This window comes from Carassius gibelio, chromosome A17, assembly GCF_023724105.1.
Source record: "Carassius gibelio isolate Cgi1373 ecotype wild population from Czech Republic chromosome A17, carGib1.2-hapl.c, whole genome shotgun sequence".
NCBI classification, from domain to species: Eukaryota; Metazoa; Chordata; class Actinopteri; order Cypriniformes; family Cyprinidae; genus Carassius; species Carassius gibelio.
In genome coordinates, this window is record NC_068387.1 from 5,701,042 (window position 1) to 5,773,130 (window position 72,089).

The following is a 72,089-nucleotide window of genomic DNA, read 5'->3' on the forward strand; positions in this document are numbered from 1 at the left end:
AATGAGTATTTCACCCCATGAAACATAAATAATACAACAAAAACAGCAAACCCTGGAAGTTCTAACATTGTAATGGTTAAAAACAATAAAAGAAATCCAAAAAACAAAACACGATCGGCAGCTTGCAGAGAGGAAGAACACACTCTCTTATCTGCCTGGAAAGAAAATATATTCGAGGCCATGCACTCGGACTATAAGTGGCAGCAGATACTCAAAACATCAGCATCTCTCACCTGAGTGTCCATCACAGCTAAGATTAAACCTATATCCCTACTCAAAGTGTTATAATACGAAACAGAGAAGGCCGAATTTACTCATCAGACATCTCTATGGGCGCAGTGCTGACCGTTTCCGTAGTGACGTTCAGAGACGCGATGAACCGCTCCAGGTCTTCGGGGGTTTTGAAAAGCAAATGCTCCTGACCATTACGTACTTTGACCGATGCCGGGTAAAGCAGGAATGACTCGATGCCTAGTAGTTGTAGGCGTTTCCTCCCTTTGGCCATAGCTTTCCTTTTTTTGGACGTTCCCTGGCTGAAGTCAGGGAAGAACCGTAAAATACCCCCTTCATAACTTAGCGGTGATGCGCTTCTGGCTCCTTGTAAAATCGCCTGTCGATCATTGTAACGAAGGAGTTTGAAAATCAGAGTTTGCGCTCTATTCCTGGAGGAATCCTCGTTCGTGTAGAGACGGTGCGCCCGTTCAATCTCGATCGTCTTCCCTTGCAGAGCAGGAATCCACTTGGGAATATGGGTCTGCAAGAACTGAATTGCGTTCCCTCCTTCAGCTCCTTCCCATAGGCCCACCAACCTTAGGTTATTTTGTCTGGATTTATCTTCATAAAGAGATAGTTTCTCCTGAAGCTCCTCTAGGCAAGACTTGTTAGCGATCGAGTCCCTTTTAACATCCCGCACCGTAGCCTGGATGTCATCACATCTATTGCCGAACGATTTTACATCCTTTTCCAACGAGTCCAATCGTGCTGTAATCGTGGAGATTTCCTCGCGAACGATCGTCGACATGCTTAGTTTTATGGCGCTCAGTTGCTTATCGAGCATTTCAGCAATGGCGTCGTGAAGGTGCTCGTCATCTTTATGCTTTTTCTTCGCCGGGGAGTGTATTAAATCTCGTTTAGATGCCATCTCAAGTGCCACTAAAACAAGGACTTTACTTAGGATTCGGCCGAAAACTTAGTAGGGATAGATAATACCGAAAAAAAGGACGACTGAGGTAGAGCGTCAATATTAAGCAGCCATCATCGTCCGCTGCGCCGGCCGCTAATATCGTTATCTTTATAGTTATCTTTATAGTTTCGTGCTTGGTGTGAACGGGCCTTAAATCACTTGAAAGTGCTCGTTGCATCTTTACAGCCCGCCATACTGTTTGTTTTGTTGCCACACAACCTCGCGTATGCGTACAAATATGTCATCAAAGATCCTCCTATTGGGCTGTAGTAATTTGGAGATAAGGCTAGGTAAATCTGGGTATCATCAGCATAGCTGTGATAGGCAATTTGGTTCTTTCTCATTATTTGACTTAGTGGAAGCATATACAGGCTAAACAAGAGCGGTGCAAGAATTGACCCTTGTGGCACTCCACATGTCATGGATGTCCACTTAGACTTATGCTCTCCTAGACTCACATAATAGCCTCTCCCTTCTAAGTATGACCTGAACCATTTGAGTACCATCCCAGAAAGCCCAACCCAGTTTTCCAGTCTCTGTAGGAGTATGTTATGATCGATAGTACTAGGGTTATTATTACTAGGCTTATTATACATGTGCATTGAAGTTTTAAAATGTATCTAATTTCTAATTCTACTTGTATTGAATTAAATGTTTTGGATACCAGCATTAAATTATTGTTTTTATTATTATTTTACTGACTCAAAGTTGGCACTGTGCATGTAAAATGCCCCAAGTAGGCTAACGGGTTTTATTTATGGGAGAAAAAAGGTCTGTCTACTGGCGCCAAGTAAGCCTATCTTTGCATAACTCTTTTTCATTTCTTACAATAACAAATGAAAATCGTTAGGTTAGATACATTTGAGTAGGCTTGTTTTGTTAAAAATCCATAGCTGTAATGCTTTGGTAATGCTCCACACAGCTGTAATGCTCCACACAGCTCACGCTGAAAAGTGATGCAGTGCCTTACTCGGAGACTGGCCCCATTCTCTCTTGCACGGCTGCTTCGCTAGCATCATCGGATGCCTATCAGAATCCGGGAGTTAAGACCGCAGTTTGAGCCAGTGGCTTGAATTGATATGGCTCAGGCCCTGGCCCTGTGTTTTCAGGCACCTCGACATCCTCCACTTCAGGTGAAGGTGGGGGAGAAAAGTCCTCTACTTCAAATGAACGCTCTGTTGCAAAACTACTTGCGTCACTAGAGTCACTCTCCATTTTAGCGACTCAGCAGCTGTCAATTAATGTGTCACTGAGGGTCTCAGGTTCACGCCCCACCGGCTCAGCCCTGCCGTTGGTTTGTCCCCTCTATCTCCGCTGTGCTCTGCCCACTTTTCAACATTTTTCAAATATTGCCAGTGGGTGGAGTCAGGCTCTGACCAGGGGTTTAGTTACCCCTTAAAGCCTTATCTCTTGTCAAAAGGCTCGACACGACCGCAGACTTTGATGAACACTGCAGCAAATCTACGCCCAACAGAAGATGGCTTCCAGCAACATGTGCTGAGAGCCGTATACCAAACAGCAGTGTGGCATCACAGCCACCTGGCCAAACCTCTTCTCTGGATCCCAGTTGGTAGAGGATGGAGGCTCAGAGAAGGTGACTGCATTTAATCTGTGATGTTCCAGAAGGCACCAGCACCTAAACGAGTTAACGACCTCACCCACCTCTACTGTAAAGACGGAAACTGTGCCGATGCCACCAAATGCCAGTGTCTATCTGTGGGCTTGACCTGCACAGGGTTTTGCTCTTGCCCTGACTGTCCAAATATGACCCACTTTGTCTCAGACTTGCACACTCAGACATTTGCACTTCCGCTAGTGACATCACTTGCAGTCTTTATTTTTTATTTTCTTTATTTTTTTTATTACTTTTCATTTGAATTTCCCAACATTTTATAAAGCCAGGTGGTGAAGACAAGAAAAAATAAACTAAATTACAATGTCACTTGCAATCGCTACTTGCACTCTCCGCTACCTGTGACTTCACTTGCAATCAACACAAATCGTGCATGTTGCCAATGGAGACAAGACGCTGTGGTGGTGATTAAATTATTAAAACTAATTTAGTACTATAACGTACAGGGTCCTGCAAGAAAAAGACAAGATTGGCAAATCCATGGCCAGAACAAACCCAACACGCCCAGAATAAACGCAACACGCAAAGTTTCACATTAAGCATTTTTCCATATAGAATAAACTGTCTACAACTTGTTTATATCACTGTCTTTGTCCATTAACCTACATTATGTGTTTTATTTATAATGATTTTCTATAGGAGGAAAACGTTTCATGTACAATTTAACGCACTGCGTTCTGTACTCGTCTGCTTGCCTGTACGGAGTTGATCCTTTTAAAATCACTTAATGCATAATGCCCGTTCATATTTGCTGGTCTGAATATACTTAGAGTCAACAACAAGACATATAGGCTATGCCTACTAAATTGTCTTTATCATCTTAGTCTGTTATTAGGCCACATTAAGCGTTATGTTGTATGGGAGGACAAAGTTTGCACATTGTGTTCATAGCCATCTGCTTGCCTTGCAGTACATTGAATAATAACTATTAGGGGTGTAACGGTTCACAAAATTCACGGTTCGGTTCGATACGATACACTGATGTCACGGTTCGGTTCGGTTCGGTTCGATACGTTTTAGATACAGCAAAATGTAAAAACATCTCAACTTTTCAGAATGCCGCAAGCGCACCGCGGGTCATGTGACAAGAACCAACCAATCAGCTTCATCCTTTCCCGTAACAACGTTGAGAGCTCAGCCAAGATGAAGGAACAGCTGATCATAGTTGTATATGGATTGCAATTTTGAAATAAATTCAGTAGCAGAGCTACTGCAAGCGATTTTTAGAGCTGCAAATCCATTTATCCTTCGCTGAAATTTCCGCGTCTCATGGAGAGAGCACGTCATTGTTGCTTAGCAAAGACAGACGCCTCAGGAGAAAGACGCGCTTAGCGTTTTCCATGCGTTTTTAGGCACGATATGTGAACGGCCCCTAAGGCGCTCGCTCACTCAGCACGCGCTGAAGGCTCGTTGCAAAATGTCTAATGCATTTAACAGACCAGAAATATAAGATCCTAAAATAACCAACAGGTCTGGTGTTTGGGTTGGATTCCCTGTAAGCTATAGTGTCTAAATGCTGCAGGGATAGTTTGCTGCGTGCATGTTTCTCCTTTTTTTCGTCTTTTCCCAGATAGTACTGACGCATATATCCCAGATATTCCCGCTGGTTTTTTTTTTTTTTTTTTTTTTTGTAATCCCGCTGGTGTACCCTGTCATGTTGCAGATGCGACATACCGTTGTTTTTTTATCCACCACTCTCTTGCCATCACCATTATAGCTTAAAGGGAATCCAAAGTGCACCCAAACACCAGACCTGTTGGTTATTGGAGGATCTTCTCATTTCTAGTCTGTTAAACGCATTGGCTATTTTGCAACGAGCCTTCAGCGTGTACTGAGTGAGCGAGCGCCTGCTGAGTAGCCTAACATAAACATATAAGATGGTGTTTTTTTCTTCTTCGGGAGTGTCAGGGGCGTTGCCTGTTACGTTGTTTGGGTTATTGGGCTACCTTGTTGAACGCATATCATTATATTTCTTTCTCTCTCTTTTTTTTTTTTTTTCAAATATAATTAATTACTCCAACGAACCGTTCGGTATACATAATGCGTACCGCGTACCGAACCGAAAGCGTCGTACCGAACGGTTCAATACGAATACGCGTATCGTTACACCCCTAATATATATATATATATATATATATATATATATATATATATATATATATATTATTATTCATCATCATAATCATCATCATTTATTTATATTTTTATTTAAATTATGTTGCTCCAATAGGGCAGAGATAGCAGCTTGCGTCTCTCTGACCTATGAAATCATAATGTACAAAATCAAATTTTAAGGCTTTAATCTGGTCACTGCACGAGTCACCACCTAGTAACTCCTCATGTGTTTATATCGCGAGAGGAGCGCTAGGAGAGAGCACTCTCAATATCCATTTCAACAGAAGCTAGAGCTACAGCAGCCTCTGCCCAATCTGAAGAAGTGCCTGGGCACGCTTCGGAGGTGGGCGCGAGAACCGTTCGATCTTCCAGATCGGAGCGCGATCTTAATGAGCGGGAAGCAGCTCGTTCCTCATGAGAGCAAGGAGCATAACGCGGATAGGAAGTGAACCGCGTTGCTTACAACTGCCACTCTAGAACGCGAAAGCAGCCTTTTTTTTAAAACAATAAACATGCGACTTCTCTTCAGAGATCGGTCATGGAGAGTATGGAATGCCACGTCTGCCAAAATAAAAAAATAAATAAATACATAAATAAATATACAAATAAATGTAAAAAACAACAACAACAACAACAACAAAAAATATATATATAAAAAGCAAAAAAAAAAACGAAATTAAATAATTATTTATACTTTTATTTCCTTATTTATGTATATATTTATTTTTTCCCATATTTATTCATTTCTTCTTTTATTTATTTATACATTTATTCATTTCTACATTTATTTATGTCTACATTTATTTATTTTTACATTTATTTATTTCTACATTTATTTTATTTCTACATTTATTTATTTCTTCATTTATTTCTTCCTACATTTCTTCCTGCTTAGGGTAATGAGGAGGGCGTGGTTTAACTCAGACATAGCAATCGAGCTCAGAGTAAGCGAAGGCGAAGGGTTGAGGCCACAGTGACACCCTGTGACGAAATACAAGAAGTATCACTGATGTTGATACGGTCTGTGACTGCGAGGTATATGGTTAAAATCTTACTCTGTGACATGGATAGGCTAGTCTTTATTCCGGACATGGCCGTAGAACATCATTTGGTCTGGATTTGTAAAATGTCCTGGGCTAACAAACATGAAACAGGGACTCTGAAACGGAAGCGCTTGATATTTTCCATTTTTCGGTCAAAACTCACGGAAAGGAAGCAGGACACACAGGCTACAGTGAAGTCGACGCAAGCATATTGACCAATGCTTTTGAAACGGGACCATTGCATTTGAACGTAGCCTAATTTCCCAAAACAATACTGACAGCAACAGCCTTATTAAATGTATGAACGTCATGTTAATCCACATCGATAAATTCAGTTAGAGGATAAGACTGTAGCCTATAGGGCAGTTAGCCTACCACTAAAATCCAACCAGAGCTTTATTAGAGCCATCAATACAGAAGAGATCTTAATGCATTTACACATCAATTAGCCTACAAGTGCATACAAATATTATGAAGTGTCTTAGGCCTACATTTTGAAGACATAAATATGACATGATGGAATCAATGAAGTGATAGCAATCAGGGTATCTTCAGTCCATTCCAAATCCGTTTCCAATTAAAAATCAGAAAACGAAAGACTCAAGAGCATTCAAGTGAGAGAACATAAATTCAATAACGAGAAATGGAAAAATGGCTTGTTTATTCGTTATTCCATCTAGGTAAACAAACGGAAAATGAGTTTTTGACTTGATTTCTCATTTTGTCATTTGGGGTTTAAAAAACGGTTTATGGCTTCAATAGAGGTCGGGATCGTTGCGTCACGTCGCAATGCATTGTGGGAGTCGCGGTACAGAAGTAGATGTACTGTATAGTAGGCATTAGGTAACGTTGGTCATTTGGTCATTAATTTTGATTATTTTTTGGAAAATGGTTCAGTATTGCTGTATTGTGAACTGCTGTAATCGGTTTCATGATCGACAGGGCAAACGCCTCGTGAATCATATTAGTTTTCAACATTTTCCTACTTGGAAAAAAAAACACAAGGTGTCTGAAATCACCAAGAGGCGTCAGATGGCTTGGGTCGCCGCTGTACGGAGGGAAACAATCACCTTCGATAATATTATAATACATAGTTATGGTAAGACATGTTGTGTATGGTCTCTCTCTCTCACATACACACACACAAACTCATACACAGACACATTACGCTTTCTCTAGTTTTTGGCCAGTAAGGGACTCAGTTTAGTGTCTGTATTTTTTGTTTAAACATTTTCTTGTGACCCAATCCTGAACTTAATTTGCTTTTTGATATTTTTGTGCTGACTGTATTTAACAAATTTGAACAACTTCTTTAAAAAAAAAAAAAAAAAAAAAAAACTGGAACGAACTTCAAAATAGGAAGTTAAGCGTCTTGTTTTGGTGAATGGTGGGTTGTGTCTGAGGTGAATGTTCGTCAATATTATACCGGATTACAGAACTACCGGAGGAAAACAGTGGATTTTTGCAAGTATGATAGGTGAGTAATTACTCCTGAAGTGTAACAAACCCGCATAGACAAGCTTCATAGCTCGCAGAATCTGATAAGTGTGTGTGTATGTGTCACCACTGATGCTTGGTTAATGTTGACATTTCCTTAGTGAGAAAGATTGTTTTCTCCACGTTTAATTTGCAGATCCATTTGTGATCTGCAGGTGAGCCTCCAGTGACTTTTTAAAAAGTGAAAGTGACATTTTTAAATTGATCCGAGGTGTAAGCGCTCACTCCACAGACCCAGTAGGAGAAATTATCAGGGAAACTGAGGCTTGGTAAACTGTCATGTGTTCATAGGGATCGATTCCGTCTACAACCTCTTTTTTTTTTTTTTTTAAGTAGCGTTGTTTGGCTTCATTATTAAGTTTGTCCGTATAGGTATAGGCAACTTTTTTTGACACGTTCTATAACTTTTTCTGGAGACTGGCTATTATCTTAATACAAACCTGCTTTGCGATGCCTCTAAAATGGCCGCCGTTACCCACAATGCACCATTCCATGACGTCTACGCCCGAGCTCTATATTTCATATGCACTTGTGGGCGGAGCTGAAACACTCCTTTCATCTGATTGGTCGAATCGCTCCGCCTTCAACTCGATCTTACGTTCTTTCAGAATAAGAGTCTTATAAGAGTAGTGTCTGAAACCACCGCTCACTGTTAATTAACATAATATTTGAGTCAGATGTTGCTGCGCACATAATTCGTGCTGCTGTGACTTGCAAGTCACGCCTTTAAATTATTTCTAGGTTATAGTATTGTATGAATATTGTCCCACTGTAAATGCAGTGCAAATAGTTTTGTCTCCTTGGATAAAAGTGAAGAGGAAATAAAAATCAATAATAGACTGAACAGTTCCATGTTAATATGTCTGTAACATTTACCACTCATATCTTTTAAGTCAAAAGGCACTAGGTAGGTGTGTGTGTGACATTAATAATTAATTGGGAAAATTAATATAGTTAAATTTATGAAATAAATTTGTAATATTAGTTTTATTCCATACTAAATTGAATGGTTTTTCTTTTAGTCTTCTTTATTGGCCTTGAGAAAGCCGACATAGATTTGAACATTATTATCATTTATTATGAGAGTAATTGACAACGATTAAAATTTTAATGTTTCACCAAATTTCCTTCTCAAAAAATCCTAGTGACTTTCATTATCTGAGCAATGAAGGTCTTACACTAAATGTCCACTAGCGGGGGAGACAATATTTCTATTTACGTAAAATGGCAAATAAATACATGAATTTCATGTGTACTAACCATGAATATGCCATATCTGTGTACAAGAATAAACTTCACACTTCAAGCTGTACTTAAATCTTCCCATTCTGACTTTTTCAACCTACCTGCAAATGTATTTTAAGATTTATTTTTTATTCACACTGGTTTATGCATTTAATGTTTGTCCATCTAGAACTTTTATTTTTCATGAGCTGTACATTTTAAGATGTACACTCGGTGTTGATAAATCACATGCACTGAATGTAAAGTGCTAATGTCAGGACTCTCAGTCCTCCTCCTGGATGGCCAGTGTCCTGAAAAGTTTAGATACCCCAAATAAACACACCTAAGCTAAGCAAGGTGTTCAGGATCAGTAGCAATGTCCAAGCAAGTGTGTTGGAACTGAACTCTGCTACTTTGTACAGTTGGGTGTCTGCATGCAGAGGTGTACTTCAGTAAGTACAATGTAAACTGTATCTATTAAGACAAAATCTTCAGATCAGCATTTAGGCCACTGCCTTGAGATCTCCATCCATTGGTCAAAACAGACCTCGCACCCCACCACACTCCTGTTAGCTGTCAACATTAACTGCGGCTGGTGCCAAATAAATATTATTATGTATCCCTTGTGCATTGTTCAAATTCACTACCCGTTCATTATGTTTGGGATTAAAACATCCACTCAATTAAACTGCTATAAGCATTAGATTAATTTTTATTTCCCCTAATTTATTGTTGGTGGCTGTTTTTGCTCCATTGACTTCCATTATAATTACCTTTTTGATTGCAAAGCCATGACACATAATCATGCATTCTTTTGTGGTTTTCCCTGTTGGGAAGAGGTAACATTTGTTATTTTTTTACAGTTGACCACTAGGTGGGACCATTAACCCTTTAGATAGGCCTGTGCAAAAAAAGCTTAGTTTCTGACTTGTCTATGAAGCTATATGGATTATAACAACATATTATATTGTGTGTATGTGTGTAAGAGAGAGAGAGAGAGAGAGAGAGAGAGACCTCTGCGCACTTACCTTGATGTATTTGAGAACATCACAATGTACACCTCAGCTCTCAGAACTACATGGAGTAAACAAACGTGTATTTATGCACCTGCTGCCTTTTAATGGTGGTGATAAGTATAGACTATACAAAAACAAAGTACATGGACTTAAACACTTGCATGCCATCCTGCTGGTCATTTAATGGCGAGAAGAGCAGTAAGCTATACGGGAAAGGGCTTGACTTGAACCAAAGTTTTAGAAATGATTATGCAGTTTGACCCCTCCAGCGAGCTGCAGCTTATTTGAAGTTGGTATTGCATTTTGGTCCATAATCAATTATGTTCAAAGTATTTTTTTTTTTACAGGATTTAAAGGTTTTAAACTGGCTTCACCATCAAGAAAAGACAAGCATTTCACACATAGGCCATCTATACTTTTCTCCATCAAATGGTAGCAGGTGCATAAACACACTTCTTTTTTTAATTATTAACTCCATGTAGTTCTGAGAGCTGAGGTGGATATTTTGATTTTTTCAAATACATCAAGGTAAGTGCACAAAGGTCTCTCTCTCTTTCTCTCTCTCTCTCACACACACACACACCTCACACTATAATTTGCTGTTAAACTCCATAACTCTAGGCCTATCTAAAGGGTTAATGGTCCCACCTAGTGATCAACTGTAAAAAATAAAAATAAAAATTACCTCTTCCCAACAGGGAAAACCACCAACAATCAAGAGTGCATGATTTTATGGTGTCATGGCTTTGCAATCAAAAAATGTCATTATAATGGAAGTCAATGGGGCAAAAACAGCCACCAACAATAAATTAGGGGGGAAAAAAATGAATCCTATGCTTATAGCAGTTTAATTGAGTGGATGTTTTCATCCGGAACATAACGAAAGGGTAGTGAATTTGAACAATGCACAAGGGATACATAATAATACATCAAAGCCAATCTTGTTACTAATCTTTGACATGCCCAAGACTGTCATAAAAGGTAAAATAATATCCAGTCCACAATCACTTTTTATATTGAAAATATGTCATTTTGTGTGTTTTTTTTCTTCTTCCCAAATCAGTGACATCATTTATGAACTTGGTAAATAAAGAGTTAAAATCTTGGATTTTTTTTTTTTTTACATTTGGTAATTTTGATCAGGACTGAGGTTGATTAATAGATATACGCAAAAAAAAAAAAAAAAAAAAAAAAAAAAAAAAACTTTATTTGATACATTTTTACTGCAGTTTTATTTAGTGGGTGTTTTCATCCCGAACATAACGAAAGTGTAGTGTATTTTCCCACAGTGTACTGTTAAGTTTTTTTTAAATATCAAGCATTTTCCCAAAATAAGTGTAAAAATAAGATTTGTCACCAAAAATCATTCCATTAGCTGAAACACAGAGAAAGTTGTGGCCAAAATAAGACTCAACTTTACCCCCTAGTGGACGAAAACGTCCCCAACAACGCATTAGTGGTATTATGTAACAGCAAGTCATTTGTGCAAGTACAGACTTGCAGTTTTCCAAAACGTAATCATTTTTATTTGGCACCAGCTGCAGTAGTTAATGTTTTTTTATATTATACAGCTATCATTGAGCTAAGGTATACCCCCCTACCACACCATCTATCATTGAAGAACCTGTGTTACACATGAAATTCATGTATTTATCTGTCATTTAAACTTACATAAACAGAAATCCTTTCTCCCCCTCTAGTGGACCTTAACTGTAACTAGGATTTTTTGAGAAGGACAAAGTCTGACTAGTTACAGCAACGAGTCAGACAAGTCTGAAGATCTGAGCTGAATTTGGTGAAACATTAAAATTTTAGTCATTGTCAATTACTCTCATAATAAATGATAATAATGGTCAAATATATGTCGGCTTTCTCAAGGCCAACAAAGAAGACTAAAAGAATAATATCATTCAATTTAGTATGTAATAAAACTAATATTACAAATTTATTTCATAAAATGAACTATATAAATTTTCCCAATTAATTTTTAATGTCACACACACACCTACCTAGTGCCTTTAGACTTAAAAGACGAGAGTGGTAAATGTTACAGACATATTATCATGGAACTGTTCAGTCTATTATTGATTTTTATTTCCACTTCACTTTTATCCAATGAGACAGAACTATTTGCACTGTATTTACAGTGGGACAATATTCATACAATACTATTGTCAGGGTTGGCAAGGGAGGAACTCAAGTGCAGACAGGAATCGGGTTACACAGAGGATTTATTATATACAAAAAGGGGAAAAACAAAACCCACGAGGGGGAAAACAAGGGCTAGGGTAGACACTAAATAATTTAACAAAAACTGAGTAGACAAGGTAAACAAGGACTCTAAACAGGAGAACACGAACTACAAATAAACACTCACTGCTAGACAAAAGACTTCTTAGAGGAGTTTCAAGGACAAGATATCTCAGGAGGCTGACAGGTAGGAACACATAATTTGAACAATGAACCGACGCAAGACAGAGCACACTAGGAGATCTAAATAGGGGAACAATTAAGACACGACAGGTGGCACAGATAGCAATCACGACATGACTAGGATAACAAGGGGGGCGGGGCAAGGGAACGAGACAACACAAGCACATGGCCCAAAGACAAGGCCATGTGCTTGTATACAAAACACGGGTCTGCCATGATCCTGCCTCAAGACTAGGAAAAATCAAGGACACGAGGGCAGAATCATGACAGAACCCCTCCCTTAAGGAGCGGCTTCCAGACGCTCCTCAAGGGAACATCAAACACGGGACATGACTGACATGACAGACTGGGACACCGACACAAACCAACAAGACATGACAAATAATAACAACGGCAAACATGAATACACAATGGCAGGGTTAGGGTGGCAAATAAAAAAAAACAAACAGGGAAGGGGAGGAGGCGGGACCACAAAGTTCATGGGGGACAGACCAGGGTGGGTGGGAGGAGCAGGAGTCTTAGGAGGATGGGACGGAGGCTGACGACGAGGGGTCCGGGCAGGTCTGGGTGGTGAGGGGTGGGGGGGGGGACTCGGGACAACTGACAGAGGACATGACAGGAGCAGATACAGGACGCGGGGCAACACTTACGGGACGCAGGGCAACACTTACGGGACGCGGGGCAACAACAGGACACGGGGAGACCACATCTACTGGACACGGGGGGACCACATCTACTGGACACGGGGGGACCACATCTACTGGACACGGGGGGACAACGGCTGGACACTCGGGATTACTGGGGACAGGGTCAGGGGACAAGACAGGACTGACGGGGACTTCTAATATTTGAACAAGACGGGACAAATAATCAGACAAAGCTTTAGCGGCTATGATAACTGGCATCTCCTAACGAGATGAGACAGACTGTACTAGAGTTTCTGCTGCAGAGTCGGCCGCGGCTCTCTCCTCCGCTCTCACGACTGCAGACTTGAATACAGCTCTCTTCTTTGCCGGCTCGGGCACGCCAGCGCTCACCGCTGCTGGCTCGGGCACGCTCACCGCTGCTGGCTCGGGCACGCTCACCGCTGCTGGCTCGGGCACGTCAGCGCTCTCCGCTGCTGGCACGGGCACGCCAGCGCTCACCGCTGCTGGCACGGGCACGCCAGCGCTCACCGCTGCTGGCTCAGGAGACCTCGCCGACTCAGGAGGAGACAGGGTCACAGGACCGGCAGGCCCCTTCTTCTTCCTCTTCCTCCTTGGGCGCGGTGCAGAGGCCACAGCTGGGTCAGAGGCGTGTTGGGGGAGTTTGGTCTCGGACAGGGCAGCCTCGGACGCCGAAGACTCTGAAGCTGACTCCCATGAAGACCGTCTCCCTCGCTTGTTGGGGAGACTGAAGGCAGTGGGAGGTGCCTCAGGATTTTGGGAGGGACTTGCCTGATCCCCCAGGGTTGCCACGGCCAGGACACGACCCTCTGGGATCGTTGGCAGCTGGGTAGGTGGAGGGGACCTCTGTGGCTCCTCCTGGGAGATGCTCTCCCACAGCCGGGCATAATTTTGGAGGATCCATTCCCCCTCGGGCGAGTATGGGAGGGTGACCCCCTTCCTGTCGGTGGGGGATGACATCCAACATTGACGACGGAACTCCAACAGGTGTTGGAGCTCGGGGGACCTCCTGCCTGCTGAGTTCCTTTTTGGTCGGTTCATTCTGTCAGGGTTGGCAAGGGAGGAACTCAAGTGCAGACAGGAATCGGGTTACACAGAGGATTTATTATATACAAAAAGGGGAAAAACAAAACCCACGAGGGGGAAAACAAGGGCTAGGCTAGACACTAAATAATTTAACAAAAACTGAGTAGACAAGGTAAACAAGGACTCTAAACAGGAGAACATGAACTACAAATAAACACTCACTGCTAGACAAAAGACTTCTTAGAGGAGTTTCAAGGACAAGATATCTCAGGAGGCTGACAGGTAGGAACACATAAGTTGAACAATGAACCGACGCAAGACAGAGCACACTAGGAGATCTAAATAGGGGAACAATTAAGACACGACAGGTGGCACAGATAGCAATCACGACATGACTAGGATAACAAGGGGGGCGGGGCAAGGGAACGAGACAACACAAGCACATGGCCCAAAGACAAGGCCATGTGCTTGTACACAAAACACGGGTCTGCCATGATCCTGCCTCAAGACTAGGAAAAATCAAGGACACGAGGGCAGAATCATGACAACTATAACCTAGAAATAATTTAAAGGGGTGACTTGCAAGTCGCAGCAACACGAATTATGTGTCCAGCTACATCTGGTTTCAGACATTGCTCTTGTAAGACTCTTATTCTGAAAGACTGAGGAGACCGAGTTGAAGGCGGAGCGATCCGACCAATCAGATGAAAGGAGCGTTTCAGCTCCGCCCACAAGTGCGAATGAAATATTGAAGCCATAAACCGTTTTTTAAACCCCAAACGACAAAATGAGAAATCAAGTCAAAAACTCATTTTCCGTTTGTTAACCTAGATAACGAATAAACGAGTCATTTTTCCATTTCTCGTTATTTAATTGTTCTCTCACTTGAATCCTCTTGAGTCTTTCATTTTCTGTTTAAAAAGTTGTTGAGAGGCAAGACAAGACACAAGAATGATGTATCTGAAAAAATCCAAATATGCACCTCAGCTCTCAGAACTACATGGAGTTAACAATTAAAAAAAGTAGTGTGTTTATGCACCTGCTGACTTTTGATGGTGAAAAGTACGGATGGCCTATGTGTGAAATGCTTGTCTTTTCTTGATGGTAAAGCCAGTTTAAAACCTTTAAATCCTGTAAAATTTTCTTATGGACCAAAATACAATACCAACTTCAAATAAGCAGCAACTCGCTGGAGGGGTCAAACTGCATAATCATTTCTAAAACTTTGGTTCAAGTCAAGCCCTTTCTCGTATTGCTTACTGCTCTTCTCACGATCAAATGACCAGCAGGATGGCATGCAAGTGTTTAAGTCCATGTACTTTGCTTTTGTATAGTCTATACTTATCACCGCCATTAAAAGGCAGCAGGTGCATAAATACACTTTTGTTTACACCATGTAGTTCTGAGAGCTGAGGTGTACATTTAGATTTTCTCAAATACATCAAGGTAAGTGCGCAAAGGTCTCTCTCTCGCTCTCTCTCTCTCTTACACACATACACACAATATAATATGCTGTTATACTCCATATAGCTTCATATATAAGTCAGAAACTACGCTTTTTTTTGCACAGTCCTATCTAAAGGGTTGATGCTGGTCCCACCTAGTGATCAACTGTAAAAAATAACAAATTTTACCTCTTCCCAACAGGGAAAACCACAAACAATCAAGAATGCATGATTATGTGTCATGGCTTTGATAATGAAAGTCACTAGGATTTATTGAGAAGGAAAAAGTCTGACCATTTACAGCAACGAGTCAAACGAGTTTGAAGATCTGAGCTGAATTTGGTTGAATTTGGTGAAACTAAAATTTTAGTCGTTGTCAATTACTCTCATAATAAATGATAATAATGTTCAAATATATGTTGGCTTTCTCAAGGCCAACAAAGAAGACTAAAAGAATAACATTCAATTTAGTATGTAATAAAACTAATATTACTAATTTATTTCATAAATTTAACTATATTAATTTTCCCAAATAATTATTAATGTCACACACACACCTACCTAGTGCCTTTTGACTTAAAAGATGAGAGTGGTAAATGTTACAGACATATTATCATGGAACTGTTCAGTCTATTATTGATTTTTATTTCCGATTCACTTTTATCCAAGGAGACAGAACTATTTGCACTTTATTTACAGTGGGACAATATTCATACAATACTATAACCTAGAAATACCTCAAATATTATGCTAATTAACAGTGAGCGGTGGTTTCAGACATTACTCTTATAAGACTCTTATTCTGAAAGACTGGGGAGACCGGAATGAAATATTGAAGCCATAATCCTTTTTTTAAACCCCAAACGACAAAATGAGAAATCAAGTCAAAAACTAATTTTCCCTTTTGTTAACCTAGATGGAATAACGAATAAACGAGCCATTTTTCCATTTCTCGTTATTTAATTCATGTTCTCTTACTTGAATCCTCTTGAGTCTTTCATTTTCTGTTTTTTAATTGAAAACGGATTTGGAATGGACGGAAGGTCCGTAATCAGGGTATCTTCCGTCCATTCCAAATCCGTTTCAAATTAAAAAACAGAAAACGAAAAACTCAAGAGGATTCAAGTGAGATAACATGAATTAAATAACGAGAAATGGAAAAATGGCTTGTTTATTCGTTATTCCATCTAGGTTAACAAACGGAAAATGAGTTTTTAACTTGATTTCTCATTTTGTCGTTTTGGGTTTAAAAAACGGCTTATGGCTTCAATATTTCATTCGCACTTGTGGGCGGAGCTGAAACGCTTCTTTCATCTGATTGGTCGGATCGCTCTGCCTTCTACTCGGGCTCCTCAGTCTTTCAGAATAAGAGTCTTACAAGAGTAATATCTGAAACCAGATGTAGACACATAATTCGCGTTGTTGCGACTTGCAAGTCACCCCTTTAAATTATTTCTAGGTTATAGTATTGTATGAATATTGTCCCACTGTAAATACAGTGCAAATAGTTCTGTCTCCTGGGATAAAAGTGAAGTGGAAATAAAAATCAATAATAGACTGAACATTTCCATGATAATATGTCTGTAACATTTACCACTCTCATCTTTTAAGTCTAATGGCACTAGGTAGGTGTGTGTAACATTAATAATTAATTGTGGAAATTAATATAGTTAAATTTATTAAATAAATTAGAATTATTAGTTTTATTACAGACAAAATTGAATGATGTTTCTCTTTTAGTCTTCTTTGTTGGCCTTGACAACGACTAAAATTTTATTGTTTCACCAAATTCAGCTCAGATCAGACTTTTTCCTTCTCAAAAAATCCTAGTGACTTTCATTATCTGAGTGATGAAGGTCTTACACTTAAGGTCCACTAGAGGGGGAGACAGGATTTCTGTTTATGTAAGTTTAAATGACAGATAAATACATTAATTTCATGTGTACTACCATGAATATGCCATATCTGTGTAACACAGGTTCTTCAATGATAGATGGGGTGGTAGGGGGGTATACCTTAGCTCAATGATAGCTGTATAATATAAAACAACATTAACTACTGCAGCTGGTACCAAATAAAAATGATTAAGTTTTGGAAAAACTGCAAGCCAAATGTACTTGCACAAATGACTTGCTGTTACATAATACCCCATATGCGTTGTTGGGGACGTTTTCATCCACTAGGGGGTAAAGTTAAGTCTTATTTTGGCCACAACTTTCTCTGTGTTTCAGCTAATGGAATGATTGGTGACAAATCTTATTTTGACACTTATTTTGGGAAAATGCTTGAAATATTTCAAAAACTCAACAGTATACTGTGGGTAAATTCACTACCCTTTTGTTATGTTCGGGATGAAAACACCCACTAAATTAAAATGCTGTAAAAATGTCTCAGATAAAGATTTTTTTTTTTTTTTTTGCATAAATCTATTAATCACCCTCAGTCCTGATCAAACTACCAAATGTTAAAAAAAAATCAAAGATTTTAACTCTTTAATTACCAAGTTCATAAATTATGTCACTGATTTGGGAAGAAAAAAACACACACAAAATGACATATTTTCAATATAAAAAGTAATTGTGGACTGGATATTTTTTTTTACCTTTTATGACAGTCTTGGGCATGTCAAAGATTAATAACTGTAGATTAGCTTTGATGTATTGTTAGTTTTGTGCAGCATTAGATTTTAATTTTTCTCCCTCATTTATTGTTGGTGGCTGTTTTTGTCCCATTGACTTCCATTATAACGACATTTTTTGATTGCAAAGCCATGACACCATATAATCATGCACTCTTGATTGTTGGTGGTTTTCCCTGTTGGGAAGAGGTAACATTTGTTATTTTTACAGTTGATCACTAGGTGGGACCATTAACCCTTTAGGCCTGTACAAAAAAAGGCTTAGTTTCTGGCCTGTATATAGAGTTATATGGAGTTTAACAGCAAATTATAGTGTGTGTGTGTGTGTGTGTTTGAGAGAGAGAGAGAGAGAGAGTGTGGGAGAGACCTTTGTTTACTTACCTTGATGTATCTGAAAAAATCCAAATATGCACCTCATGCTCTCAGAACTACATGGACTAAACAATAAAAAAAAAAGAAGTGTGTTTATGCACCTGCTGACTTTTGATGGTGAAAAGAACGGAGGGCCTATGTGTGAAATACTTGTCTTTTCTTGATGGTGAAGCCAGTTTAAAACCTTTAAATCTTATAAAAAAAACTACTTTGAACTTAATTGATTATGGACCAAAATGCAATACCAACTTCAAATAAGCAGCAACTCGCTGGAGGGGTCAAGCTGCATAATCATTTCTAAAACTCTGGTTCAAGTCAAGCCCTTTCTCGTATTGCTTGCTGCTCTTCTCACCATCAAATGACCAGAAGGATGGCATGCAAGTGTTTAAATCCATGTACTGTTTTTGTTTAGTCTATACTTATCACCACCATTAAAAGGCAGCAGGTGCATAAATACACTTTTGTTTACTCCATGTAGTTCTGAGAGCTGAGGTGTACATTTAGATTTTCTCAAATACATCAAGGTAAGTGCGCAAAAGTCTCTCTCTCTCTCTCTCTCTCTCTCTCTCTCCTACACACATACACACAATATAATTTGCTGTTATACTCCACATAACTCTATATACAAGTCAGAAACTAAGCTTTTTTTTGCACAGGCCTATCTAAAGGGTTGATGGTCCCACCTAGTGATCAACTGTAAAAAAAATAACAAATTTTACCTCTTCCCAACAGGGAAAACCACAAACAATCAAGAATGCATGATTATGTTTCATGGCTTTGCAATCAAAAATGTAATTATAATGGAAGTCAGTGAAAAAAAAACATCCACCAACAATAAATTAGGGGAAATTTTTTTTATCTAATGCTTATAGCAGTTTAATTGAGTGAATGTTTTCATCCCGAACATAACGAAAGGGTAGTGAATTTGAACAATGCACAAGGGATACATAATAATTTTTATTTGGCACCAGCCGCAATTATTGATGACAGCTAGCAGGAGTGTGGTGGGGTGCGAGGTCTGTTTTGACCAATGGATGGAGACCTCAAGTCAGTGGCCTTAATGCTTATCTGAAGATTTGTCTTTATAGATTACAGTTTACATTGTACTTACTGAAGTACACCTCTGCATACAGACACCCAACTGTACAAATTCATTTATAGATTTAAAACCCAGTCCTGAAACGGGAGAACCATGTTCTGCAGAGTTCAGTTCCAACACACTTGCTTGGACATTGCTACTGATCCTGAAGACCTTGCTTAGCTTAGGTGTGTTTATTTGGGGTATCTAAACTTTGTAGGACACTGGCCATCCAGGAGGAGGACTGAGAGTCCTGACATTAGCATTTACATTCAGTGCATGTGATTTATCAACACTGAGTACATCTTAAAATGTACAGCTCATGAAAAATAAAAGTTCCAGATGGACAAACGTTAAATGCATAAACCAGTGTGAATAAAAAATATCTTAAAATTAATTTGGAGGTATGGTTGAAAAAGCCAGAATGGGAAGTTTTAAAGTACAGCTTGAAGTGTGAAGTTTATTCTTGTACACAGATATGGCATATTCATGGTAGTACACATGAAATTAAATGTATTTATTTGCCATTTTACGTAAATAGAAATCCTATCTCCCCCTCTAGTGGACATTAAGTGTAAGACCTTCATTGCTCAGATAATGAAAGTCACTAGGATTTTTTGAGAAGGAAATTTGGTGAAACATTAAAATTTTAGTCGTTGTCAATTACTCTCATAATAAATGATAATAATGTTCAAATATATGTTGGCTTTCTCAAGGCCAACAAAGAAGACTAAAAGAAAAACCATTCAATTTAGTATGTAATAAAACGAATATTACTAATTTATTTCATAAATTTAACTATATTAATTTTCCCAATTAATTATTAATGTCACACACACACCTACCTAGTGCCTTTTGACTTAAAAGATGAGAGTGGTAAATGTTACAGACATATTATCATGGAACTGTTCAGTCTATTATTGATTTTTATTTCCTCTTCACTTTTATCCAAGGAGACAGAACTATTTGCACTGTATTTACAGTGGGACAATATTCATACAATGCTATAACCTAGAAATAAATTAAAAGGGTGACTTGCAAGTCACAGCAACACGAATTATGTGCGCAGCAACATCTGACTCAAATATTATGTTAATTAACAGTGAGCGGTGGTTTCAGACACTACTCTTATAAGACTCTTATTCTGAAAGAATGTAAGATCGAGTTGAAGGCGGAGCGATTCGACCAATCAGATGAAAGGAGCGTTTCAGCTCCGCCCACAAGTGCGAATGAAATATTGAAGCCATAAACCGTTTTTTAAACCCAAAACGACAAAATGAGAAGTCAAATCAAAAACTCATTTTCCATTTGTTAACTTAGATGGAATAACGAATAAACGAGCCATTTTTCCATTTCTCGTTATTTAATTCATGTTCTCTCACTTGAATCCTCTTGAGTCTTTCATTTTCTGTTTTTTAATTTAAAATGGATTTGGAATGGACGGAAGATACCCTGATTCCTGATTCATGCATATTCGTTATTCCATCTAGGTTATAACAAACGGAAAATGAGTTTTTGACTTGATTTTTCATTTTGTTGTTTGGGGTTTAAAAAACGGTTTATGGCTTCAATATTTCATACGCACTTATGGGCGGAGCTGAAACGCTCCTTTCATCTGATTGGTCGAATTGCTCCGCCTTCAACTCGATCTTACATTCTTTCAGAATAAGAGTCTTATAAGAGTAGTGTCTGAAACCACCGCTCACTGTTAATTAACATAATATTTGAGTCAGATGTTGCTGCGCACATAATTCGTGCTGCTTTGACTTGCAAGTCACCCCTTTAAATTATTTCTAGGTTATAGTATTGTATGAATATTGTCCCACTGTAAATACAGTGCAAATAGTTTTGTCTCCTTGGATAAAAGTGAAGTGGAAATAAAAATCAATAATAGACTGAACAGTTCCATGATAATATGTCTGTAACATTTACCACTCTCATCTTTTAAGTCAAAAGGCACTAGGTAGGTGTGTGTGACATTAATAATTAATTGGGAAAATTAATATAGTTAAATTTATTAAATAAATTAGTAATATTAGTTTTATTCCATACTAAATTGAATGGTTTTTCTTTTAGTCTTCTTTGTTGGCCTTGAGAAAGCCGACATATATTTGAACATTATTATCATTTATTATGAGAGTAATTGACAACGACTAAAATTTTAATGTTTCACCAAATTCAGCTCAGATCTTCATACTCGTTTGACTCGTTGCTGTAACTGGTCAGACTTTTTCCTTCTCAAAAAATCCTAGTGACTTTCATTATCTGAGCAATGAAGGTCTTACACTTAAGGTCCACTAGAGGGGGAGAAAGGATTTCTGTTTATGTAAGTTTAAATGACAGATAAATACATTAATTTCATGTGTACTACCATGAATATGCCATATCTGTGTAACACAGGTTCTTCAATGATAGATGGGGTGGTAGGGGGGTATACCTTAGCTCAATGATAGCTGTATAATATAAAACAACATTAACTACTGCAGCTGGTACCAAATAAAAATGATTAAGTTTTGGAAAAACTGCAAGTCTGTACTTGCACAAATGACTTGCTGTTACATAATAACCCATATGCGTTGTTGGGGACGTTTTCGTCCACTAGGGGGTAAAGCTGAGTCTTATTTTGGCCACAACTTTCTCTGTGTTTCAGCTAATGGAATGATTGGTGACAAATCTTATTTTGACACTTATTTTGGGAAAATGCTTGAAATTTTTCAAAAACTCAACAGTATACTGTGGGTAAATTCACTACCCTTTTGTTATGTTCGGGATGAAAACACCCACTAAATTAAAATGCTGTAAAAATGTCTCAGATAAAGATTTTTTAATTTTGTTTTGCATAAATCTATTAATCACCCTCAGTCCTGATCAAAACTACCAAATGTTTAAAAATAAAATCCAAGATTTTAACTCTTTAATTACCAAGTTCATAAATGATGTCACTGATTTGGGAAGAAAAAACACACACAAAATGACATATTTTCAATATAAAAAGTAATTGTGGACTGGATATTTTTTTTACCTTTTATGACAGTCTTGGGCATGTCAAAGATTGGTAACTGTAGATTGGTTTTGATGTATTGTTAGTTTTTGTGCAGCATTAGATTTGAATTTTTTCTCCCTCATTTATTGTTGGTGGCTGTTTTTGCCCCATTGACTTCCATTATAACGACATTTTTTGATGCAAAGCCATGACACCATATAATCATGCACTCTTGATTGTTGGTGGTTTCCCCTGTTGGGAAGAGGTAACATTTGTTATTTTTACAGTTGATCACTAGGTGGGACCATTAACCCTTTAGATAGGCCTGTGCAAAAAAAGGCTTAGTTTCTGGCCTGTATATAGAGTTATATGGAGTTTAACAGCAAATTATAGTGTGTGTGTGTGCGCGTGTGTGTGTGTGTGTGTGTGTGTGTGTGTGTTTGAGAGAGAGAGAGAAAGAGAGAGAGAGAGGGTGAGAGAGACCTTTGTGCACTTACCTTGATGTATCTGAAAAAACCAACAGGGAAAACCACAAACAATCAAGAATGCATGATTATGTGTCATGGCTTTGCAATCAAAAATGTAATTATAATGGAAGTCAGTGGAAAAAACATCCACCAACAATAAATTAGGGGAAATTTTTTTTTATCTAATGCTTACAGCAGTTTAATTGAGTGAATGTTTTGATCCCAAACATAACGAAAGGGTAGTGAATTTGAACAATGCACAAGGGATACAGAATAATTTTTATTTGGCACCAGCCGCAATTAATGTTGACAGCTAGCAGGAGTGTGGTGGGGTGCGAGGTCTGTTTTGACCAATGGATGGAGACCTCAAGGCAGTGGCCTAAATGCTTATCTGAAGATTTTGTCTTTATAGATTACAGTTTACATTGTACTTACTGAAGTACACCTCTGCATGCAGACACCCAACTGTACAAATTCATTTATAGATTTAAAACCCAGTCCTGAACCGGGAGAACCATGTTCTGCAGAGTTCAGTTCCAACACACTTGCTTGGACATTGCTACTGATCCTGAACACCTTGCTTAGCTTAGGTGTGTTTATTTGGGGTATCTAAACTTTTCAGGACACTGGCCATCCAGGAGGAGGACTGAGAGTCCTGATATTAGCACTTTATATTCAGTGCATGTGATTTATCAACACTGAGTACATCTTAAAATGTACAGCTCATGAAAAATAAAAGATCTAGATGGACAAACATTAAATGCATAAACCAGTGTGAATAAAAAATAAATCTTAAAATAAATTTGGAGGTACGTTGAAAAAGCCAGAATGGGAAGATTTAAGTACAGCTTGAAGTGTGAAGTTTATTCTTGTACACAGATATGGCATATTCATGGTAGTACACATGAAATGAATGTATTTATTTGCCATTTTACGTAAATAGAAATCCTGTCTCTCCCTCTAGTGGACATTAAGTGTAAGACCTTCATTGCTCAGATAATGAAAGTCACTAGGATTTTTTGAGAAGGAAATTTGGTGAAACATTAAAATTTTAGTCGTTGTCAATTACTCTCATAATAAATGATAATAATGTTCAAATATATGTTGGCTTTCTCAAGGCCAACAAAGAAGACTAAAAGAAAAACCATTCAATTTAGTATGGGATAAAACTAATATTGCTAATTTATTTCATAAATTTAACTATATTAATTTTCCCAATTAATTATTAATGTCACACACACACCTACCTAGTGCCTTTAGACTTAAAAGATGAGAGTGGTAAATGTTACAGACATATTATCATGGAACTGTTCAGTCTATTATTGATTTTTATTTCCACTTCACTTTTATCCAAGGAGACAAAACTATTTGCACTGTATTTACAGTGGGACAATATTCATACAATACTATAACCTAGAAATAATTTAAAGGGGTGACTTGCAAGTCAAAGCAGCACGAATTATGTGCGCAGCAACATCTGACTCAAATATTATGTTAATTAACAGTGAGCGGTGGTTTCAGACACTACTCTTATAAGACTCTTATTCTGAAAGAATGTAAGATCGAGTTGAAGGCGGAGCGATTCGACCAATCAGATGAAAGGAGCGTTTCAGCTCCGCCCATAAGTGCGTATGAAATATTGAAGCCATAAACCGTTTTTTAAACCCCAAACGACAAAATGAAAAATCAAGTCAAAAACTCATTTTCTGTTTGTTTACCTAGATGGAATAACGAATAAACGAGCCATTTTTCCATTTCTCGTTATTGAATTCATGTTCTCTCACTTGAATCCTCTTGAGTGTTTCGTTTTCTGATTTTTAATTGGAAACGGATTTGGAATGGACGGAAGATACCCTGATTATGGGTCCGTGTAAATCAGGGTATCTTCCGTCCATTCCAAATCCGTTTCAAATTAAAAAACAGAAAACGAAAAACTCAAGAGGATTCAAGTGAGAGAACATGAATTAAATAACGAGAAATGGAAAAATGGCTCGTTTATTCGTTATTCCATCTAGGTTAACAAACGGAAAATGAGTTTTTAACTTGATTTCTCATTTTGTCGTTTTGGGTTTAAAAAACGGCTTATGGCTTCAATATTTAATTCGCACTTGTGGGCGGAGCTGAAACGCTTCTTTCATCTGATTGGTCGGATCGCTCCGCCTTCTACTCGGGCTCCTCAGTCTTTCAGAATAAGAGTCTTACAAGAGCAATATCTGAAACCAGATGTAGACACATAATTCGCGTTGTTGCGACTTGCAAGTCACCCCTTTAAATTATTTCTAGGTTATAGTATTGTATGAATATTGTCCCACTGTAAATACAGTGCAAATAGTTCTGTCTCCTGGGATATAAGTGAAGTGGAAATAAAAATCAATAATAGACTGAACATTTCCATGATAATATGTATAACATTTACCACTCTCATCTTTTAAGTCTAATGGCACTAGGTAGGTGTGTGTGACATTAATAATTAATTGTGGAAATTAATATAGTTAAATTTATTAAATAAATTAGAATTATTAGTTTTATTACAGACAAAAATGAATGATGTTTCTCTTTTAGTCTTCTTTGTTGGCCTTGACAACGACTAAAATTTTATTGTTTCACCAAATTCAGCTCAGATATTCAGACTCGTTTGACTCGTTGCTGTAACTGGTCAGACTTTTTCCTTCTCAAAAAATCCTAGTGACTTTCATTATCTGAGCGATGAAGGTCTTACACTTAAGGTCCACTAGAGGGGGAGACAGGATTTCTGTTTATGTAAGTTTAAATGACAGATAAATACATTAATTTCATGTGTACTACCATGAATATGCCATATCTGTGTAACACAGGTTCTTCAATGATAGATGGGGTGGTAGGGGGGTATACCTTAGCTCAATGATAGCTGTATAATATAAAACAACATTAACTACTGCAGCTGGTACCAAATAAAAATGATTAAGTTTTGGAAAAACTGCAAGTCAAATGTACTTGCACAAATGACTTGCTGTTACATAATAACCCATATGCGTTGTTGGGGACGTTTTCGTCCACTAGGGGGTAAAGTTGAGTCTTATTTTGGCCACAACTTTTTCTGTGTTGCAGCTAATGGAATGATTGGTGACAAATCTTATTTTGACACTTATTTTGGGAAAATGCTTGAAATATTTCAAAAACTCAACAGTATACTGTGGGTAAATTCACTACCCTTTTGTTATGTTCGGGATGAAAACACCCACTAAATTAAAATGCTGTAAAAATGTCTCAGATAAAGATTTTTTTTTTTTTTTTTTTTGCATAAATCTATTAATCACCCTCAGTCCTGATCAAACTACCAAATGTAAAAAAAAAAATCAAAGATTTTAACTCTTTAATTTCCAAGTTCATAAATTATGTCACTGATTTGGGAAGAAAAAACACACACAAAATGACATATTTTCAATATAAAAAGTAATTGTGGACTGGATATTTTTTTTTACCTTTTATGACAGTCTTGGGCATGTCAAAGATTAATAACTGTAGATTAGCTTTGATGTATTGTTAGTTTTGTGCAGCATTAGATTTTAATTTTTTCTCCCTCATTTATTGTTGGTGGCTGTTTTTGTCCCATTGACTTCCATTATAACGACATTTTTTGATTGCAAAGCCATGACACCATATAATCATGCACTCTTGATTGTTGGTGGTTTTCCCTGTTGGGAAGAGGTAACATTTGTTATTTTTTACAGTTGATCACTAGTTGGGACCATTAACCCTTTAGGCCTTTACAAAAAAAGGCTTAGTTTCTGGCCTGTATATAGAGTTATATGGAGTTTAACAGCAAATTATAGTGTGTGTGTGTGTGTGTGTTTGAGAGAGAGAGAGAGAGAGAGTGTGGGAGAGACCTTTGTTTACTTACCTTGATGTATCTGAAAAAATCCAAATATGCACCTCATGCTCTCAGAACTACATGGACTAAACAATAAAAAAAAAGAAGTGTGTTTATGCACCTGCTGACTTTTGATGGTGAAAAGAACGGAGGGCCTATGTGTGAAATACTTGTCTTTTCTTGATGGTGAAGCCAGTTTAAAACCTTTAAATCTTATAAAAAAAACTACTTTGAACATAATTGATTATGGACCCAAAATGCAATACCAACTTCAAATAAGCAGCAACTCGCTGGAGGGGTCAAGCTGCATAATAATTTCTAAAACTCTGGTTCAAGTCAAGCCCTTTCTCGTATTGCTTGCTGCTCTTCTCACCATCAAATGACCAGCAGGATGGCATGCAAGTGTTTAAATCCATGTACTGTTTTTGTTTAGTCTATACTTATCACCACCATTAAAAGGCAGAAGGTGCATAAATACACTTTTGTTTACTCCATGTAGTTCTGAGAGCTGAGGTGTACATTTAGATTTTCTCAAATACATCAAGGTAAGTGCGCAAAAGTCTCTCTCTCTCTCTCTCTCTCTCTCTCTCTCTCTCTCTCTCTCTCCTACACACATACACAATATAATTTGCTGTTATACTCCACATAACTCTATATACAAGTCAGAAACTAAGCTTTTTTTTGCACAGGCCTATCTAAAGGGTTGATGGTCCCACCTATTGATCAACTGTAAAAAATAACAAATTTTACCTCTTCCCAACAGAGAAAACCACAAACAATCAAGAATGCATGATTATGTTTCATGGCTTTGCAATCAAAAATGTAATTATAATGGAAGTCAGTGAAAAAAAAAACATCCACCAACAATAAATTAGGGGGAAAAAAATGTATCTAATGCTTATAGCGGTTTAATTGAGTGAATGTTTTCATCCCGAACATAACGAAAGGGTAGTGAATTTGAACAATGCACAAGGGATACATAATAATTTTTATTTGGCACCAGCCGCAATTAATGTTGACAGCTAGCAGGAGTGTGGTGGGGTGCGAGGTCTGTTTTGACCAATGGATGGAGACCTCAAGGCAGTGGCCTTAATGCTTATCTGAAGATTTGTCTTTATAGATTACAGTTTACATTGTACTTACTGAAGTAAACCTCTGCATGCAGACACCCAACTGTACAAATTCATTTATAGATTTAAAACCCAGTCCTGAACCGGGAGAACCATGTTCTGCAGAGTTCAGTTCCAACACACTTACTTGGACATTGCTACTGATCCTGAAGACCTTGCTTAGCTTAGGTGTGTTTATTTGGGGTAGCTAAACTTTGCAGGACACTGGCCATCCAAGAGGAGGACTGAGAGTCCTGACATTAGCATTTACATTCAGTGCATGTGATTTATCAACACTGAGTACATCTTAAAATGTACAGCTCATGAAAAATAAAAGTTCTAGATGGACAAACATTAAAAGCATAAACCAGTGTGAATAAAAAATATATTAAAATACATTTGGAGGTAGGTTGAAAGAGCCAGAATGGGAAGTTTTAAGTACAGCTTGAAGTGTGAAGTTTATTCGTGTACACAGATATGGCATATTCATGGTAGTACACATGAAATTAATGTATTTATTTGCCATTTTACGTAAATAGAAAACCTGTCTCCCCCTCTAGTGGACATTAAGTGTAAGACCTTCATTGCTCAGATAATGAAAGTCACTAGGATTTTTTGAGAAGGAAATTTGGTGAAACCAAAACCAAATTTAGTCGTTGTCAATTACTCTCATAATAAATGATAATAATGTTCATATATATTTTGGCTTTCTCAAGGCCAACAAAGAAGACTAAAAGAAAAACCATTCAATTTAGTATGTAATAAAACGAATATTACTAATTTATTTCATAAATTTAACTATAGTAATTTTCCCAATTAATTATTAATGTCACACACACACCTACCTTTTGCCTTTTGACTTAAAAGATGAGAGTGGTAAATGTTACAGACATATTATCATGGAACTGTTCAGTCTATTATTGATTTTTATTTCCTCTTCACTTTTATCCAAGGAGACAAAACTAGTTGCACTGTATTTACAGTGGGACAATATTCATACAATACTATAACCTATAAATAATTTAAAGGCGTGACTTGCAAGTCACAGCAGCACGAATTATGTGCGCAGCAACATCTGACTCAAATATTATGTTAATTAACAGTGAGCGGTGGTTTCAGACACTACTCTTATAAGACTCTTATTCTGAAAAAATGTAAGATCGAGTTAAAGGCGGAGCGATTCGACCAATCAGATGAAAGGAGCGTTTCAGCTCCGCCCACAAGTGCGAATGAAATATTGAAGCCATAAGCCGTTTTTTAAACCCAAAACGACAAAATGAGAAATCAAGTCAAAAACTCATTTTCCGTTTGTTAACCTAGATGGAATAACGAATAAACGAGCCATTTTTCCATTTCTCGTTATTTAATTCATGTTCTCTCACTTGAATCCTCTTGAGTTTTTCGTTTTCTGTTTTTTAATTTGAAACGGATTTGGAATGGACGGAAGATACCCTGATTCGTGTATCTTTTGGTCATTCAATTTTCTATTTAAAAATGAATAAAGATAAATGAGAAATTGATTTTCGTTTTTTCGTTTTATTTAAGAAAGGGAAAAGGAAAATTTAGCTGGATTTTTCGTATTTTTGTTTGTGGGTAAAAAATGAGATTATGCTTTAATATTGGTTTGAATGTGTGGGCGGCGCTGAAACGCCCCTTCCATCCCTTCTGTACTGCACTGACAAGCGGCAACTGCAAGGTCAGTTCATTTTCACCAGGAGAGAAGCGGCAGACAGCAGAGTTTATTAATCCTGCCAATTCTTTGGTAGTGGTGCTTGCAAGATAAAATAATAATAATAATAAATTAATTAATTAATAATAAAAAATATATATATATATATATATTATATTTTTCCGGCTGCTGCATGTTATTGACAAAGCAGACTTGACAACTTTATTCATAAAACACCATTTGAATTTTACTTTAGCCTGTGATCTACAACGACATGGAATAAAATATAGGCCTACTACAAATTTTTTGCCTACTTATTCTAGGCCATTCATTAAAAAAATAAAATGGGAAAAACCCAACCCCACATTTATAATAAAATTTATATTAAAATAAGTTAAGTTTTCCCCATAATTAGTCTACTTTAAATGTTTTAATTATAGGCTATAGGCTACTTAGAATTATGAACTGAATGTTGTCTGATACAAGAGCATGGTTCATTTCTGACGTTTCATTGAGTTTTGTAAGGTTTTCATGTTATTTAGGGTGCCTTACGACCCAAAATGACGGAGCTGAAGCTCTTTCCCCTGTTATCGGTTTACTGTCTATGGGATTGAAGCTGTGGATCGGGATCCGCCGATCGGAGAAGTGCAGCAGACTACACTCTACAAGATAAAGCTTCAGTTGCTGTTGTTTGTATAGCAAATGAAAACATGTTAGGCTACCTGTGAGGTTTTTCTTAAATAGGCATAGAATAAAATTAGTAGGCTAAAAATCTGCATATTTCATGTCATTGTAGCTCAAACAGTAAAATTCAAATGTCATTGAATAAATTAATTTCTGTTTGGTCAAATATATATTAGGCTATGTTTGATATATGTTTGGTATATATATATATATATATATATATATATATATATATATATATATATATATATATATATAAAGCTTGCAAGCACCACTACCAAAGAATTCGCAGGATTAATAAACTCTGCTGTCTGCCGCTTCTCTCCTGGTGAAAATGAACTTAGCTTGCGGTTGCTGCTTGTCGGTGCAGTACAGAAGGGATGAAAGGGGCGTTTCAGCGCCGCCCACACATTCAAACAAATATTAAAGCATAATCTCATTTTTTACCCACAAACAAAAATACGAAAAATCCAGCTAAATTTTCATTTTCCGTTTCTTAAACAAAACGAAAAAACGAAAATCAAACTGTTTCTCATTTCTCATTATTCATTTTTAAATAGAAAATCGAATGACCAAAAGATACACGGACCATTATGCAGCAGCCGGAAAAATATAATATTATTTTTTATTTTATTATTAATTTAGTTAATTAATTTATTATTATAATTATTATTTTATCTTGCAAGCACTAGCAAAGAATCCGCAGGATTAATAATCAGGGTATCTTCCGTCCATTCCAAATCCGTTTCCAATTAAAAAACAGAAAACGAAAGACTCAAGAGGATTCAAGTGAAAGAACATGAATTAAATAACGAGAAATTGAAAAATGGCTCGTTTATTCGTTATTCCATCTAGGTTATAACAAACGGAAAATGAGTTTTTGACTTGATTTCTCATTTTGTCGTTTGGGGTTTAAAAAACGGTTTATGGCTTCAATATTTCATTCGCACTTGTGGGCGGAGCTGAAACGCTCCTTTCATCTGATTGGTCGAATCGCTCCGCCTTCAACTCGGTCTCCTCAGTCTTTCAGAATAAGAGTCTTACAAAAGTAATGTCTGAAACCAGATGTAGCCGGACACATAATTCGTGTTGCTGCGACTTGCAAGTCACCCCTTTAAATTATTTCTAGGTTATAGTATTGTATGAATATTGTCCCACTGTAAATACAGTGCAAATAGTTCTGTCTCCTTGGATAAAAGTGAAGTGGAAATAAAAATCAATAATAGACTGAACATTTCCATGTTAATATGTCTGTAACATTTACCACTCTCGTCTTTTAAGTCTAAAGGCACTAGGTAGGTGTGTGTGTGACATTAAAAATTAATTGGGAAAATTAATATAGTTCATTTTATGAAATAAATGTGTAATATTAGTTTTATTACATACTAAATTGAATGATGTTATTCTTTTAGTCTTCTTTGTTGGCCTTGAGAAAGCCGACATATATTTGAACATTATTATCATTTATTATGAGAGTAATTGACAACGACTAAAATTTTATTGTTTCACCAAATTCAGCTCAGATCTTCATACTCGTTTGACTCGTTGCTGTAACTGGTCAGACTTTTTCCTTCTCAAAAAATCCTAGTGACTTTCATTATTTGAGCGATGAAGGTCTTACACTTAAGGTCCACTAGAGGGGGAGACAGGATTTCTGTTTATGTAAGTTTAAATGACAGATAAATACATTAATTTCATGTGTACTACCATGAATATGCCATATCTGTGTAACACAGGTTCTTCAATGATAGATGGGGTGGTAGGGGGGTATACCTTAGCTCAATGATAGCTGTATAATATAAAACAACATTAACTACTGCAGCTGGTACCAAATAAAAATGATTACGTTTTGGAAAACTGCAAGTCAAATGTACTTGCACAAATTACTTGCATAATTACATAATACCCCTAATGCGTTGTTGGGTACGTTTTCGTCCACTAGGGGGTAAAGTTGAGTCTTATTTTGGCCACAACTTTCTCTGTGTTTCAGCTAATGGAATGATTTTTGGTGACAAATCTTATTTTGACACATCTTTTGGGAAAATGCTTGATATTTAAAAAAACTCAACAGTACACTGTGGGACAATACACTATACTTTTGTTATCTTCGGGATGAAAACACCCAATTGTTTTTTTTTTTTTTTTGCGTAAACCTATTAATCAACCTCAGTCCTAATCAAAACTACCAAATGTTCAAAAAAATCCAAGATTTTAACTCTTTAATTACCACGTTCATAAATGATGTCACTGATTTGGGAAGAAAAAAAACACACAAAAAAAGGCTTAGTTTCTGGCTTGTATATGGAGTTTAACAGCAAATTATAGTGTGAGTGAGTGTGTGTGTGTGTGTGTGTGTGTGTGTTTGTGTGTGTGTGTGTGTGTGTGTGTGTGTGTGTAAGAGAGAGAGAGAGAGAGAGAGAGAGAGAGAAAGAGTGTGAGAGAGACCTTTGTGCACTTACCTTGATGTATCTGAAAAAATCCAAATATGCACATCAGCTCTCAGAACTACTTGGAGTTAACAATTAAAAAAAGAAGTGCTGCTGCCATTTGATGGTGAAAAGTACGGATGGCCTATGTGTGAAATGCTTGTCTTTTCTTGATGGTAAAGCCAGTTTAAAACCTTTAAATCTTATTAAAAAAAACTACTTTGAACATAATCGATTATGGACCAAAATGCAATACCAACTTCAAATAAGCAGCAACTCGCTGGAGGGGTCAAGCTGCATAATAATTTCTAAAACTCTGGTTCACGTCAAGCCCTTTCTCGTATTGCTTGGTGCTCTTCTCACCATCAAATGACCAGCAGGATGGCATGCAAGTGTTTAAGTCCATGTACTTTGCTTTTGTATAGTCTATACTTATCACCACCATTAAAAGGCAGCAGGTGCATAAATACACTTTTGTTTACTCCATGTAGTTCTGAGAGCTGAGGTGTACATTTAGATTTTCTCAAATACATCAAGGTAAGTGCACAAAAGTCTCTCTCTCTCTCTCTTTCTCTCTCTCTCTCCTACACACATACACACAATATAATTTGCTGTTATACTCCACATAACTCTATATACAAGTCAGAAACTAAGCTTTTTTTTTGCACAGGCCTATCTAAAGGGTTGATGGTCCCACCTAGTGATCAACTGTAAAAAATAACAAATTTTACCTCTTCCCAACAGGGAAAACCACAAACAATCAAGAATGCATGATTATGTTTCATGGCTTTGCAATCAAAAATGTAATTATAATGGAAGTCAGTGAAAAAAAACATCCACCAACAATAAATTAGGGGGGAAAAAAATTATCTAATGCTTATAGCAGTTTAATTGAGTGGATGTTTTCATCCCGAACATAACGAAAGGGTAGTGAATTTTAACAATGCACAAGGGATACATAATAATTTTTATTTGGCACCAGCCGCAATTATTGATGACAGCTAGCAGGAGTGTGGTGGGGTGCGAGGTCTGTTTTGACCAATGGATGGAGACCTCAAGTCAGTGGCCTTAATGCTTATCTGAAGATTTGTCTTTATAGATTACAGTTTACATTGTACTTACTGAAGTACACCTCTGCATGCAGACACCCAACTGTACAAATTCATTTATAGATTTAAAACCCAGTCCTGAACCGGGAGAACCATGTTCTGCAGAGTTCAGTTCCAACACACTTGCTTGGACATTGCTACTGATCCTGAAGACCTTGCTTAGCTTAGGTGTGTTTATTTGGGGTATCTAAACTTTGTAGGACACTGGCCATCCAGGAGGAGGACTGAGAGTCCTGACATTAGCATTTACATTCAGTGCATGTGATTTATCAACACTGAGTACATCTTAAAATGTACAGCTCATGAAAAATAAAAGTTCCAGATGGACAAACGTTAAATGCATAAACCAGTGTGAATAAAAAATATCTTAAAATTAATTTGGAGGTATGGTTGAAAAAGCCAGAATGGGAAGTTTTAAAGTACAGCTTGAAGTGTGAAGTTTATTCGTGTACACAGATATGGCATATTCATGGTAGTACACATGAAATTAAATGTATTTATTTGCCATTTTACGTAAATAGAAATCCTATCTCCCCCTCTAGTGGACATTAAGTGTAAGACCTTCATTGCTCAGATAATGAAAGTCACTAGGATTTTTTGAGAAGGAAATTTGGTGAAACATTAAAATTTTAGTCGTTGTCAATTACTCTCATAATAAATGATAATAATGTTCAAATATATGTTGGCTTTCTCAAGGCCAACAAAGAAGACTAAAAGAAAAACCATTCAATTTAGTATGGGATAAAACTAATATTGCTAATTTATTTCATAAATTTAACTATATTAATTTTCCCAATTAATTATTAATGTCACACACACACCTACCTAGTGCCTTTAGACTTAAAAGATGAGAGTGGTAAATGTTACAGACATATTATCATGGAACTGTTCAGTCTATTATTGATTTTTATTTCCACTTCACTTTTATCCAAGGAGACAGAACTATTTGCACTGTATTTACAGTGGGACAATATTCATAGAATACTATAACCTAGAAATAAATTAAAGGGGTGACTTGCAAGTCACAGCAGCACGAATTATGTGCGCAGCAACATCTGACTCAAATATTATGTTAATTAACAGTGAGCGGTGGTTTCAGACACTACTCTTATAAGACTCTTATTCTGAAAGAATGTAAGACCGAGTTGAAGGCGGAGCGATTCGACCAATTAGATGAAAGGAGCGTTTCAGCTCCGCCCACAAGTGCGAATGAAATATTGGAGCCATAAACCGTTTTTTAAACCCCAAACGACAAAATGAGAAATTAAGTCAAAAACTCATTTTCCATTTGTTAACTTAGATGGAATAACGAATAAACGAGCCATTTTTCCATTTCTCGTTATTTAATTCATGTTCTCTCACTTGAATCCTCTTGAGTCTTTCGTTTTCTGTTTTTTTATTTAAAATGGATTTGGAATGGACGGAAGATACCCTGATTCGATCCCTACATGTGGGCGGTAATGAAAAGCCCCCCTCCGCTGATTGGTCAATCAAACATTCCAACATAATAAGAGTCCTACGGATTCTTAACGTGTTTATTTCTACTTCATTTTATCTCTATCTCTTCATCAAACAGAACAGCCAGATCAAAGAATAGCTTGACACAAACCATACAGATGCAGAGCCTTTTGTTCCTTTGGCACACGGCTGCTTTATTATAGTATCCACGTCTATCAAAATCTGTCTGGCAAAGCTGCGCGACTCACTGCAGCGCGGGGAGAATAGCCAAGTGCAGACCGCTTTCAGTTTATGTGAACATCTAGTTATAACTTTTGTTTTAGACAATATGCTGCATTTTGAACTATGAGGGAACTTAAATAAAATGACAGATATGAATAGAAATTAGCACATCTATTATTTATTACTTTTCTATTTTGAGTTTTATTCATAAAGCACTTTATGCAAATTTCATAAACCATTGGTTGTTATCCCAAATGTTTACCTTATACTGTGTTCCAGACAACGCAGATACAATATAATATTTTGTATTTTATTATATTGCATTATACGAATAAGATTATACTTTACATAATAATAATAATAATAATAATAATAATAATTATTATTATTATTATTATTATTATTACATATAGCCTAGAGAGAGAGAGACGTTATTTTGGGGTCCAATAGGTTGCTGGTTTTCGTACAAGTCAGCAAGTCATTTTGAAGTATATTTCCTACATTATGTGTATTTTGATTTTTTTTTCAGATTTTTTTCATTTATGAATTCATTTAAAACGACAGCAAAAACGAGTAAAAAATGTACAATAACGTACAATCAAATCCTTATAATCACATTGCACTTGATCTGCTGATTGCCCTGCAGGTGACCGCATTAATCTTTCTTCTTACAATGTTTTTTTATTATTATTATTATTAAATAATTAAAAAGTGCAGAAAAAAATAAAAATACATATAAATTAAATGATTGAACAACAAATGAATAAAATAAGTAACGTAGGAAATATGCTTGGGGGGGGGGGGGGGTTCTGTTGATAACTTGCTGACGTGCAAGAAAAACAGCTGAAAATCACGTTTCTCTCTATATATATTTATTATTATTAGTAGTAGTATTAGTAGTAGGAGTAGTAGTAGTATCATGTAAAGTAGGCTATGATATTATACACTATACCATAATAATATAATATAATAAAATATAATTGTTATTATATCCGAGTTATCTGGAAAGCAGAGATATTAGGTAAACATTTCAATAAATGATTGTAGGCCTACTACAATTCTGAGCCATTCTTCAAGATGACATTTCATCACTTGACAAACGGATAGAGACTCCTAAGTAGCACTTAAAGCACGGCTACGTGCGACTGTGTTAAGTGCATTTTTGGGAAACGCACATGAAACAATAACGGACGATCGTAAAATGACTCGTAGAAAACGGTCTTCAGCGCTAAAATCGATCGTTATCGAGAAATGCAGCCCAGATTAACGAATGGCTTGACACAAACCGTACCGAGGCAAACCCTACAGAACTTTCTTTTGTAGGCATAAATTATGCAACCTACCAGTGAAACATTTTGTTTATCAAGTAACCTAAATATTAATTTACGTCTGCACTCACAACACTTTGTGCACTGCAGCACGGGGAGAATGTATTTAGACAAGCGCAGACCACTATTCATTTATGTGAACATAGGTAGTTTTAGACAATAAGATGAGTTTATTTAATTCATATTGGGTACTAGCCATCTAACTGATAGCATAGAAAAGTTTTATTTTCGCTGCCCACGTCACAGAACCCCTGTGACTTACAGTAGGAGCAAAGAATGGTGTAACGTTCCTTAAAGAATCACAGTCTTTGAAAGATCCATTATTATAGACAACAATTCACTGAACAATTATTATAGACAGCAACTTGATTTTATTTCTGAATCAATTAATGAAGCATTTTGAACGAATAGATGGAATAAAAGGCTTCTTTATTAACATAATGAAATACCGCCACCTAGTGGTGATATTACTTTCATAATTCAAGTTTCATTTTCATTTCATTTAAAAAAATAATCATATTTCTGTATTAAAAATGTTATAAAATGTATAAATCATCAATCTAATATCATTATACATTTGTAATTGCTATGCAAATGCACGTACAGCTGTCTGATCAGCATTAAACTGTAAATACATCTATAAAAGTATCTTCAGAGGGTCTATATCTCTGAATACTGATTTAATTGGTAACATCCTATTGTCATATTATTCTAATGTTTTTGATGTAAAAATGTAACATTAAATATGACATACAAAAGGTAAAATGTAAAAAAGTAATAATAATACAACAACAACAACAACTGAAAACCAGGTGCCCCTTATGGGAAAGTTAATTTCTGACACTGATCTATGGTTTATTGTTCTAAGTGCTATTTCAGGGTTTTGATATGTTCTTATAACTCAAATGAGTTTACATTCAAATCATGGCGTCGAATTCACATTTCACTAAATTAAATCACTGGAACAAGCACTCTGACGAACCATTAGTCCCATGCTAGTGGGAAAACAACCTATGATTTCCAAAATTTGCATAAAGTGCTCTATGAATAAAACTCAAAATAGAAAAATAATAGATGTGCTAATTTCTATTCATATCTGTCATTTTATTTAAGTTCCCCCAATATGCAGCATATTGTCTAAAACAAAAGTTATGACTAGATGTTCACATAAACTGAAAGCGGTCTGCACTTGGCTATTCTCCCCGCGCTGCAGTGAGTCGCGCAGCTTTGCCAGACAGATTTTGATAGACGTGGATACTATAATAAAGCAGCCGTGTGCCAAAGGACCAAAATGATGAAGAGAAAGAGATAAAATGTAGTAGAAATAAACACGTTAAGAATCTGTAGGACTATTATTATGTTTTTATGACTTATTATATTATTATGTTGTAATGTGTGATTGACCAATCAGCGGAGGGGGGCGTTTCATTACCGCCCACATGTAGGGATCGAATATTCAAGTTGTTTATTCGTTTTCTGTCCCTGAACGTAAAAACGAAAAAACAAAACCGAAGTCTTGATTTTTCGTTTTGTAGGGACAAATGAAAAAAAGAAAAATGTGCAGTTTTTTCATTTTTCAGATTTCAATATTAAATTAAAAAACGAATTATACGAAGGTACACGGACCTTCCGTCCATTCCAAATCCGTTTTCAATTAAAAAACAGAAAACGAAAGACTCAAGAGGATTCAAGTGAAAGAACATGAATTCAATAACGAGAAATGGAAAAATGGCTCGTTTATTCGTTATTCCATCTAGGTTATAACAAACGGAAAATGAGTTTTTGATTTGATTTCTCATTTGGTCGTTTGGGGTTTAAAAAACGGTTTATGGCTTCAATATTTCATTCGCACTTGTGGGCGGAGCTGAAACGCTCCTTTCATCTGATTGGTCGAATCGCTCCGCCTTCAACTCGATCTTACATTCTTTCAGAATAAGAGTCTTATAAGAGTAGTGTCTGAAACCACCGCTCACTGTTAATTAACATAATATTTGAGTCAGATGTTGCTGCCCACATAATTCGTGCTGCTGTGACTTGCAAGTCACCCCTTTAAATTATTTCTAGGTTATAGTATTGTATGAATATTGTCCCACTGTAAATACAGTGCAAATAGTTCTGTCTCCTGGGATAAAAGACTGAACAGTTCCATGATAATACGTCTGTAAAATTTACCACTCTCATCTTTTAAGTCAAAAGGCACTAGGTAGGTGTGTGTGTGACATTAATTATTAATTGGGAAAATTAATATAGTTAAATTTATGAAATAAATTAGTAATATTCGTTTTATTACATACTAAATTGAATGGTTTTTCTTTCAGTCTTCTTTGTTGGCCTTGAGAAAGCCAACATATATTTGAACATTATTATCATTTATTATGAGAGTAATTGACAACGACTAAAATTTTAATGTTTCACCAAATTTCCTTCTCAAAAAATCCTAGTGACTTTCATTATCTAAGCAATGTAGGTCTTACACTTAATGTCCACTAGAGGGAGAGACAGGATTTCTATTTAATTAAAATGGCAAATAAATACATTAATTTCATGTGTACTACCATGAATATGCCATATCTGTGTACAAGAATAAACTTCACACTTCAAGCTGTACTTAAAACTTCCCATTCTGGCTTTTTCAACGTACCTCCAAATTTATTTTAAGATTTATTTTTTATTCACACTGGTTTAGGCATGTAATGTTTGTCCATCTGGAACTTTTATTTTTCATGAGCTGTACATTTTAAGATGTACTCAGTGTTGATAAATCACATGCACTGAATGTAAATGCTAATGTCAGGACTCTCAGTCCTCCTCCTGGATGGCCAGTGTCCTACAAAGTTTAGATACCCCAAATAAACACACCTAAGCTAAGCAAGGTCTTCAGGATCAGTAGCAATGTCCAAGCAAGTGTGTTGGAACTGAACTCTGCAGAACATGGTTCTCCCGGTTCAGGACTGGGTTTTAAATCTATAAATGAATTTGTACAGTTGGGTGTCTGTATGCAGAGGTGTACTTCAGTAAGTACAATTACAACTGTAATATAATTTTGTCTATAAAGACAAATCTTCAGATAAGCATTAAGGCCACTGCCTTGAGGTCTCCATCCATTGGTCAAAACAGACCTCGCACCCCACCACACTCCTGCTAGCTGTCAACATTACTTGCGGCTGGTGCCAAATAAAAATTATTATGTATCCCTTGTGCATTGTTCAAATTCACTACCCTTTCGTTATGTTCGGGATGAAAACATTCACTCAATTAAACTGCTATAAGCATTTTCCCCTAATTTATTGTTGGTGGATGTTTTTTTTCACTGACTTCCATTATAATTACATTTTTGATTGCTAAGCCATGAAACATAATCATGCATTCTTGATTGTTTGTTTGAGAGAGAGAGACTTTTGCGCACTTACCTTAATGTATTTGAGAAAATCTAAATGTACACCTCAGCTCTCAGAACTACATGGAGTAAACAAAAGTGTATTTATGCACCTGCTGCCTTTTAATGGTGGTGATAAGTATAGACTATACAAAAGCAAAGTACATGGACTTAAACACTTGCATGCCATCCTTCTGGTCATTTGATGGTGAGAAGAGCAGCAAGCAATACGAGAAAGGGCTTGACGTGAACCAGAGTTTTAGAAATTATTATGCAGCTTGACCCCTCCAGCGAGTTGCTGCTTATTTGAAGTTGGTATTGCATTTTGGTCCATAATCGATTATGTTCAAAGTAGTTTTTTTTATAAGATTTAAAGGTTTTAAACTGGCTTTACCATCAAGAAAAGACAAGCATTTCACACATAGGCCCTCCGTTCTTTTCACAATCAAAAGTCAGCAGGTGCATAAACACACTTCTTTTTTTTTATTGTTTAGTCCATGTAGTTCTGAGAGCATGAGGTGCATATTTGGATTTTTTCAGATACATCAAGGTAAGTAAAAAAAGGTCTCTCTCACACACACACTCTCTCTCTCTCTCTCTCTCTCTCTCTCTCTCTCTCTCTCTCTCTCTCTCAAACACACACACACACACACACACACACTATAATTTGCTGTTAAACTCCATATAACTCTATATACAGGCCAGAAACTAAGCCTTTTTTTGCACAGTCCTAAAGGGTTAATGGTCCCACCTAGTGATCAACTGTAAAAATAACAAATGTTACCTCTTCCCAACAGGGAAAACCACCAACAATCAAGAGTACATGATTATATGGTGTCATGGCTTTGCAATCAAAAAATGTCGTTATAATGGAAGTCAATGGGGCAAAAACAGCCACCAACAATAAATGAGGGAGAAAAAATTAAAATCTAATGCTGCACAAAACTAACAATACATCAAAGCTAATCTACAGTTATTAATCTTTGACATGCCCAAGACTGTCATAAAAGGTAAAAAAAAAATATCCAGTCCACAATTACTTTTTATATTGAAAATATGTCATTTTGTGTGTGTTTTTTCTTCCCAAATCAGTGACATAATTTATGAACTTGGTAATTAAAGAGTTAAAATCTTGGATTTTTTAAAAACATTTGGTAGTTTGATCAGGACTGAGGGTGATTAATAGATTTATGCAAAAAAAAAAAAAAAAATCTTTATCTGAGACATTTTTACAGCATTTTAATTTAGTGGGTGTTTTCATCCCGAACATAACAAAAGGGTAGTGAATTTACCCACAGTATACTGTTGAGTTTTTGAAAAATTTCAAGCATTTTCCCAAAATAAGTGTCAAAATAAGATTTGTCACCAATCATTCCATTAGCTGAAACACAGAGAAAGTTGTGGCCAAAATAAGACTCAACTTTACCCCCTAGTGGACGAAAACGTCCCCAACAACGCATATGGGTTATTATGTAACAGCAAGTCATTTGTGCAAGTACAGACTTGCAGTTTTTCCAAAACTTAATCATTTTTATTTGGTACCAGCTGCAGTAGTTAATGTTGTTTTATATTATACAGCTATCATTGAGCTAAGGTATACCCCCCTACCACCCCATCTATCATTGAAGAACCTGTGTTACACAGATATGGCATATTCATGGTAGTACACATGAAATTAATGTATTTATCTGTCATTTAAACTTACATAAACAGAAATCCTGTCTCCCCCTCTAGTGGACCTTAAGTGTAAGACCTTCATCGCTCAAATAATGAAAGTCACTAGGATTTTTTGAGAAGGAAAAAGTCTGACCAGTTACAGCAACGAGTCAAACGAGTCTGAATATCTGAGCTGAATTTGGTGAAACAATAAAATTTTTGTCGTTGTCAATTACTCTCATAATAAATGATAATAATGTTCAAATATATGTTGGCTTTCTCAAGGCCAACAAAGAAGACTAAAAGAGAAACATCATTAAATTTTGTCTGTAATAAAACTAATAATTCTAATTTATTTAATAAATTTAACTATATTAATTTCCACAATTAATTATTAATGTCACACACACACCTACCTAGTGCCATTAGACATAAAAGATGAGAGTGGTAAATGTTACAGACATATTATCATGGAAATGTTCAGTCTATTATTGATTTTTATTTCCACTTCACTTTTATCCCAGGAGACAGAACTATTTGCACTGTATTTACAGTGGGATAATATTAATACAATACTATAACCTAGAAATAATTTAAAGGGGTGACTTGCAAGTCGCAAAAACGCGAATTATGTGTCTACATCTGGTTTCAGATATTGCTCTTGTAAGACTCTTATTCTGAAAGACTGAGGAGACCGAGTTGAAGGCGGAGCGATCCGACCAATCAGATGAAAGGAGCGTTTCAGCTCCGCCCACAAGTGCGAATGAAATATTGAAGCCATAAACCGTTTTTTAAACCCCAAACGACAAAATGAGAAATCAAGTCAAAAACAAATTTTCCGTTTGTCATAACCTAGATGGAATAATGAATAAACGAGCCATTATTCCATTTCTCGTTATTTAATTCATGTTCTCTCACTTGAATCCTCTTGAGTCTTTCGTTTTCTGTTTTTTAATTTAAAACGGATTTGAAATGGACGGAAGATACCCTGATTTGCATCTTATTGACAAAGCAGACTTGACATCTTCATTCATAAAACACCCTCTGAATTTTACTTTAGCCTGTGATCTACAACGACATGGAATAAAATATAGGCCTACTAATTTTTTGCCTACTTATATTATTCTAGGCCATTCATAAAAAAAAAATAAAATGGGAAAAATCCAATCCTCCATTTTATAATATAATTTATATTAAAATAAGTTAAGTTTTCCCCATAATTAGCCTACTTTAAACGTTTTAACTATAGGCTACTTAGAATTATGGACTGAATTCACGATTTCTGTAGATGACCGTATGAATATAGTGATGGTGTGACATATTACAGATAATGAGTTCAGACGGGAAACACTGCACCTCTGGTTGGTTTCATTTGAATTACATAGGCCTAAATATAAAATTATTATTATTATTATTATTCTATTTAAATGGCTTATTTTAAAAGTAGACATGTCCAGCTAGACATGGTTCGTCTGATGCATGAGCCTGGTTCATTTCTTACGTTTGAGAAAGAAGTTAATGTAGACCGAGATGGCAGAAAGCACATCCTGTTGAGTTTTGTAAGGTTTTTATGTTATTTAGGGTGTCTTACGACCCAAACTGACGGAGCTGAAGCTCTTTCCCCTGTTATCGGGATGGAAGGTGTGGATCGTGATCCGCCGATTGGAGAAGTGCAGCAGACTACACTCTACAAGATAAAGCTTCAGTTGCTGTTGTTTGTATAGCAAATGAAAACATTCTTAAATAGGCATAGAATAAAATTAGTAGGCTAAAAATCTGCACATTTCATGTCATTGTAGATCCTACAGTAAAATTCAAATGTCATTGAATAAATTAATTTCTGTTTGGTCAAAAATAAATAAATAAATAAATAAATATATATATGTTGTGAAAACCTGACAACCATGATCTTGAACGCACGTGCTGGAGATATACTTCTAATTACAGGAGCATCTTTACTGATGAGAGGTGCATGAAAATCGCATTCGATTTTTTGCACAGCCCTAAAGTGAAGTGAAGTGACATTCAGCCAAGTATGGTGACCCATACTCAGAATTTGTGCTCTGCATTTATCCCATCCGAAATGCACACACACAGAGCAGTGAACACACACACACACACACTGTGAGCACACACCCGGAGCAGTGGGCAGCCATTCATGCTGCGGCGCCCGGGGAGCAGTTGGGGGTTCGATGCCTTGCTCAAGGGCCCCTAAGTCGTGGTATTGAAGGTGGAGAGAGAGCTGTACATGCTGTAGTCCGGCCCGAGACTAGAACCCACAACCCTTCGATTGGGAGTCCAACCCTCTAACCATTAGGCCACGACTTCCCCCACAAAAAAAAAAAAAAAAAAAAAAAAAAAAAAAAAAAATATATATATATATATAAAAGCTTGCAAGCACCACTAGCAAAGAATTCGCAGGATTAATAAACTCTGCTGTCTGCCGCTTCTCTCCTGGTGAAAATGAACTTAGCTTGCAGTTGCTGCTTGTCGGTGCAGTACAGAAGGGATGGAAGGGGCGTTTCAGCGCCACCCACACATTCAAACAAATATTAAAGCATAATCTCATTTTTTACCCACAAACAAAAATACAAAAAATCCAGCTAAATTTTAGTTTTCCGTTTCTTAAACAAAACGAAAAAACGAAAAATCAAACCGTTTCTCATTTATCTTTATTTATTTTTAAATAGAAAATTGAATGATCAAAATATACACGGACCCAACAGCTACAGCGAAAAGAAATAGAAGAGCAACAGCAGTTGAATTTCGGGGCTGAGCTCCGTCGGGTTTGTCTTGACAAAGTCGGACCAACAACAATATCTAAAAGCTGCTGAATTTGCTGCCGTGGCAGGCACAATTTATTTTGAATTGCAGATTCTGACATGATAGCCAGGGGACTAAGGTTTTCACGGATGAAATAGTGCACATAGAAATGTCTCTGTGGACGGTGCCATCTTTTATTTCAACCCGTTATATTCGTTGTAGGCTATCACTGCAATAGTTTGACCAAACTCCCCACCACAATCATTCCCTTTAAATAGATTCCATAATGGTTTGCCAGCTGATGATGATGATGATAACAATAGCCTAATAATAATAATAATAAAAAGAAAGAAAGAATGATAATAATAATAATAATAATAATACAAATTTAAAAAGTTATGTAGGCTACTAGCTATTTTTTGTTATGTTTTTGGCAGTTTTTGGGCTACAGAAATGTTTACAAACTTTTACAATAGATAATTTGATTTGATCTTTTAAGTAGCCTATTAGATAGCTTCGACATTTGATCACTGTGGTTGGTTACAAAGACGTTACTATTCTGAAAATAATAACGAGATACAAACCTGTAAATATTCAATCGACTTTTCTTAAATTCAAAACAAAATATTAATGCATTCGTAATTTCCATTTCTGAATAGTTGCTTTATGGTCACAGGTTTGCGCATTAAACCCATGGCCCCAAAAAATATAGCCTATCAGCAATTATGTTGTTTCCCCGAACATGAGCCCTCTCTGCCAACTTTTTGAACATTTGGTCATTTATTTATTATTATTATTATTAGGCTATTATAATTATTTAGATAATGCATAGGCCTAAATATAAATGATCAGAAACAAATCGCTTCAACACGTCGAGTTGTTTTTGATTCGGTGTTCTTGATTTGGTGTCTCAAACGAGTGGATTGAACTCACTCATTTAGACAGTGACCTTCTGCCACCTGGTGTCTGTTTTAGTTTCATATTAAACGTAGGCTATCACTTCATTGATTCCATCATGTCATATTTATGTCTTCAAAATGTAGGCCTAAGACACTTCATAATATTTGTATGCACTTGTAGGCTAATTGATGTGTAAATGCATTAAGATCTCTTCTGTATTGATGGCTCTGATAAAGCTCTGGTTGGATTTTAGTGGTAGGCTAACTGCCCTATAGGCTACAGTCTTATCCTCTAACTGAATTTATCGATGTGGATTAACATGACGTTCATACATTTAATAAGGCTGTTGCTGTCAGTATTGTTTTGGGAAATTAGGCTACGTTCAAATGCAATGGTCCCGTTTCAAAAGCATTGGTCAATATGCTTGCGTCGACTTCACTGTAGCCTGTGTGTCCTGCTTCCTTTCCGTGAGTTTTGACAGAAAAATGGAAAATATCAAGCGCTTCCGTTTCAGAGTCCCTGTTTCATGTTTGTTAGCCCAGGACATTTTACAAATCCAGACCAAATGATGTTCTACGGCCATGTCCGGAATAAAGACTAGCCTATCCATGTCACAGAGTAAGATTTTAACCATATACCTCGCAGTCACAGACCGTATCAACATCAGTGATACTTCTTGTATTTCGTCACAGGGTGTCATAGAGTTGGGTCAGAGTCCACCTTTGTCGAGTACGAGTCAAGAACAAGTCCACAAACATCAAGTCCAAGTCCCAGTCCGAGTCCAAAAGGGGCCGAGTTGGACTCAAGTCCGAGTTCTTAAAGGCCGAGTCCGAGTCGAGTCCACCCGAGTCCAGAAAGTAATTAAATTACTTTACAATTATAAATTGGTATTGTAAATTTTTACATTCTATTAATATTTTAACCTTTCAACCCATTAAACCAATGCCAAAATACCACGGTTACATCTAGTCATTGCCATTGAACATTTTTATTTTATGTCAACAGAACTAGTTTCCTATCAAAAAAGGTTTCAAAGGTTTTATTTTATTACAAGTGCATGAAAATACAAATTAACCCATTTTATTATTGTATCACACTATATTGTCCTCCAGTTATATTTATATTTATTATAAATATAATATATTTATTTGTTAACCCTCCATCCTAGAACATCTCACTCAATCCTATTCCATTATCATGTATTATGTATAGCACAATTGTTTAAACACTTATTTATTTGCCAATTTGTAAATCTCTCTTTTTTTTTTTTTTCTGTGTGTTGTTGTCTCTGTGTACTGGAAGCTTATGTCACTAAAACAAATTTCTTGTATGCGTAAGCATACTTGCCAATAAAGCTCTTTCTGATTCTGATTCTGAGTTAAAGCTGACATTTCAGTTATTTAATGCCTCTCCCCCACATTTGACAGAGGTAAAGTGCAGCCAATGAGGAGATCCTTAAAGATGGCATTATGAATTTCCTGTTGTCTTGTAGAACTTGCATCATAAAGTTGCATTGCTTGTTTGGCCAATTCTAGTCTTGCAAATCCTGCAATGCTGAGCTGTGCAGCATCTGTTGGTTGCTGCTGCTGTCTTTGGTAGTCGGCTGCATCGGCTTTCGGATCATCAGTACACTGAACCGAAAACCGTTTCTTTCGGATGCGTCTGATTTGAGAACCGATGATACTGCGCATGCCTGTAATTTTTCAAGTATTTTGTTAAACATCGGAAAGTGTGCTAAAATAACTATATATATATATATATATATATATATATATATATATATATATATATATTTATTTTTTTTAAGATGCATGTTTCTAATCTGTATATTGTAGATTATGTTTGGGCCAAAGGGGGTTTCAGGGAAGTTGGACAACAATTAAGACTCTAAAGACTCCATGTTTAATAAGAATAAGGGATGATTTATGAAATATCTGTACTGTATTTATAGTTAATGATGACACATTCACAAATTGAGTTTGTAGTAAACAGAACACGAGTAGAGCAGCTGATGATACTGAACTGCCGCACGTGCCGGTTTGAGCGATTCTCGTTTTCGAGTCAAGAATTGGTTGCATCGGTTTTCGGATCATCAGTAAACTTAACCGAAAACCGTTTTTTTCGGAGGCGTCCGATTCTAGAACCGAGGAGCTGATGATACTGCGCATGCGTGATTCAGCGTGAAGCCGACTGACTCACTGCGCGTCTGAACCGAACGGATTCTTTTGGTGATTGATTCTGAACTGATTCTGTGCTAATGTAATGAGTGCGGGTAAACCGAGGGCTTGAATGAAGGGCAATCTGACGAAATGTAAGTTCATTTAATAACAAATACATCGCAATGGATTATGTATAGTAAGTGGATCATGGTTTCTGCGCTGATGACACCTAATTTACTTTATATCTTCAAGACTTAAATCCTCGTATGCACATTATTGCAGTTACTGTATTTGGGTGTGTTGTTGCAAAACTTAATTTTAAACTTTTCATGATTATGAGGTTTTTAACTGACTGAAATTATGATTAGTGACTTTATATATTTGAATGTTTGATCGACATCGCCAATGCCAGTCATTACGTCAAGCGTAAAAGAACCAGTGAACCATTTTTTTCAACCGGTTTATTGAATCAAACCGTCCGAAAGAACTGGTTCGCAGAAAAGAATCGAACTTCCCATCACTAATCCACATTGATATCCAGTGAGTGATGCGTGTGTTTCGTCTGCAAGCATGAAATGATATGCTACTGCTAAAATGACATAAGGGGAGACATTCATTAATTTATCATCTCAATTTTATGCTGGTTTTATTGTTACACATGCGGACTCGACTGTACTCGGAATATTTTCCGAGTCCAAAATGTTCAAGTCCGTGTCAAGTCCGAGTACAAATTCACCCGAGTGCGTGACAAGTCCGAGTACATTCAAAATTGGACTCGAGTCCGGACTCGAGTCCGAGTCCAAGTTCAGGTACCCCAACTCTAGGGTGTCACTGTGGCCTCAACCCTTCGCATTCGCTTACTCTGAGCTATGTCTGAGGTAAACCACGCCCTCCTCATTACCCTACGCAGGAAGAAATGTAGGAATAAATAAATAAATAAATGTAGAAATACATAAATGTAAAAATAAATAAATGTAGAAATAAATGTATAAATGTATAAATAAATAAAAGAAATAAATAAATATGGGGAAAAATAAATATATACATAAGGAAATAAATGTATAAATAATTATTTTCGTTTTTTTGCTTTTCTATGTATATATATATATATATATATATATATATATATATATATATATATATATATATATATATATATATTTTACATTTATTTGTATATTTATTTTTGTATTTATTTATTTTTTATTTTGGCAGATGTGGCATTCCATAGGAGAGCGAGGCACACATCTCATATATAATCAGGAAGAATAGTTAGAACTTTCTTTCTCCTTTTTTTTTTTATAACTCTCAAAATACTTCCTTTTAAACTAATACTTTCATCAGCGTGACTCACACTCACACACACGCACGCACGCACGCACGCACACACACACACACACGCACACGCACACGCACACACGCACACACGCACACACACACTTACACAAAATGCGGTCTCTGAAGACAAAGAAACCTGAGGATGTTTCCGTTTCACGTCTATTTATGAACTGCAGGTGCACGTTATCAGTGACGTCACCTGCCGAGGTTATTTAAAGCCAATTATTGGCTTGTTTGACACATGCTTCACAACAGGTCGAACAAAGAATGTTCTCATTAGCGCTATTGAGCGCAGCATCGAGAGTAGCTTTTGAAAGGGAACTCCTGTATAAAATGGGACAGCAACCTTTATATGAAACATTTTAAATCGTCCACAGCTGAGCAACGCGAGAGGGGGATCTGCGATGAAGTGAATGCGAGGAACGAAGTTATATTCAGATGGAATGAAAAAAAAAAAAAAAGCCTATAGATTAGGCCCATTCAGGCTCTGCTCTGAAGTAATACTTATAATTACTGTTAACCCAGAGTAACACATTCTAACAGATTAATCCTTTTTTCATTTGCTGCATGTTTTCTTTATTTATTTTTAAACACACTAAAAAATAAATTAAGTTCGTGAGAGAAAAAAAAAATATATATATATTAATCGTGTATAGGTTTCGTTTTAATATATTTATCAACTATTTTCGTTTTCTGCATGTTTTTTTTTATATTATATAATTCATGTATAAATTGCATTTTATTACATATAGAAATAATAACGGCTGGCCTAATAATGTTATCATGTACAAACAGGATATATTTAATTCCCTTTACTTTACAATAAATCCTTTAAATTTAACATATATCAGAACAAAACACGCTCATTATATTGAATTACAAATCCAAACACCAGAAACACTTTATGAATAATGAAATGTTATGAAAAGTATGCATTTTATTTATTCACATGCAGTATGGTTGTTGGTATTGAGCAGTTAAAACCTATTTTTAAACTTGAATTTAAATACTATTAATCTAACTTTAAATTCTTAAAGAGTTTATAAGTAAAAAGGATAAAATGTCACAGGGCATGTTAAATAGTCTAAATGAACTTGTGTTAATAATATAATTAGAAGCAACCTTTATATCAAACATTTTTAAATCTTCCACAGGTGAGCATCGCTGGAGGCTGATCAAGTCATTTTCAGACGCAATGAAAAAAAAAATAAAAAAAAACCTGGATAGCCTATATTAGGCCCAGGCTCTGCTCTGAAGTATAGAATTTTAATGGATTAATCGCCTTCTTTCATTTGCTGCATGTCTTCTTTATTTGTAATTTTTTAAACACGCTAAAAAATAAATTAAGTTTGTCAGAGGAAAAAAATATATAAGTCGTCTATAGTTGCGTTTTGCGTTTGCTTCATGGTTTTTTTTTTTTTTCTTTTTTTTTTTTTTTTTTTTTTTTTAAACACGCTAAAAAATAAATCAGAGTTTGTGAGAGAAAAAAATATAAGTACGGTATAAAGTAGGGATTTGTACCGAAACCCGGTATTAAACTGGCCCCGGGGCTAAATTATGAAAGTCCGAATCAGTAAGATCTGACGCTATCGGTTCTGCTTTCGGTACTGGGACAAGGGGAAAAAAAACAATGTACTATGTATTTTTGCTTAATAATGTTATCGTGCACATCTCACCAAACATTTCTAATGTGTGATTATATTAAGACGTTTGTCTGTGAGATCTGCGAGATCTCTCATGCGTGCAGCGGAGGCTGTCAGTCACACACACACACACACACACACCACAATGAGCGCGGCACACGCATTAACGTGAACTCCTGCTTAATAATAAAGAGTGACGATGGCGAAGAGATTTTCTTAATGTTATCATGCAAATTTTGTCTCACCAAACATTTCTAATGTGCGATCATATTAAGACGTTCGTCTGTGAGATCTACGATTTATAAAAATAATAAGACCTATATTTCACTCAAGACTAGTCATGTTTTTGTGGTTGTTTTAATTTAAACGTGTCTGCTTCTATTTTAGCCAATTTATTTTCAATAAACTAAAACAAAAAGAATAAAAAAATAAAACTAATACAGCTCGTTATCAACGTTGGTTAAACTTATAAACGAAAGTTTACCTGCTGCCTTAAAAATGTGAGTTAACTCAACTTGCAGATACTCTTTGTTTCAACTCAAGAAGTTAAGTTTTACAGTTTATTAAACTAATGGTCATTAGTTGTTTCAACTTGATGCTCTGAGTTAAAGCAACTTATTATGTTACATTATCAGTTCTAGATCACTCAAATCAGCTCATAATAAATAGACTTGTAACTGGTCTGCTCAAGAATGTAAAAAATGTATTGAAATATTCAAAAATTCAAGTAATGTTGTACAAGCTTTAACATTGGTTTGATAATACAAATTGTTGTAAGGAAAAAGGTTTTAAAAAGCCATTTAAGAACACAAGTGCTTAAACATCCATTTCATCAAAACATCAAAGTTTCTCTAATAATATACAGAACTAGAAGAAAGGTAGATGAGTGGTATAAAAGAGGTATAGAAAATATAACTGAGGGGGAAAGAAAAAGGCATGAATTGGGGGAAAAATGAGGAGTGGCAGGCCGTGTGTAATGATACAAAATAACGGCTCATCAATCACTTTAAAGATCATAAGTGTTCTCTATATAAACAAGTACATGTAGCTTTCTGACCTTTGAATGATTTGCACAATACATGGTCATTGACTGTGTTGAACAATACTGTTAAAGAACTCACTAAAAGCAATAAGAACACACGTGAAATTGGTCTATTTCCAATAAATGCTCAAAGGTTTTTCCTTGTAGTAAACACTTGACCAACATTCAGCATTTGAGATTCCAGATAAAGCAAAACATATATATATATATATATATATATATATATATATATATATATATCTATATATATATATATATATATATATATAATATATATATATATATATATAAATAATATACATATATATATATATATATATATATATATATATATATATATATATATATATATATGTATATATATATATATATATATATATATATGTAGATATATATGTAGATATATTTTGTTAGATTTGTACATGAGGCCAAGGCATCTTTTCTTCTGTTCCAATTTGTGTCCTACATACAATTATAATCAAGACTGAGTGACTTCAATATATGTATATACATTAGAACACTTATATTAGCACAAACTGATCAAATTGATTTCATTTTTATTCATACCTCCTTATCAAGGCACTGTATGACTGCTAAGGCTCAAGCTCCTGCTTGATGATACAGATGCTTCTTACAGCTCTAAAAGACACCAAGGCATCTAGTCCATCCAAGAAAGACTGCAGACGATCCGGGGTGACTACTCTATTAAACTCTGTGCTTATCTGAAACAGACACAAGACAGGAGGAAAAATGGAGCCAAAGAGACTAGTAGTGGGCAGCAAGTACAGATGAAAAATGATCACATATGTAAATCACATGCCATCTTATAACATAAATTATTAAAGAGGTCATATATAGAGGTCATGACACGAGGAATAAAATCAAGAATAAACAATGTTTTAAAAATAAGCAAGTTCACAATTACCTTATTGTAAAATAAACATCCTTCACACAGCTTCTTGAAAACTTTGTAGGGTGACACTATATCTTGAGGTGACAATAACTTTGGAGAGGAATCAGCAGCTGTAACGGTGCAGAAAAGCAGTAGCATATCAGCAGAAGCAATATAGACTAAGCATTTGAAATTGTACAAACAGAATTGCATGGTCTGCATTAAATATGTTGTGTGACTGCATTAGGCCTGCAATAAATATACAAGTTAAACAGCAAACGATTTTAATATCAGTAAGGATGTGTTAACTGTACCTCACTGTAACATGAATGTCCTTAAAATCAGCTTCTTGAAAACTCTGCAGGGTAAAAACCTTATATCTTGAGCTGACAATAACTTTGAAGAAGAAGCGCTGTAACGGAGTGAAAAAGTATTAGACAAACAGCTGTCAGAAACTTATTAAAGTAACTAAAATATAAACATTGAAAACTGAAGTGAAATATTAAGCTATTTTAGCATTTGAGGCTCTAGGAAACTGTAAAATTAGCGAGGGAAAACCCTGTGTCCTTATATTGCCCCAGTCAAGTGTGTCTTTATCTGTGTAACGTTACACCCGGTCAAGCAGGCGCAAAAGCAGAGAAAGGCGCTTTTTGTACGCTTGTATCGTGACACCTTTATTCCACAAACAGACATGCAGCAAAATCCAGACGATGGCAGGCTTGACCGGGTGTTCACCATACACAGCGGTGTTCACAGACGGCGGTTCAACTGACCGCAGTCGCGGAGCACGGTCAATGAAATAAATAATAATACCTGCAGACTTCAGGTCGAAGACCAACTAAAATGTAAGCACCATGAACCAAAGTGATATAACTATTTTAGCGTTTGAGGCTCTGGAAAACAGTGAATTAACAAGGGAAAAACCTGTGGTGTCGTATTACATTCGCCAAGCACAGTCAAATTGACTAAAATGCAATAAATCGCAACATTATTAATTTACCATTACAAATAAAAAAAGAAAAACTCACCTTCCTCGCATTCTTTGTGTTTCTCGACACGAATTCGTGTAAGGTCTCCAGGCAGCTGCATTAACTCAAAATGGCGATGGCTTCTCTCTGTGTTTCGCGCTCTCCGTGTATCGCCCCTCCCCCAACATATAACTTACAGACACGAGTTAAATTAACTTTTACAACCAGACAAAACTCAGAAGAAGTCAAGACAACACATTACTTTACGTTTAAATTTTCAATAACGTATAAACATAAGTTCAATATCCAAAACTTAAAGTGACAATTTAAGTTACAGAGGAAAAGTAAGTTCATATAACTTATTTGGGCTGTGATGTTTTACAGTGCACACTGTAAAAAAAATATGATGAAAAAGTCATGACAACACATTTTAAGGTTGGATACTTTAACTTATAGAAATAATTGAAGCAATTTAATGCGTTTTTATACTAGTTTAAATCTGAATTTTTAATACTATTAAATGGAAATTTATGTAATGGAATTTTAAGTTTAAACGGGTGAAAATGCCACAGTGAATATTAAATATAGCCTATATAACAGAAGATCTTGATTGCATGTTACCATGAAACTAACAAAATAATTCGATTTTTTTTTTTTTTAAATTAACAATTCATGTTCAAAATGGGACAGCAACCTTTATATCAAACACTTTTACATTGTCCACAATTGAGCAACGCGAGAGGAAGGTATTGCGCAAGAGCGCACAAGTGAATGTAAAGAGAATTTTTAGGGATGGTAGGAGGATTTTTTTATTCTTAAATTTTCATATGCAATGAAAAAAATGGGATAAACACGAAACAAATAAGTAAATAAATTAAATTGATATACAGTATATCCACTTAGCTTATCTGTTGGGTTTACCTCTCTCATTCTGGAAACATCCAAATTTTTCTATATTCGTGATGTTGCTAGGTTAGCAAGGTAAAATAGGCTTTGTGGTTCACGTGTGTTTCAGTATCAACGGACAAATATTATAAAGAGCAAAAATATGCCACAGTAGACCGCTGCTCATGCTGAACTGCGCTGTTTACAATGAATATGTACGCGTGAGGCACCAGCGCATTAAAACAGCTGAAATATACCATACTCAATTTTTGCTTGCACAGTTAAGGCATAATTGGAGACAGTTTGAAAAATCAAGAACAATAGCAGTTAATAAGAATTATTGCTGTTAGTCCAGTCTTAACGCTGGACCATTCTCATTTCGTTCCTCATATGGAACTTGAAGGATTTTATTTATTTATTTTTGCTAAGAGCAAACCAGAATGAATATATATATATATATATATATATATATATATATATATATATATATATATATATATATATATATATATAAGCACGGCATTAGTGCCCAAATAGGCTGTCAACCCACTGTACTTAAATAGTGCAGCTCAGAGGGAACATAGCTTGAAATAGTGATGCATTATTTATACACCTACACTGCTGACTTCACTTTTTACTCCGACATAATGGGTGTTGAAACTACAGTTCAGAATGTGCTCAGATGGTCATTCTAGCAAGCATAGATCTCTGTGTAATATCCTGATGTATTTTTTCCTCCACACTCTGCTTATCTCTCACATGTATCAGTGAAGTCTTCTATGTCCACATAGTTACAAATTCAGTAATAACATACTTGCTCAACTTCCTCTCCGACAGTGTTCCCTGCTCCATCCTGATTCCTGCCGCCCCATCTCACCTGTAACACAGTGATTTATCATTTCCTTCTGATGGAAAAAGTATAATGTATTATATTAAACTTACTCCATTTACAGTCATTTCAGGTACCTCGCATTTTGCTGTGTGTGCTTTGGCGTGCATGACACTCAGAAATGGTCTCATTTCCATCAACGGCTGCATATCTGTGAAATTATCAGCCACCTTGCTTAGGTAGGGCCAGTCCCTAGAAAACAAGAGCATCATTAGTGGGTATTACCAACATAATTTGCTTGTAAATCAATCTAAAACTATGACTCAGACTAAAACACTGTTATTTGTCATTTAATACACAGTAGGTTGACCAAATGTGACCTAGAGAAATTACTTGCAGATAACATCCATTGCGAGGAAGGTAACATTTGCTCTCTCTGCCATGTCCTTTTGAATAAACATTGGATATGCAAAGATTTCTCCACGTTAGTGATTCAGGGCACGCAATAATACCCCGTGTCTGATTGATAAGAGACAATATGGTTAATGATCAGTTTACACAAAGAGTTGCTCAAAATCCTCGCACACACACCAACACACACTTTCTTCATCTCTTTCATACACACACAGTCACATTTCTATTTGTACTTTAAATAAAAAATGACATTGATAAATATAGATTGAAGTGTCCACAACATGAATGACATATGACACTGTACAATAGCACTCTCCTGAAATACCAACACACCTGCAAACTGCCACCTGAATACCCTCTTCATCAATTTTTGAGGAGGATTTGTTGGATGTCTCCTTACTCGCCCTTTACCTTTCGAGGAAAAGACACCTCATATCGTCCTGTCAAAAAAGAAACACATTAGACTGAGGATGTTTCACAGACACAATTGTGGTAAAGGTGATTGATAACAGTGAATATTTTACATGGCATTTGACATTAACATTTCTTGTATATTGATGAAGTGAAACAGCTTTGCTATGCTTCCAGATGTTAACTTGGGGCACAAGTTCTGTGGTACTGAAACAAAAAGTGGGACTTCAAGAACATACCAAGAACATACCATTCATGGTGACCAATGAGATTTGCCTCCCAGTGGTGACCACAGTCTCTTCTGTGCACCCACATAGTACCTTTTGGGAGGGCAATGACATACTGCAACACAGAAAATTGTTGTTTATTTTGGTCCCTCAAACAATCTATATACAACCATGTTACACTAGTGATTCGAAACCCCAGTCCAACATCCACTATACCAGATGTCACTATCATTGCTTGATGACAAAAAAGAAATGTTTTGGCATATATCAAACCCTGTCATAAACCAACAGAATTGATTACTCAGTCAACGAGTGATATAAGTGAATAGTTTAAAGCTTATCCTTTTCAGAGATGTATAAAGTACTAGAGACCCATACTTGAGTAAAAGTACAAGTGCTCTATCAAAAACGTGACTTGAGTAGAAGTAAAAGTGCTCTTTAAGCACCACACTTAAGTAGAAGTACTAAAGTATTCAAAAAATTTTGTACTTAAGTATTGCAAGTAGTCTATTTTAAAATTTACTACTCAAGTACTGAAAGTAAAAGTAGAAGTATTGTGTTATGTAGCCATTAAAGAAAGTAGTCAAAAGTTTGAACATTTTTTACTATTTCAAATGATTAACCTAAAGGACAATCACAATTCCTTCGACTGTAACTTCTTGTAAACAAAAAACGGTTACTAGGGTTAGTTAGCCCAATTTGCAAAATGATGTCATTAATAACTTACCCTCATGTTGTTTCAAACCCGTAAGACATCAGAGGGTCATTTAGAATTTTTTGAAGCATCGAAAATACATTTTGGTCCAAAAACAGCAAAAACTACGACTTTATTCAGCATTGTCTTCTCTTCTGTGTCTGTTGTAAGACAGTTAAAAACAAAGCAGTTTGTGATATCTGGTTCGCGAACGAATCATTCGATGTAACCGGATCTTTTTGAAACAGTTCACCAAATCGAACTGAATCGTTTTAAACGGTTCGCGTCTCCAATACGCATTAATCCACAGATGAATTAAGCTGTTAACTTGTTTAATGTGTCTGACACTCCCTCTGAGTTAAAACAAACCAATATCCCGGAGTAATTCATGTACTCAAACAGTACACTGACTGAACTGCTGTGAAGAGAGAACTGAAGATGAACACCGAGCCGAGCCAGATAATGACTCGTTCACGAGTCAAGAACCGTTTCTGTCAGACGCGTCCGATTCTTGAACCGAGGAGCTGATGATACTGCGCATGTGTGATTTAGCGTGAAGCAAACCAACACACAGAGCGTCTGGAACCGAACTGATTCTTTTGGTGATTGATTCTGAACTGATTCTGTGTTAATGTTATGAGCCCAGGTGCAGTCAACGCCAATGACGCCATTGCATCGAGCGCAAAAGAATCGGTGAACTGTTTTCTTCAACTGGTTTATTGAATCGAACTGTCAGAAAGAACGAGAAGGGTCTTGGAAAGAACTAACGTTACTGGTCATCCGAAAACCGATGCAACCGGTTCTTGACTCGTGAACGAGTCATTATCTGGCTCGGCTCGGTGTTCATCTCTCTCTTCACAGCAGTTCAGTCAGTACGCGCAGTCTTCTTAATCGCTTGATTCGCTCAATGATGTGCCAGCTTCATCAAACCTCTCATCTACAGTTCTGGCAGTGGTTTGTAATGGAATGATTCGTAACATTATTATAATTGTAATGAGTAACGATGCAGCACATAAAAAAAAATATCGGAGTAAAAGTATTAAACTCAGCGAAAATATGTACCAAAGTGGAAGTAGGAGAAAAAAATAATACTCTAGTAAAGTACAGATACCGCCTTTTAGTACTTAAGTACAGTAGTGAAGTAGTTCTACTTCGTTACTATACATCTCTGATCCTTTTACATCAGACAATGGGTCTCATTCACTAAATATGCGTAGGCACAGATTTTTGCGTGAAATGTGCGTACGGACGTTTTCACGAATAAATCATGATTCATCAAAAACTATAGTACTAAAATTTATTCTAAATGTACGAAAAGATTCAAGAACAACTTATACCACATGTACGCAATAATCATGTATAAACGGGGGCCTTATAAGCATGTGTTAAGAACCCTATATAATTAGATGTTATTGATAAATTATAATCACAGTTCCATATATATATATATATATATATATATATAAGAGGTCCAAACAACAATCAACTGATCTATCCTTATATAAACGGTGATTAATGTGTCTTATCTTGTGTTTAGAGGCATGGCACACTTGGTAATGCTTGAAGACATCGCGGCGCGCGCTCTAAGGAGAGAGCGCGTCTTTAGAGAGCGCACAGATATGTTCGTGGAGAGTGACGAATGGCTGTTCAGTTGCTTTAGGTTGCCCAGAAAAGTCCTCATTGATTTGTGCAACTCACTGGAACCACACCTAAGCCACATTAACAACCACTCTCAGCACCTTATCTCCAAGCCTGTGTTACAACCCATGCTTCCTTTTTACCTGTGCCCGTTATGCCAGTGGATACACTTTTAAATAACAAATAATTTTTCCTGGCTCCCACCTCCGACAGCAAAACCTCACGTTCATTATCGTTAAAGTTATTTTTCTTTGTCTTTTGTTTCGGTGCCATAATTGTCTTTCTCCGTACAAGTGCCTCGTTGTGGAAAGCCCTTATATGGAGCTGGTTTGAGCATGAATTATGCTAATTACTGACCTTGTGCACGCGGGCGCTCATTTAGAAGACTCCAAATTCACTAACAGAAGATCGAGTTTAAGAACAAGCTCATGTGCGTATGCACGTGTTGTGAATTAGGCGGAAAGTTCTCGTGAGAAGTTCAAATGTGCGTATAAATAAGAAAATTATACGCAAAAATTAGTGAATGAGACCCAATATTTTTGGAATTACTCTTAACTAGTTTATGGAAAATGTTGGATGAACATACCCTGCTCACAAAAGTGAGGCAGGCCATTCCCATCCACCACCACAGCTTTTGTTGGCGGAATAGGCTCTAGGTAGCCATGAAATATTGCCATCCTGCCATGGAAGATTTGTCTCTTGTGGACCTCTTTGTCACACTTGCCACAGAGGTATTCGAAGTCCAGTGGGACACACACCAAACATCGAATCACGGCCTGCACCTCATGCCATTTCTGGCATATTTGCCTTAATACTCTCTGTGCCGAGAGTTTGGCATCAAGGAGTACTGGCCTTGCTTCCTTTGCTCTTACTCCAGAGAGTAACTGACGTTGTGTCCACGTTGTGTCTGCTGTTGCCACTGGAACTTCAAGAGAGGCATCTCTTGAAGATGATTTTCTGAAAAATAAAACAACTATTTAACCATCTGTATGTTGTGGGAACGCATTATACAAATTCAGTTTTACCAAGGAACACAGGTTCCATTCAGTTGGTTGAATGCTTTTTGACTTGTCCATGGTAAAACCTTAATGGTATTACAGTAAAAACATTATAAAGTTATAGCACCCCCCCAACACACACACACACACACACACACACACACACACAGCTGCGTATAAAGAGACATACTCACCAAGACTTGCAGTCAATTCTAGTCCTTCTACCTGGACTTCCTCACTCACTGGGTTCACGGAAGCTGCAGAAGCAAATATTTTGGGTTATCTATTCTATCATCCTCTTGAAGTATCATACATTTTAGTTTGTAATAGTGCCCCCAAAAATCCACCATACGTCTGTCAAATAGGGTTAACATAACACCATATTTCCGCCCACTGACATTTTGTTAATAATCATTATTATTTAACCATGATAACAGTGAAGTACACAACAAACCTGATGCATGTGTTGGTGATTTTTGACGTTTGTGGCGTCGCTTTGTGACCACTTGATTTGTGGCTGCTCTCTTTCTCCTTTTTTTTTTTTTTTTTTTTGGAGGAACGGAAGGGTTTCCCATTGCAGCCTACATGACAATAACAGCAACATCTTCAGATACAATATCAAGATTGTAAAGCTATACTTTTCATTGGATTACTCAAAAAACAGCAATAGCAAATTTCATACAACTGTGAGTAAGCTAATAACAATTGGTCTCACCTGGGCCTCAAGGAGTAGCGCATGACTGATTTCTGCAGCCATGTGGCCCCTGACCTCAACGGGATCCGCAAGTAGCATCGGATTTCTGGACATGGCTGGACAATTGACACACAACACAGATACACAAAATACAGTGTGTGTGTGTGTGAGTGAATGAGGGTGAGTGTGTGTGTGAGAGAGAGAGAGTGAGAGAGAGAAAGAATCAGTTAGAGAGAGAGAGAGAGAGAGAGAGAGAACGGGACGAGAGAGTGAGAGAGAATGGCTCTTAAAAGTGCCTTTGTGTTTTTTTTAAAGCTATCTTTGAAATAATCTGTAACAAAGACAAAAAACCCATTAGAATGATTTTTAGAATGAACATTTATACATTTATCAACAAAAATCTGTTAATAGTGAAAAAAAATGTTAATAGTGGTTACTAGTTATATATTATCAAAACAATGCAGGGAATATAGATCCACTTAGCACCATGAATCTAATCGTCCGACCAAACCAACATATCGCTCAATAAGCATTCTTGTTTAAAGTTAAAGTATACTTTATTATCCCCGATTTGTACAATTGGTTTGGTAAAAGTGGAGCACATTGAAGACACATAGGCAAATAAAGCCCCACCCCACCCCACACCCCCCACACAAAACCATTTAGGAATTAATAGTTCATTTAAAAAAAGCAATACAAGAAAAACAGTTACAATAGTGGACAATCCAATTCATTAGCTACCTTTTGTGTTTCAAGTCTAATAGCAGATGGGACAAATGACACGCTAAACCTTTTTGAGTTTGCGAATGAGATGAATATTATATTAAAAAAAAAAAAAAGAAAAAAAAAATTGAAACATGGCTTGACACCCTTTCAGAACCTCCGATTTAAAGTTTGTTAAAGACGCGCGCAATCAGAGCTACAGCTCCAGATAACATTAGACAACTCTGATACAACGTTACATAATTGCAAGAGCATAACAGACTCAAACTAATTTTCATGATGCAACCGACACTAATGTAAAGAAATAGTTAGGTAATGAGCAACTTCGTTTGGTGCTTCGAAGAAATGAACGATACAAATTATACAGCCAGAGATACATACCGACCTGTACAATGTGATACTCGCAATGATTACAAAAAGGCGCAATTCTGAGGTGTAACCTGCAGAGGATATGACGTCTCGCCGCGATGGCAACATTATCTTCCTAATATTATTGTAATTTTTTTTTTATCTCTGGATTTGTTGGCAAGGTGTTGTTTGGGGCGGCATATAAAATTATTTTGAGTTTTGGTACGCCTATTCAGGTGAAGAAATTTATTTTGACAAAGGGAGACATGATATCAGTTTAATAATAACATTTAATATTGTAACCCAAGTGCTGTAAACTAGGCCTACTTGTTGTATTCATTTTGTGACGAGGTAGATAATGTGCACAGTTAGGCCTATTAAACTAAAAATACTTAAATAAATTTTCATTGGACACTTGGATTCAGACACCATTCTGGCTGGGTTTTCTGATACATAAGTCCTCAAATCATTCCACAGCTATTAATACCGTGTCCCTGGCCCATTCCGTTCCCTCATGGTAAAAAGTCCACTATTGTCTATTAAAACTTCGTCACATCATATTGACCACGGTTTGCTTTTGAACTGCCCACACAGTTTCTGAACATGTTTCATTCATACAACATGAATACATGTTTGGTTAGTTGTGAGGGGTCTCAAAGTGAAAAATGACGGTAGTAGCTGGAAGGAGTGATGGAGGGGGTGAGAGGGGTCCTATGTGATTAGGTTGGCTTTCCTGATCACTATACAGTTCTGATAGAGGGAGTTTGGAGGAGTCAGATAGTATAGCAATCTGATTTACTATGCAGGAGAGTCTTGTTTTGTGTTTGATGATGAGTTGGTTGTGTAAGGGGGTAATATTGAAGGTGATAACTGATGAGGGAGTTGTAAACCAAAGCTCGTCCTTCCTGAACTGAAAACTTCTGAGATTCCTGAGCAGGTGAAGTCGTTGCGACAGGTACCTGCACCTGTTCCACTGGCTGACCTTTGATACTGAGTGGCTGGAAAGGGGATGATGTCTTGTCTCTGCATCCACAGCATAGCTCCTAGTCTTTGTAATGTTGAGCTTCAAGGAGAGCTTAACAAATGGCCAGATCAAAATGGCCGTAGGTGCCATAACATATTTTTGCATTAAATTACTAAAACTCCATGAAAACCAACCTGGGAGGCTACTTGACACACACACACACACTTCACTTTGAATTATCAACTCCAGTACTCAGTCTAGACTTAGTCTAGAGGAGTACAAAGCAGGGACTGGATGGGGTCATGTGCTATGGTCTTTGCGGTAATGGCAGTGTCAACAAGGGATGGTAAATTGGGAGTGGGGAGGGCAATTATTTTTTGAGCACATTTATTTTTTTGTGAGCTTTTTTCTATTGTTATTGACTAACCTTGTGAGGATTGGAGTGATGTGCTCTCTTTATTAGCCTGACGTTGTCATACTCAAAATTCTACTCAGATTATGAGTCTGATACTGCTCCACTGGGATGTGAATATGGGGTTTGTTTCAACTGATACAGGGGGTGAATCCTGTAGGAATTCAGACCCAAACCATCCTTCTTCTCCCCAATTGTCTCAACATTCTTTTCTAGTGTTAAAGCTATGGCACTCTCAATATATTCTACAACAGACGCGAGGCCGAAATCTAATGTCTAGATTCTAGCGTTTCTGTTAGGGAGTTCTTTGATGATTGAAATACTTTGTAATTAACTTCATTTACAAAGACATCGTACCATACTGAAAGGTAATATTTTGTAATTTTTGGCTCTGCACAAAACCGTTCAGTAGTTTTTGTGTTCTGAACTGCTCTGGTTCACGCATAGTTGCTCCACAACGGAGCAATGCCAGACCAAACTTCCCGACCTCAAATGTTGTGGGTGGGGCTAAGTTTGGCTTGCTCCCAGCCTACTCTTCAATTGGATTGAATTCATTGCAGTTGTCTGATGGACTTCTTTGGGAGGCCAGTGAGCACAGTGGCCTAGGCGTAGTCAAACTTGGAGGATAATAACATGGATGAGCTTTCGAGCTTCACAACAGGGAGCATCACTCATCTTATGTGTCTAGATAATATCACCTTTACACAATGGCTGAGGCAGCCTAATTTGTGATTCAATAGTGTCATAAAAGGGGGTTAGACATGAACTCTTTTGTCAGCCATCTGATGTGTGCCACCATCTCTCCCCTGCACACAAATCACCTTGCAGTTTTTTTTCGATTGCTAAACAACAGTGAGCACAACTGGAATCACGTGTGCAAAACTCTAAATACAGTCTGCACAGCAGCAGTTCATGTGGACCAAACTCTGGTTTGTTTTTCATTGCTTGAACAGTTTTCAAAACTCTACACACTTATCCCATGACTTTAACCACAACCTGCACAACACTGTGGATTTACAGCATTTTGTTCAAATGCTAACACACTGCTGTCAAAACTGTGAACCACACAAAACAGAAGAGATTTCAATCACTGCTGATTGCAATTTCAGGATTAGCCCTGAAAATTATTTGTTCGAATTACAGTATGTACTTTTAGTTTCTACCTTTTTTCCTCTTTACTGTAATTCTGTAAATTACTACAGACTATTGAAGCAAACTGCTAATTTTCATTTACCTTTGTTGTGTTCTAAAAATTAAAAAATCATGTGAAAGAATGTCACTATTTTCTTTGAATAAAATATTACTTTGTGTGAAGTCATTGAAATTGTTCAAAGAGTAAAGATGAAAAGTGAGTATTTTCTGTATTGGTGTTTGATGCAAGTGTTTTTCCTCTCAGTGTGTTCGGAGTGACAGTGTGTGTTCTCTCAGTGAGGGTTGTGTGCAATGTTTGGCTGCACTGAGCCTGTTTTGAGCCATGTGTTAAGAGTTGTGTTGCTTGGAATGAGTTTTGCAAGTTTATTTATGTGAAAACATATGGCACTATTTCATTGATCACTCGACAGTCTATTTCTCATTCAATTTTTATTCTTATAAACTACAAATGGTAATATTTCCTTGGTCACTTGCCAGTCTATTTCTTATTCAAAACTTTTAGTCTAATAAACTACAAAAAGTCCTATTTCCTTGGTCACTTACCAGTCTATTTCTCATTCAACTTCTAGTCTAATATTCAGTTTAACTGGTGATGATCGGCCTGAATACATTTGAAATAGAAGTGTATTTATGTGAAAACATCCTAATTTCAAGTTTTTCAAAATATACTAAAATATGTTTTTATTAAACATTTTATGTATATAAACACTATATATTTATTATATATTTATTACATATACTTTTTTATTTATACACACAATATATGAATGTTTACATTATTTTTATTACATGTAATATATATTTGTGTGTGTGTGTGAGTGTGTGTGTGTAATGACACCTTAATTCAGTTTCAAATATTTATTGAACTTTTTGTTTTGCAGACAAAAGTCAAAATCAAAACTGCCTTAAAGTTCTGTACAAAAAAAAAAAAACAATATATAAAAAGTATAATAGGAAACATGCATTATATAAGAAAAATAAAATAAATAAACATGTTCAGAAAGATTCAGAGAAAACTGACATTAATCTTAACTATAACTATTTACAAAAAAAAAGAAAAAAAAAGAAAAATGGAACAGGCTATCAACACAAATAAAAAGATAACCTTACTTTTTATCTTAGAAATAAAAGGAGTAGAACAATTATCATAAAATATCAAAACAAACAATTTAAATAGCTAAATAAATTATTTACTGGGATTTTTTTTTTTATCTCTCCAGTCTCTTTTTTGCTTGCTCCACCAGCTTTTTAGACGCTATTTCCTGTGGTGATTTAAGTGGGGAGATCTTCACCATCAGTCTACGTCTTAGGACCATCTTCATTAATGTGCTTCTTTCCTTATAGAAATAATAAGAAAGGCAAAGTTTTAGTGAACATGTCTACTTGTCACAAACAGTTAAACTAATCCATGGGAAATTGTACTTACTGAAGCAGATTTCCCAGACTTCTGGCCTTCTTCGGCATCGGGAGGGCTGTTGGAGAGCATTGGGCTGGTGGATGAGGACATTTCCTCAGCTGGCATCTTGTGGGGTTTTGTCACCTTTCTTTTCTTGGCACCTTGTTGCCTTGGACTATCAGCTTCCTCAGCTTCCTCACCCACCACAGCTGTATCAAAGAGGCGACGGTGTTCTGCTGCCTGCTTTGCATTAAGGTTGAGGGCATAAAACCTGTCAGCTGTGGTGGTGGTGTGGCACATGAACTGTGCCACTTTGTGCCTATCTTCTGGGCAGTGAGTGTTCTTTGCCTTTTTGGAGAGAGAACAGCAAAGAGTTAAAAAAAAACACACCAGAAACTCATAAAGCAGGAACAAGTACAGGAATTCTTACATGGGTGGCGATGGCAGTCCTCACATCAGTAAATGTGGGTGTGCCTGGTAACCCCATGCTCGCCCACGCATCCTAAAAATACTTGTTCAAGTCTTTGCAGGAGGTGGCCTTTGAGGTAAAGAAGAAGTAGTTTGCAACTCGTCCCCCTACCAAGTTGGACCGGAGAGAAAGGAATTCCTCAAGCCACCCATACTCCTCCTGGTCCAGGGCCAGCTGGGCCGCGCCAAAGGCCTGGCTGGTCTTGTGGGCTGATATCTTTAGAAACAGTGAGAAGTGGCATAAGCTGAGTTTTATTTTAAAGAAAACCATGTGGACAATGAGAGAGAGAGAGAGAGAGAGAGAATCACTCACATTTATGACAAAGTGGCCTTCGGTAGCTGTTGCACGGGTATCCTCCACCTCTTTCATTGTTAAATTTTGGAACACCTCTCCACGGTGACCATAAATGCTGGCCCAGTAAGCGGTGAGGTGTCCATAAAAAGACCATTGGTCCTTTTTCTCAGGAGTAGTCTTCAGACGATCTGCACAGAAAAAAAAGAGAAGCATAAAGGATCACATTGATTAACAAATAATGAGAGGAGAGAGGATTGAAAAACTTACCCAGAATCTCAGGAATCATTTTTTTTTGGCAGATTCCCGGCAAGCTCGCAGTGTAGCTTTAGGGATCAGACGGGCCTCCTTGGCTTGTTTTACAGCCAGCTCGTGGACTGCCACGTTGCGCTTTACTGGGCGCGCCAAGTTCTGGATTTCCCTCCTAATCTCAATGAAAGCCACACGGGAGAGCCGGCATGTGGGCGGCGGGGTCTCATTAAGATATTTGAGGAACTGTGCCACATTTTTTAAGTAATGGTGCACAGTTGGCTCTGCAATGTTGCATTTCCTTAAAACAGACAGCCAGGACCGGACCTTGGCCCTGTTGTCCAAAAACATCAAGCTGGCTAGATTGGTCTGGCCAGCTGACATATATGAAATAAAAACTTTTATCCTAAAAATCTTTGAGGACACATTATTTACTAATTTCGGATTGGGGTTGACACCCTCCCAGTGGGCCCGGGACTCCTCAATGAGCTGATCTGCAAAAAGAAAGCACAAGAGAAGGACCAGGTGAGTCAGGTCCATAGCACAGAGGTAAACACTAACAAACATTATTATTATATTAAATTAAATTAAAAATATAATAAATTATATATTTATATATATATATATATATAATTATAACTATATATATATAACTATAATTTTCTAGTCTAATAAACTATAAATGGGGCTATTTCCTTGGTTCACTTACCAGTCTATTTCTAATTCAACTTCTAGTCTAATAATCTACAAATAGGAGATTTATTAATGAAAGTTATTGTATGGCGTTACCAAAGTGACAAGTGTCATACTCACTTAGGGCTGGCACGTGGTCCGGAAATGGGTATGGCGCATCGGAGGAGCGGGCATCCTTTGAAGGCCCGGCGACCTCCTCCTCGGGTCCTGTGGCCAGCTTTGCCTCAGGCCTGGTGGCTGGCTCTTCATCTAGTCTGTCAAACTGTGGCTCTGAGCACTCCTCCTCCCCAGGGCTGTTGAGGGCCAATAACAGACTTTGCTCCCATAAGCAATGGATAGGAGAAGCTTGTGCTCCTTCACATTCCGCACCTTGTGCAAGACACGAAGGTGTTGGCTTAGCTGATTATGGCCACGAAAGCACAAGGGACAGTTGTCCAAAGCCATATCTGCTTTTGTTAAAACACTAAAGATCTGGTTAGCAAGAGGATGAATGCCAGGGACACTGCCCATGCATTTGTTACTTGGTCACTTACCAGTCTATTTCTCATTCCACTTTTAGTCTAACAAACTATATATTACCTTGGTCCCTTACCAGTATATTTCCCATTCATTTTCTAGTCTAATAAACTACACATAGGACTATTTCCTTGTTTCACTTACTAGCTAATTTTTCATTCCATATCTAGCCTCATGAACTACAATTTTTACTATTTCCTTGGTTCACCAATAAATAAATGATTTTTTTATTATATGTAATATATATTTATGATACGTTTCACTTTAAATATATATGCATTATATTATATGCGTGTGTGTTAGTACAGAGTAAGTACAATTTACTAATATGTTAAGTAATGAAACATATAGACCAATTTTCAAATATTTATCCTGGGGTCCCCTGCTTCGCTGAGATATTAGCAAGAAAGTATAACGATCCACCTCCCTCGTACCTACTCATCAAAGCCGCAAGACCCCTGGGAGCCGCATATACGGGCCAAGCTGTAACTCCACCAAAACGGGATTTTGGTTAATTTCACCACAAGTGGTGCATGTTCACCAAAATGTCACAAATTTGCCAAGCTGTAACTCCCCCAAAACGACCCCATGTCCTTATGACTTTGGAATTTGAACCGTTATAACTCAGGAACCGGACCATCCAGGAACTCGTGGGTGGTTGCATACGGTAGGGCCCTCGACCCTCTAGGGATCTCCCGAGTTTTAGCCCCGGGGTCCACCGCTTCGCGGAGATATTATCAAGAAAATAAGTATAATCCATGCCGGCCAGGGGGCACCCTCCCCGTCTAGAGAAGGCAGCTCGAAGGGGGTGGAAGTCGGAAAAAAAATTAGGATGAAATTTAGAGAAAACACTTGTACTGTACTCAGGGCACTCAGAGGAATCAATTTTTGTACGTTTTATCCCATAATACTATAGAAATATGCATAGGTTAATTTCACCATAAGTGGTGCATGTTCTCCAAAATGTCAAAAACTTACTCTATAAATAACATAGCAAAATTCAAGCTAAGTTAAAAAACAGCAACAAACAAACAAAAACAGCATTTGCCTCACAGGTTATTTTCTCCAAACAGCAGAGCAGAATCAGAAAGAAACATGACATAACACTCAGTGTTGTAAAGAGGGCCTGGCCAGCTGCCAACTCGGGGCTGGAAACACTGAGATAATTCTGACTTGTGCAGCTATTAAACAATCTGGCTAGATACGGACACATCCAAAGCAGTCACATAAACATTCTGAAACAAAAATCATGCTGCACTCTTAGAAATAAAGGCTCCAAAAAGGTGTTTTCACAGATAGAAAACCTTACAATGAATATTTCCCAAATAAACTTTTTTTTCTTATGTGGGAAAAACATTATAATAGTTAAAAAAATAAATCATTATAAAGAACCTTTTGTTGAAAGGTTCCATGGATGTTAAAGATTGTTCATGGAGCCACTGATGCCTTTAAAGAACCTTTATTTATTTATTTTTTAAGAATGTAGTATGATTTCTAATATTGTGTAGAAACACCCTCAGGCACACACTCTCCGAAAGAGACAGGGCAGCAGTGCTGTAATTGGGAACATTTATCTAAATGACACCCTCACGAGGACTGCTGGGACCATGAAAATTCAGAACACCGCTGATAAATTTTATTTCTATTCTCTCTCTTTCACTTTCTCAGTACTTTTCTTATTCCTGTATTAGATATAAATATGACATGAAGCACAAGATTTCAGTGGAAATTCTAGCAACAAAACATGAATATTTCTATCTATCTATATAGATAGATAGATAGATAGATAGATAGATAGATATATCTAAAGATACATTGTATGTGAAGGAATATGTAATTCTAAGTACTAATTAATTTTAATGACCCACTCTGACTTTGAATCATTACAAAATCAAATCAGTAACTATGAAATTACATGATATATTGATCCATGGTCAGTATTTGACAGGTTGGTTACAGATCTATTAGATTACAGAGATATTGGTCAATAAAGCAGACATATTCAAAGCCTGCTTCAGCATAAACTTATAGTTACACAAACCAATATATTTTACATGAGCATGAAAATATACAAACACTTGTGTTGTAATATATATTTTTTATATATATTTTTTTTACATATTGTCCTCTAAGCTTATATACATGTAACAAATCAATTCATATTGCATCCAATAAAATGAACGATTTATAAAAATAAAAAAGGGTTGACCCCACTGATATGACTGGATTGCTCATCGCGTTCTAAACTTTAAAAAGGTATATGTGCATACAATGCATAAATCTTTTTTCAGAATGAGCACTTTGTTGTTTGTTATATACAGTATTGTTCAAAATAATAGCAGTACAATGTGACTAACCAGAATAATCAAGGTTTTTCGTATATTTTTTTATTGCTACGTGGCAAACAAGTTACCAGTAGGTTCAGTAGATTCTCAGAAAACAAATGAGACCCAGCATTCATGATATGCACGCTCTTAAGGCTGTGCAATTGGGCAATTAGTTGAAAGGGGTGTGTTCAAAAAAATAGCAGTGTCTACCTTTGACTGTACAAACTCAAAACTATTTTGTACAAACATTTTTTTTTCTGGGCTGGCCACTCCATAACATTAATTTTGTTGGTTTGGAACCAAGACTTTGCCCGTTTACTAGTGTGTTTTGGGTCATTGTCTTGTTGAAACAACCATTTCAAGGGCATGTCCTCTTCAAGTATTTTAACATATGCAAACTGATCCATGATCCCTGGTATGCGATAAATAGGCCCAACACCATAGTAGGAGAAACATGCCCATATCATGATGCTTGCACCTCCATGCTTCACTGTTTTCACTGTGTACTGTGGCTTGAATTCAGAGTTTGGGGGTCGTCTCACAAACTGCCTGTGGCCCTTGGACCCAAAAAGAACAATTTTACTCTCATCAGTCCACAAAATGTTCCTCCATTTCTCTTTAGGCCAGTTGATGTGTTCTTTGGCAAATTGTAACCTCTTCTGCACATGCCTTTTTTTTAACAGAGGGACTTTGCGGGGGATTCTTGAAAATAGATTAGCTTCACACAGACGTCTTCTAACTGTCACAGTACTTACAGGTAACTCCAGACTGTCTTTGATCATCCTGGAGGTGATCATTGGCTGAGCCTTTGCCATTCTGGTTATTCTTCTATCCATTTTGATGGTTGTCTTCCGTTTTCTTCCACGTCTCTCTGGTTTTGCTCTCCATTTTAAGGCATTGGAGATCATTTTAGCTGAACAGCCTATCATTTTTGCACCTCTTTATAGGTTTTCCCCTCTCTAATCAACTTTTTAATCAAAGTACGCTGTTCTTCTGAACAATGTCTTGAACGACCCATTTTCCTCAGCTTTCAAATGCATGTTCAACAAGTGTTGGCTTCATCCTTAAATAGGGGCCACCTGATTCACACCTGTTTCTTCACAAAATTGATGACCTCAGTGATTGAATGCCACACTGCTATTTTTTTGAACACACCCCTTTCAACTAATTCAACTAATTGCCCAATTGCACAGCCTTAAGAGCGTGCATATCATGAATGCTGGGTCTTGTTTGTTTTCTGAGAATCTACTGAACCTACTGGTAACTTGTTTGCCACGTAGCAATAAAAAAATATACGAAAAACCTTGATTATTCTGGTTAGTCACATTGTACTGCTATTATTTTGAACAATACTGTATATGTTGAGGTCATGTCTGTCTGATGGTTATGTTCATGTTGTTTATCATGTTCATGATGTTCACTACTGTAATGAATGTAGCTTTTTACAAAGTAGGTGATTTCCCACATTTAAAATCTGTTGTTCCGGCCGTCCATATTTGTTTCTCAACAACATGTCAGAAGCTGATCCATTTGGAAAACACCTTTCACCTATAAATATTTAAGCCTGATTGAATAATGCTGCATTGCAATAGCCAATGGGCGTTTAATCACATGAATGCTGTAACTCCCCCAAAACGGGGCCAAACTTCACCAAACTCGGGTCAGAGTAAAACCTCCAGAAGGCCTACCGAACGCCGCATGTCCCCCATCCATGACATCCCGGGGGCGGAGTTATGGCCCCCCACATTTTTGATGGTCAAATGGAAGGAAGACACCTAGCGATTTGAAACTGGGTGACTTGATAGCCCACGAAGGGCTCTCTCTGAAGCCACCTCCCCCAAGTCGATGGACCCCCAAATGTAAAAATTACAAAAATATGACCGGCCATAACTCACTCAAAAAGAGGGGAAAAAACACAAAACTCTGGGCAATATTAGAACTTGGTTCTCTCTATCTGACGACACTGACCCCGGGGGTCCGAGTTACGGAGTTCCTGGGTGGTCGCATACGGTAGGCCCCTCGACCCTCTTGGGATCCCGCAAATTATAGCCCCGGGCCCGCCCGCTTCGCGGAGATATTAGCAAAAAAGTAGCATCCACCCCCTCACACCTACTCATCCATGCCGGCCAGGGTGCACCCTCCCCGGCTAGAGAAGGCAGCTCGAGGGGGGTGGAAGTCGGGTCATTTTTTGGATGAAATTTAGTGAAAACACTTGTACTGTACTCAGGGCACTCAGAGGAATCATTTTTTGTAAGTTTTATCCCATAATACTGTAGAATTTGTATATAAAAGTTGGATTTTCGTTAATGTCACCACGTTCACCAAAATGACAAATAAAACTTTTCTTGG